The sequence below is a fragment of the Peromyscus eremicus genome, chromosome 8b, assembly GCF_949786415.1.
Source record: "Peromyscus eremicus chromosome 8b, PerEre_H2_v1, whole genome shotgun sequence".
Classification (NCBI taxonomy): domain Eukaryota; kingdom Metazoa; phylum Chordata; class Mammalia; order Rodentia; family Cricetidae; genus Peromyscus; species Peromyscus eremicus.
Window position 1 is genome coordinate 49745484 of NC_081424.1, and position 72089 is coordinate 49817572.

At 42.0% G+C, this 72089-nt stretch overlaps 2 protein-coding genes across 2 annotated transcripts in view; both read right to left on the reverse strand.

Moving 5' to 3' along the window:
* Positions 1–5887, reverse strand: part of Mtrf1l (mitochondrial translation release factor 1 like) — a 10458-nt gene extending 4571 nt beyond the window's left edge. The window contains exons 1-3 of the mRNA XM_059272795.1: positions 5395–5887; positions 2704–2783; positions 802–985 (exon numbers count right to left, since the gene is read on the reverse strand). Coding sequence (XP_059128778.1) covers positions 802–985; positions 2704–2783; positions 5395–5632 — 502 coding nt within the window. The 5' untranslated portion in view covers positions 5633–5887. The remainder of the gene's footprint in view (positions 1–801; positions 986–2703; positions 2784–5394) is intronic.
* Positions 5888–13692: 7805 nt separating this feature from the next.
* Positions 13693–41489, reverse strand: Rgs17 (regulator of G protein signaling 17). The gene is made up of 4 exons (XM_059272395.1): positions 41353–41489; positions 22804–22893; positions 17558–17792; positions 13693–15404 (listed from the first exon to the last, which is right to left on the reverse strand). The coding sequence occupies exons 1-4, from the start codon at positions 41469–41471 to the stop codon at positions 15216–15218; spliced, it is 633 nt and encodes a 210-aa protein (XP_059128378.1). The 5' UTR covers positions 41472–41489; the 3' UTR covers positions 13693–15215.
* Between the last annotated feature and the right edge of the window lie 30600 nt (positions 41490–72089).

A 72089-nucleotide genomic window follows, 5' to 3' on the forward strand; every position in this document is an offset into this window, starting at 1 on the left:
TGTTTCTGTGCAGTTATTAAATTCCAATGCCGATGAATTCACAACAGTAACATCTAACAGGCCACTGGTTTGGTTTCTTTTTGAGACAGGTTCTCCTGTAGCCCACACTAGTCCTGAACAGTATAATTCTTCTGCCTCAGCCTCTTGGGTGCTCGGATTACGTTGTGAGCCCAGAGTATTCTGAAACCACTTTTCAAAGCTACAAGTGATTATACATACCATATGGAACGGCTTTCCATCATACTTTATAAGAAATTTCAAAATTGTGTCTTTATTTAAAATCCTTAGGTAAATAATGGGCATAAAACTACTTAGTCCCTACAAATAAGTTCTGATCACCATCTTGCCAACCCTTTTCCAGGACATAATATAGATGAATCAATGCTTTACAAAAACAAACCGCTCTCCACTTCGAACGGTGCTGTTTAGAGCCATCTGAGAAGCAACTTCACCTGAGAAATGGTGACAACACTGACCGTCGGGAAGTCTGTGAGCCCTTTTCCTGAAGGATAACTAAAGTACGAGGACCATGTGACTGAGGTAGAGGGTAGTGCTGCCCCTGGGCAAATGGTCCTGGGGTGTATGAAAAAGCAGGCTAGGCCAGCCGGAGGGAACAAGCCAGTAAGCAGTTTCTCTCCATGGCCTGCCTGTGTTTCCTGCCTCCACATTCCAGCCTGGAGTCCCTGCCCCGACGTCCCTTCGCAGTACTGTAACTGAAGGATGAAACAAACCCTCTCTTCCCCAAGTTGCTTTTGGTCGTGGTGCTCATCACAGCCACAGAAACCTAACTAAGACACTGACCTAGTTCACTTGGGAGATAGTCCAGCGTTTCAAAATGCCACCTTTTAAACGCAGCGTACTGCTGGTACATGTCAAACATCTCGGAAGTGAAAAGCATGGCTTCCTGACCACCCACACCCGCAGTCACCTCCAGGATCAAGTCACTCTCGTCCGTTTCTTCTGAAGGAACCAAAAGGGAGATGATCTGTGGACACAAAGACAGCACCTTCCTGTGACTAAGAACTAGTCAAACTAGTGCCCAAAGCTATAAAATTAGAGAATTTAGTATGTAACCTAAGTTTCTCTAAACAAATCATTTAATATTGTTCTTCAGTACAGTTTGATCATCTTGCTAACTAAAAACATATAATACATAATTTCCACTAAGGTATTAATTTTCAGTTACATTTTAAATATTACAAAATGCATCTACTTTTGATAGGTTTGTTTTTATTTCTTCTTGGAATTCTTTCTTCTGTTTCTGATACTCCTTGCCTCCACGTCCTCAGTGCTGGGACTAGAGCTATGCACCACCACACCGATTTTATGTGGTACTGGGGACTAAACTCGGGGCCGCACAATGCTGGATAAACCCTCCAATAACTAAGCTATGCTTCCAACCCCCACTTTGGGAATCTTACACACTTTCTATCAACTCCCTATTCAGATATAGTTTGGAATTAAATGCTGGGAGCAGGATATTATACCACGTGTAGTGTGCAAAAGAAATTCTCCTCTCTTGAAATACAAGATTAATATGGAAGGAAAACTGCATTCGGCTTCCTTAACATGGGAGAGAAAACTTGATTTTGGAAGTTTAGGACTGGCACTCTATCAACAAAAGCCATGTTCTTGCCCCTTCAAAGTTCAGTTTGCCATCACTCTATAATCTTTCCTATTCATTGCCTTCCCAGTAAGAGCTGGTACATGAATTTATCAGTGAGAGCTGTACAGTACACAGGTCTTGTAGCTTGAAGAATTTGTAAGATAGGAAGAATAACATTTTCTGCTTTAAAACCCCCTTTGACACTGGTAAGCCCTTCATGGAGTGTGTACGCAAGAGAAACATCACATTGTAGGCCTGCAACAGACAAAAGTTTGTCACTTGTATCCCAGTAAGACAGACAAGAGCTTCAAAAGTCTAGAGTTGGAGAAATGGAGATGACTCTGCTGTGGGATGTCTGTCTGTACACTGTGAATATGTGTTGCTCTCACTGGTTGATAAATAAAGCTGTTGTGGCCAATAGCCAGGCAGAATGAGGTTAAGCGGTACAGTCAAACTGGAGATGAAGGGTGGAGTGGTGCTGTGGGTATCGCTCTGTATGCTGTGAATGTGTTGCTCTGATTTGGTTGACAAATAAAACGCTGATTGGAGGAGACTACAGCAGCTGCTGAGGAAGCAAGATGCATAGAAAATGAGGTAACAAGCCACGAACCACGTGGCAAAGCATACTTAAGAAATATGGGTTAATTTAAATGAAAGAGCTAACTAGTAATAAGTCTGAGCCATTGGCCAAATGTTTATAATTAATATAAGCCTCTGAGTGATTATTTGGAAATGACTGCAGGATGGTGCGGGACAGAGAAAAACTTCCGTTTACATAGCTCAGTGGTTAAGAACAATGACTACTTTTCCAGAGGACCTGCGTTCAGTTCCAGGACCCACACCAGGCAACTTACAATCTCCATACCTCCATTTCCAAGGGATGTGACACCTTCTGGCTTCCAATGGCATCAGGCATGTTTGTGGTACACAAACACAATTGCAGACAAATATTCATACAAAAATAAAGAAAAACCAACAGCAACAAAAACTTCTATCTAAACAGCAACAGGTTACTTTTCTGGGCTCTTTTATAAACCTTAACGAAAAGCATAAGGAATAATGGCATGAATGCTCTATTCTTTGTATACATACCATACCTGATGCTTCAGCCGAGTTATTTCTTTTTGACACAAAGCTATTTCACTCTCTGCAAGTTTCTTTAAATCTTCATTCTCATCTAGGAAAAAGAACAGCGGTTAAGTTTTTCTTAATTAGTGTTGAATTCACCTCCACAGAAGCCATGATAATAGACTTTGAGAGAAAAAATTTAAGTGACTGAGAAACGGCTTGGCAACTAAAAGCACTTGCTACTCTTGCAGACGACCTAGACTTAGTTCCCAGCACCCACATGTTGGCTCACAACCATCTCTAATTCAGTTCCAGGGGATCTGACACCCTCTTCTTATTTTTGTGGGCACTAGGCATGCATATGGTACACGTGTACACATGCAGGCAAAATACTCATATGCAAAAAGTTAAATTTTAAAAATGTTTACTGGTTTTATTTGGTATGTATGACTGAGTATTTGTATGCTGAGTATAGTGTATGCTGTGCCCAGAGGCCAGAATGGGGTGCTGGATCACCGAAGACTGGGGTTACAGACAGCTGTGAGAGGCTACACTGTGCAGGGAACAAAATCTGGGTCCTCTGCAAGAGCAGCAAGTGCTCTTCACAGTTGTGCTTTCTCTGCAGCCCCAATAACTAGACAAGTTACCAAATTAGGCTTTACAACACCACATGGATACATTTAACTAGTCAGAACGCCCAGGAGAGGCACAAAAGGTTTTAACAGCTAATCGAAAATTGAAAGCTGCCGTCAGTCCCAAGTTAGCCTTAGTGAATGTTTCCACGGATAAAGTAAGTATCTGACCCAAAGCACTGTTGGAGTCTGCCCAACATTTACATAAACTATTCCTTTCATCTCTGCTTTTATCGTTATTTTATCTTAGAGTTCTCACTTCTGACTTAAAGATCGACTTTCTCATTCCTGTTTTTCTATTCTATGGACATATACAGCCTGGGAAAGGGGATTACAAACTGTTTTCTCTCTGAAACAGCAAACATGCACACAGCCTGCATGTGTGTGCTTATCTATCAGGAATCTACATCGACGGGAGGTGGGGCAGTACACATCCAGAGCCTTCCTTGGGGCAACGTTATGGCTCTAAGTTCTACAGCTTCTCCACGCTAGAGGGTTTTGTTTTCTCCAGTTCTTTAAGTAATTGTTGTCAACTTCAGTTTCCCCACCCAATTGTTGGGAAATAAAACACCAACTAACTTTGATAACTAGAACTTATTTTTGGATTTCCTGATTATATTAATCAGACTTTTAATTAAATTCTCTTCGGCAAACTCACCAAATGTAAAGGTGTTTTTCAGTATAGGCTGAAAAAGGGGAGCTTATCCTACATCAGGTATTGGCACGATCTTGTTTCTTCTAAGTAATTAGTTTCTACAGACTCATTTAGTGAATTCCTTCCCAGTCCCAAAGGTCTGCCTATTCCTCTGGAACTCATGGTTTCTTCTCCTCCTGCCTCAGGTGTACTTTATTATGCATTTCTGCGTTGTTATGGTCTATGCCAATTTTGATTTTTTAGTATCTACCCTGACCCCTCTGACTAGTCAGGCTCAACAGCTTTCTCCTACACTGTAGTTCTCCTAGACCAATACGGAAATCTGTACCAGTATCCTAACAGGTTTATTTGTATTGTGTAAATATGCATTCAAAGCAAAGCTCTTTCCCCACCTCAACAAAACTCAACTTTTGTATCTCTAACTTAAATTGAACATAGAAATCATTTTGATGACAGACGCTGTCCCCTCCCGTTTATAATTCTGCCCTAGTTTTATGATACAATCACCAAATCTTGTTTTCTTCTGTCTTGCAGATCAGCTCAGTGCCTACCTACCACCACCTCTCCTTTGAATGGTAAGCAGCTTCCTCCTGACTCATGTATTCCCACACTAACTTCACAGTGGACTTTCCCTAGATAACTCCACTTCTTTACCTAAAAATGTAAGACACTGCCCATGGTCTACAGAAACAATTCTAATCCTTCTTCTTTCTGGTTTCCTGTTCCTCTTCCGTTGCCATCTCCCGTACCTATTCTATGCTTCCACCATACAGTGCTTGTCACGTGGTACCTATATCCATGTCGATCACTTCTGCCTTCTGTTCATTTCTATACCACCTAACCACCTCCGCTTATTAGAGATCCATTTAAATGCTACTTCCTGTTTTTCCGCACCTCTCTTTATACTGAAATTTAAAGTCCTTACTTTTTATTCCCGTTTTTGTGTGTGTCTATGAATATGCATGTTTGCATATGTGTGGGTACACATGAATGTTGATCCCCGGGGTTGATGTCAGGAATCAATCTCAATCCCTCTTCGTACTTTATTTAATGAGACAAGGTTTCTGAATCAAGCCTAGAGTTCCCACTTCAGTAATCAGACATTTCGGCTTCCGACTTAGCTTCAAATGCAGAGAAATCTCGAGGGAAACGTGTGAGAACTCGGATTTCCAGGGCTAGGGTTCTAACTCTACAGTGCATCATACCTCACACTGCAACAGGTCAATACCATAAAGGCACCGGGCTGCAAAGCCGGTCGCAGGGACTACCTCTTCTTTCCTGAGCATCTGAGCTGCCAGGAGGGGAGGGGAGGCAACTAAGACCCTTAATAACTTCTGATGACTGATGGGCAGAGCACTGTGTCAAGGGAAGCCTGCAGAGCCTGAGGTCGGGAATGCAGATGGCTTCCAAACCCGCTGCAGCCGGAGGCTTACCGTGCAGCAAGGATTCCGTGTCCCGCAACTCCCGCTCCTTCTCGCTGAGCAGCCGGGCTGCTGCTGCCAGCTGAGGTCCGCCGGCGTCCAGCCCCCAGGTCTCCGAGCCTGCACGGCGCTCCAGGAAGGCCCGTAGGGGCCCTTCGCGGGCAAAGAGCTCCTCGGGCGGCGGGGTAGTGTGGCTGAGGCCGCGGAAGGCCCACAGGCGTCGGGCACCGCTCAGAAACCCGCTCCGCATCCTGGCGGAGCGCACACCGTAGCAGAACCAAGCAAGGCTCTCTAAAGCATTCGGCTCTAAGTCCTCTAGGACTGCCTTTAAAAGTTCTGCCGGAAATGATGAGAGGACTTCCGGCAAAGCGTGGGAAAGCCGCTAGGTGTCCTAAAGCCAAAAGGTGAAGGGGCGGGGCGATCATGAGGCGTTTGCCCCGCCTCCAGCCCGATCGCTGACTCCTGGGCCCCGCCTCGGATGACGGGGCTCCACCCCCTCGGCCCCGTCTCCAAAGGGACGCGGGGAAAGCCCCGGTGCCTCTGCCTAATCTCCGGGAGGAGAGGAGGAGCTCCAAGGCCAGGAAGCTCCGCTTCCTCGGCCCCGCCTCCAAGGGGGAAGCTCCGGAGCTTCGACCCGGCCTCCAGAGGCGGGGCTCCAATGCCTCGGCACCACCTCCGAGGGGGTGGAAGCTCAGCTTCCTCGGCCCGGCCCCCAGGGGTGGAGCTCCAATGTGCCTCCATCTCCGGCGCAGGGCATCCCCAAGGCCTCGGCCCCACCTCCGGGGGTGGGGAGAAAGCCTCGAAACTTTGGCCCTGCCTCCAAGGGGGAAGCTCCGATGCCTCGGCCCGGCCTCCATCTCCAGGGGAGGGGAGGGAGCGTCAAGGTCTCGGCCCCGCCTCTAGGGGAGGAGCTCTGCCGCCTCGGCCCCGCCTCTGGGGGAGGGGTTCTGCCGCCTCGGCCCCGCCTCTGGGGGAGGAGCTCCGCCGTCTCGGCCCCGCCTCTAGGGGAGGAGCTTTGCCGCCTCGGCCCCGCCTCTAGGAAGAGACCTCCACCGCCTCGGCCCCGTCTCTTGGGGGCGAGCTCCGCCGCCTCAGCCTAGTTTCCATGGGCGGAGACCCGCCGTCTTAGATCGCTCTCCAGAGGGCGAGCTCCATTGCCTAGGCTGGATTTCGGGGAGGCAGGGGTAGCTCCAACGCCTCGGCCACGCCCCTGGGGGAGGAGCTCCAAAGCCTCAACTCCGCCTCCAGGCGGAACTCAGACGCCTCGGCCCCGCCTCCAGTCGAGGCTCAGGCCTCGGCCCCGCCCCCAAGCTTGCTCGGAAGCCTTGACCCCGCCTCCGGGCTGAGTTGTAAGGCTGGCCAGTTCTAGGGATGGCCAGGCCAGGCCTGCAGCAACTTCTCTGCTATTTGAAAGTGAGGGTTTGCTTCCCAAGTCTGCGTGGGGACTTGAAGAGCCATGAAGATAGTCAAGTGCCCTGCAGGCTCAGAGATCACAGCCACGGAAGTCATTTGTCCCCAGTCCCTAAGAGTGAATTTTAGGATGGTCATCCGTGTTTTCTCCTCTTCTTTTTCCTGCTTTTATTTGTCTGACAGATGAGTTAGGTTCCTTCCCAAGATAGGTGTAACCTACTACGACTTCCAAGTGATGCTAACAAAATGTATCTGTTTTCCTGTCGTCACCTACACATCATTCCCCAGCTTTCTCACGATTTCCTGTCTCACGTTCTGGTCCATTTCAGTCCAATTCTCTATTGCTCTTTCACTCTGCTCTTGCTCCCCTCCCCCACAAATCCACGTTAAAACTAACAAAATACAACACAAGGAAGCCTTCAAAAACCTGCTTTCCTTCTGCTCTGGAACTTTTCCTCACAGGAGGAGTACTTACTTAGCTTGCTCAAGGCTCAGTCTCCAGCCTTACAATGAAAAGTATCAAAGGCCTGTCTCCGGTATCCATCCCATCCTCCTAACTGCTATTTGATGCATTTGCAGCTTCAAAAGACTTAACCACAGCCCACAAGAGACGTGGATAACAGGGAGTGAATAAATACAGCCAAACCAGTCTTGGGAAAGCAGGGCTTGAAGCTCAGTGTATGAACTCTACAGGATTACTAGCTGGGTTTTTTTTTTTGGGGGGGGGGGAGGTTGTTTTTTGTTTGTTTGTTTTTACGGTGGTGGTTCACTGCTGATCAAACTATCTTCATTGTAGAACAAAATGGTAAAGAATGGGTACTCTTAAAGTGAAACTAATTAAAACTATTAATTACAAAATTCCCCCCAAAATCCTGAATTTTGCATCATATCTAATCAATCCTTAGCATCAAATACACGGGTACTGAAGTGAAAAAATAAAGTGGTCCTTCAAACAACAGCAAGCAATTCCAGTACCTCAAATTTCCCTTATCCTTGTGTATTCAAGTGACACTATGTAAATGCTGAGTTGTAAGATGGAGGTTGAGACCAGTTTTGTTGCTATTCCGACCTGAGTATAGAAAAGTAGTACCAGGTGGTTTTCTATTAGGAAAACTTATTTCTAACACTAAACTCAATTTTGAAGTTATTTTTTTCTGCCATAGAAATTATGGTGAGAATATTTTTAATTTAGTGTGAGAAATCCCTCCACTGCACTCTTCAAGACATCAGTTACTTCAAGAATATATTTTATTACTTATAAAAGGTACTCTAATGTCATATAACGATGTAAAGAATCCACCAGAAGTCATTATACTCAGACAGTTTATACTCAGATAGTAGTAGGTCAATGAGCAAACAATAACTTGTCTAAGGATACATGGAGAATTCTTTATTAATTCAAAACATTTTAAGAAAATCAGTGTAATGCATATGCATTTTACAATAATATCCATAAATCTCCACAATATAGTTAAATGAAAACACCTGTTATTTGATTTACTTTGAAAACTCAGATACACTTAGAGACTTCTGAGTTTTCTTACATTATTGTCATGCTCAAATCTATTACATGGTAAAAATTGTAGCACTTCCAGGAAGTCTATTATTGTACATAGGTAAATGATAAAATCAATTCAATGGAATAAAAATGCAGAAAAACAAACTGCAAGAAAAGAATCTGGATTATCTATTCAGTTATGAGTACCCACAGTTACTTCAGTATTATGAAATAGCCAAGCATGGTTACTCTTGCATTCATGTACCCAGAAACTTTTCGTGGTCCACTAATAAATATATTGGTGGAATACAAAATATGGAAATAGATTACTAAATAGAATGAGCATAGAAGTAAGAAATTGTACATGTTCAAGACGATAAATTTCACAGAATCAAATTCATGAAAATACTTTTTAGTATTTTGCGAACTCTTTAAAGTCAGACACAAGAAACACTGTGACGAACAGGCTAAAGCTAGAGGGGCAACATCAAGTCTTCCACACCACTTCAGCGTTGTATACATTGCTCAGTGGATGGTACACAGGAAAGCATTAAACACGAGTAATAAATAACCGCTTGCTACAATTAATGAGACTAAAATCTTCAAATCCAGCATGTGCGCAGGATCTAGGTAAGTACACAGGGTGTGTCGGGGAGAGGGGAATAGGTTGCGCTTTTAAGTGAATATTCAAGCTAACACTGGTTTGGAATTTGACCCATGTCACTCCCTCACTCATCGTATGTATTTGGTAGTAATCCTTTAAAAGAGCCTAGTGTTTTGTGCTAAGAAGTCTGCCAGAATTGCTTTTGTTGGTTTGTTTTTCTTGCCCAGTGTAAATAGTCTGTTTCCTCCAAGACACCCTCTTGTGCGTGTGTATTACTTGACAGCAGAGAGGCTGCTCTGAACAGGATGCTTCAACCAGGTGATAGGTGAAAAACAACAACAACAAAGAGGAGCCCAAAGCAAGAGTCGTTAGCCTGCTGGCATGTGCCTTTGATATCCTGTAATAAACTTGGCACTATTCGGGGTTGGACAGGTGGCTCAGCAGTTAAGAGCACTTGCCACTCTTGCAGAGGACCCTGATTCAGTTCCCAGCACACACATGGCGGGGGCGGGGGTGGGGGTGGCTCAAAACCATCTGTAGCTCCAATTCCTGGGGACTCTTTTGGCCTCTGAGGTGCTTCATGCATATGGTCACATATGTACATGTGGACAAAACACTCATACACATAAAATCAAAATAAATCTTTACAATAACAAGATAAGAATAACACTATTCCTTCTAGAAAACAAAAACTCCTATCTAAACACACACACACACACACACACACACACACACACACACACACACACACAAAACAAAAAACAAAAACAAAACAAAACAACAACAAAAAAAACCCTAGACAGATCCCAGCAGAGTGATGCTCTGCACAATGGAAGTCTGCTTCCTCTCAAAATTGTCAAGGTTCTGAAAGATACAAGAACACTTCTAGAAAGTCACAGCTGAAAGGAACCACAGGAGAGGTAACAACAAATGGTCACATTGTTACCAGATGTAGGGGCAGAGAGAAGACATTGGGTAAAGCCTCTGGTTTTGGAGTGGAGTACAGACTCAATGAGTCAACATTGCTCTTCAATTGTGACTAATGGCTGTCAGAGGTGTAGAGCACATAAGGCCATTCTGTACTGTCTTTGTGATCGTTCTATAAAGGCTGAAAATACTCTAAAATTTGGTGAAACACATAGCCACTGTTATCCGTCTTTCCACTCACAGTTTCATGATAGAACTGACAAAATCACACTACGATTAAAAAGACTGTTTTGTAATGGCGCTTTATGAAATTACATTTATCTCTATCATCCATCCACTGACATACTTGGTATATTGGTAACTAACTTGATTTTTATATTATTCCTATCCTTGGGAATGTTGATTTTATTTCCTATGTCTCCATCTTTGAGTGTGTGTGTGTGTGTGTGTGTGTGTGTGTGTGTGTGTGCATGTTCATATTTAGATTTTGCAAATATGTTTCAAATAATAAACAAAGAAAGTAGAATAGAGAGCACAGGGAAAGTTGCTGGGTAATAAATGAGAACAAGATATAACAAAAACATCTGTATGAAAATGTTATAATGAAACCCTTTTTTTGTATGCTAACCTAAAAAAATTTAAAGGGAAAATTTGGGGGAAAATACATTAAAACAATGTTGACTACAGACCTTCCTAAAAATGTGACTATTACTGGCCTGAAGAACTCTGATAAATTATCATACGCAATACCATTGTTCCCATGACCACCCCACAATTAATATTCTTCCTGTTCAGATGAAGAGACAGATTCAGAAAGGATAGTGACTTTTCTACCATCTCTGGATATCAACTTGAAATCAGTTTGGTAATTTCAAAAGGAGGTGTGCCCAAGCCTAAGACAATTTAATTATCAGTTTAAAACACATATCTCTAACTATTTAAAAAGCTGAAATGCTGTAATGAAGATATAAATCAACAGAAAAATTTGCAGCAGAAAACATTTAGCACAAGACATGAGGGGGACTTGAACTTCAGGTTGTCCACATGACGTTAAAACATTGGTTATCGTTATCAGTACTTTTGATAACTGCTTTCCCCAATGCAGAGCTTTTGTCACAAGAATTGAATGAGTCCCCAGCCCCATCTGCCCAACTAAGGCAACACCCACTTCCTCAGTGTTCTCACTAGAAATGATAGTCTGGAATATTCACTTAAATGGATGGGGAAAACATGTCGTCACTTATGGCTGTTTAGGACTATATCTGTAAGAGTAATATTTTTTTAAACATACACTAAACCCAAAGTTTGCTGCTGGGAGCCAATACTTCTCGATGCACTGTGTGTTGCAATGATATTAAAATCTTGCAGATACATTCTGAAGTACGGTCTCAGATGTTTTAGTGGTAAATGTTGGCAGTTGTGGCAAGTGAAGAATTATTAAAATTATTACACGTGGGATACTCCTTTCTAAGGATAGCGTTGTATATTGACATTGTATATTTAAAAACAGAAAAGAATACCCAAATAGTCGATTTCCTTTGGAAACTGGTCATTAACTGGCAATCTAAATAGATAGGTAAGCCAATCTTTTGACATTCTTTCCTATTTCAAAATAATACATAAAGCTTAAAGTATTCAAAATCCATATTATGTCGGGTTCTAAGTATATCTGCTAGCTGTTTAAAAACAAATTGGTGGTTTTTCAAAAGGTTATTTTCCTATGGTTTATTTTAAGTTCCTTCCATTTAAAAATCTTCACCAAAGCACCTGATTTTTTTTATTTGTTTTGAGTGTAGTTTCCACAATTACAATGTGACTTTTTCCAAGAAGATTAAAAAATTATAGAGAAAAAAAAAAGAATAGACTTAAATTAAGATTCAAGTATTATTTTAAACCAGCACAATAGGGAGAGACATGTATTTGTTTTCAACAAATAAGCCTTTATCTAGTTCTATAGTCCTTTGACACTGAACTATCAAATAAATGTAGCACACACTTTATAGTAGGAGGCATTGGAGGGCACTTAACATCCCAGGCATGGCGACTCACTGTGAAAACTGGTTATATATAAATATTGTATGAATTTTTTTAAAGACCATATTATAATTTTGACTTTTGCATTTCACAATTTCAGTATCAAAATCCTGTTTTGCTCATATTCCTATGTGCCTTGTCATACTGTCAGAGCATCTGTGATAACCTTGGATAACATCATAATAAGCCAGAAAGAGAAGAGTCATCCATCCAGTGTTAGCATGTCTATTTGGAAGATCCACCTCTGAAGACCTCTGTTTTCAAGTCACCTCTGTATACATCATCTACATCACCTACTTTTCTTTCCATAATAGATACGCCTATAGATAGGTACTATAGAAAGTGCATTAACCACTTCTGTGTATTAGCAGATTCTAACAACATACAAAGTTATCTTGGCAATTTAAAACACAAGGTGCTTCATTTTAAAGTGCTAGTATTTCCCCCAGGGAGCTATTTACTCACTAGGGATGACATCAAAATTGAATAAAGCAAATGTTGTGCTCTTGAAATGGTGGCAGAGACACCAGTTGAGGGCTTTTGTTTGTTTATGAAAGCTCTGTGATTTACACTGAAGAAATCATACCATACTATAAAAACTGGCATAGTTCTAAGTCCACAGACACACCCTTCCAAACTTGAAACATTCTGGAACGAAGTAAGGAACCCTCTGCCCTGAAACAGGAATTTAGCACAGAACTGCTCACACGGCCTGGTTAATGACACGGACTGTGCAAACGTGCTCTAGAACCTTCTCAAGGAAACTTCTTAAACTGGAGTTCCAAAAAAGACACAGCAACTTTGAAATGCAAACACGGCAAACGCCCAGCTTAGAGACGAAGCCTCGTGAAGGAGGCCCTTAACATCTACGTTTGGTAAAATATTAGCTGCATTGTCAATCAGACAACTCACCTAATCGTCCAAAGCATCTTGTAAAGATAACCCGTGGGAGTAAGTCACCAGCATCCACAGTAACAACAGGAATATAAAGTCTACATCAAAAACAATTGTGCATGCAGGGAGTCATAGTATATTACATATCTCCTGGTACGTGACCAGCCCATTGTGCCTCAGACACAGAAACACGTATGATGCCATACTATATATGTGTACACTCATAGGAGCATAATAAACACTAATCAAGAAAATAATTAAATGATTCAGAATGGTGGGACTTCACAATAGAAGCAACGATGCCCCTTTTAAGTTTTCTTAACTCTTTAGGAAAAAATAGGATTTTTTTTCTGTAAACATCTTCATAACTATCTTTTTCTCAACGTATTACTGAAACTATTCAAATAGTAAATATCTAGGTGACATGAATAAAGCACATCTTAAATACACTAACACTTTCAGAAAAAGAAACACAGGCATTTGTTAAAAGATGACGATTATAAATACTTTCTATCTGCACTTTAACTATGTGTTCATAAATAATGTATTTAAAAGTGCTGAACATGGTAGGATAGTCAGCGACGCCAGTGTAAACAGAACGCTTTGTTTTCGACTCTGCAAATTGTTTTTAAAATCCCATTTCGTCAAACACTGCAACAGTTAAAATATTTGCATAGGGAATAGGTAATAGCCCTTTTAACCATAGCTCCTGAATTCTGTATAAGTTAGAAAATCATACTCACTTAAAAAACAATTCTTGAAATGTTTTAAATTTATGGAAAAAGAAACATGATGCCAACCTTTCAAGTAAAATAAATTTAAAAAGAAAACTCCAAACTTTTCTTTTTAAAAAAATATGTTTAATAAATTAAAAAAATGAGAGGTAGTTAAAAAATGACAAATAAAACCTATAATTTAAATATCATCCTTAATATAAGGCCAGTATTCTCAGTGGATATAAATCTTTTTAAATCTTCCATTTTTTTTAGATTACTCAACATTATACTCATTGAGTTTAAGATTAAAAAAATAGTCTCCTGGGGATATTGATATTGAAAGATAAGACCTTGATATAAATATGACATTGATTGTAATTTTGGTTTTGTGCGCAATACGACACTGTTCTGAAGGTCAGAAATACATACCAGGGTCAGGTGAGGATTTCATGTAAAGAGTTAATGTAATTACAAAAAATAATATTGGCAGCTAAAATATTTAAGCACTGTACTGCCTTTTAATTGTGGATGAGGGTTAATTGTTTTTAACAATGTTAAAATAAATCTTTCTTGAGATACTACATGAAAACAGTTAAGGTCTGACGTCGGAGGTTTTCTTCTTCATAACCCTTTATAAAATGTTGCTTAGGAAAAGCTTAAGCTTTTCACTGGATTATACGTTCAAGGCAAATATGCCACATGCCAGATGCAATTCCTCGAGATGTTTTCACAGTGCTACATGTAGGCATTCCTCACTAGATCTTTTGCTTTATAGTCCCAAACTGGATTAGCAAGCACATTATTGTCTTCTTGCTGACATACATAAGTTTACATGACTAATTTAGAACTGGAGAGCCATTCTTTAATAAATTAGTTATAGTATTGGACATTTGATATATACATAGACTCATTTCTTCTTGTATGAAATACCTAAAAACAGTATCACTCTTGGATTTTTCAATGAGACAGGATATCTTCAGACGATTTTGTGCTTTTTAAAATTTTCTTATCACTATTAGGTTTTGTTGTTGTTGTTTTCTTTCTTTCTTTCTTTTCTTTTTTTTTTTTTTAAACATAGCAAACTCTGCTGTAATGAAATGCCAGAGTTTGGGCAGTGAACAACCAGAGGGCTCTCAAACTAAGATCCATCCACAGGCAGAGATGATCAGCTAACTTTTTCTCTCCATGTACAGAAAAATTGGCTTCAAAGTCCCTGTACTAAACATAGTATGTAGCATGGTTAAATATCACTGTTACATGTTTAAAATAGCCTTTTTTTGTATCAGATTATGCTTAAAAATGCAAACCACAGCCAATTTGTTGGCGATTGTTTCTAAGAGACCATATTGCGCAAAAGTCCTTAAATACAGATATAAGGTATGCTACTGATGAAATAGTACAGCTAAGTGGCAGACAAAGCAGTTGTACTTTGCACATGCGGCCTCTGGAGATGCACTAGGAGACTGCTCAGAGGACTAGGAACACAGTTTGCTTGCAAGGAGAACAAGTGTTGAATAAACAAACTTAATTTGGCAATTCACTGTCTCATATAGACTTTTCTCCAAACAGAATCATGGGTAACCTCGATTAAAAATGGAGACAAAGACCCTCATGGTTGTCTCTTGCCAGCAGCCCGAGGGTGCCAACCAGTAGTTCTCCAGGAACTCAATTTCTGGTGTCATTTAACTACTTATATTTCCCATCCCAGCCCTCTGAAATGATTTTTTTTTTTTGGCCTTTCCCATGAAAATTACGATTCAGAAGAAGAGTTGGCAGTACTTTCCACAAAGGCTTTGTAGATCTGCGAGTTCAAGAATCTTGGGAAAGAATCCCTGTGCATCAGGGTATAGATCTGGAGCTGGGCATCTTCATACATGTGAGGGCTCGGGTCCAGCAGGTTCTTGTTGATCACCTCCCTAACTCGAGAATCCAGGCTGACCTAAAATAAAACAACAACAGATTATGTCCATGTAGTTTGCAAAGGACATCTCAGAGAGATTTCATAGATGAAGTCTGATACTCACGACCCCAGAGACTGTCCTTCAAAGGCTAAATAATGATTTGTGATTTCTTCCTTCTGATGTGAAATTAAACAACACCAAAAAGAAGAAGGAGGAGGAGGAGGAGGAGGAGGAGGAGGAGGAGGAGGAGGAGGAGGAGGAGGAGGAGGAGGAGAAGAAGAAGAAGAAGAAGAAGAAGAAGAAGAAGAAGAAGAAGAAGAAGAAGAAGAAGAAGAAAAGGAAGAAGAAGAGAGAGAAAAGAAAAGAACAATTTGGCTCACAGAGATCTTGGCTTCTTCATGTTTATCTTCTCCATGTATTATTGAGTGCCAGTGCCAGAGAATAATCAGAATATTATTCACCACCCCCTCCTTTCCTGTGATTGTTAGGGTGACTCTGTTAGGGTGACAATTGGGTACAAATCTGAAGGCAGAAAAGAGTTCCCTGACCAAAATCAGCACACATGTCATACATGGTACTTAATAGTTTCATATTCCAAAGGGTCTCACCAAGTCAAGGCAGGCGGAGCACAGACCATGGAAGAGTAGAGAAAAGCAGAAACAGAGGTAGCTCTACAGTCCTAATCATGTGGCGCCATCTGGGAAACATCTTTAAAAGATCTCTACAGAGCAGAAACTAGGATAATGAAGTATAATATTTAATAAAAGAGTATTAGGAAGTCAGAATACTCAATAAAATTACCAATGCAGTGTTGCTTTAAAAGTATACAGAAATTAAACTCAGAAAAAAAAAGTATCCAGTCATCCGTCACATGCCGCTATTACTGGGCAATTTACCTGGGACACAAAGGACATGTTAGGAAAGTAGGAACAGAAAAATAGCACTAAAGCCACGGTTAGGGGACTGTTCCCTAACCATAGATCAAATGATCTATCCTAAAAGGCCATATTAGAAATAAAACCTACAAATGTAGGAGGCTTTGATCCCCAGCCCAGCCAAAGGAGGAGGAGAAAAGAAAAACCGTACAGGAGACAAAAAAATCAGAGTGTTGATTGCTTTCGACTGTGACCACGGGATTGTGGTGCATGGGTGACTGTCTTTTAACACACACAGCCTTTTGTGTTTATACGCCAACACCTTGGCCTAAGCATGTTGTAAGGGGCATCTTGATTCTGGCTGCTTCCCTCCTTCACAGACAGGACTGTGTGCTGTCTGCAGTGATCTCAGAATGAAGCTACACAGATCTCATCATGTTCCTGAACTCAGCAGACACGTGTGTTAGGTTGAGGGATAATCCAAAGGGCAGCTTGCTAGATTTGTCAGGAAATGGAAGCCAGCAATTAGTTTCTGCAGTCTGAACTACCCAATTTATGCATAGAAAAATGTATCCATCCCTTAGCTGGACTGATGACACATTCTCCTTTGTTGGGAATTCTCTTTTTAAACACACATTTTGTAAGTGAGCTCTTTACTTCTTTTGGCTTTTTCATGCCATATGAATTCACCGCCACCAACAAAGGGGGGGGGGGCTGGTCATCACGTTACTGTAACCCCTTGATGGGAACATTTCTGAAGAGCAAATTAACTTAAAAATTTAATTTGGTTGCTAGAAGTATTCCTTATAGGTTCACTCAGATAATGGGAAAAACAGGCTAGCACTTCTGATAAAGTACACAGGAAGGAAAAATAATATACATATATATATATATATATATTTATGTGTGTGTGCGCGCGCGTGCGCACACACACACACACACACACACACACACACACACACACACACATTCCTGGGTAGGCTTCAGTGATTGGCTTTTTAGACAAATGACCCAGGGGACTCCCAGATACACGGCCTGAGCATCATGCTTTGGAAAGCATCACCCACTTCACAACGTAGCGACTTGCTTCTGCATGGCGTTAGTTCTGGGAAGCAAGTACCTGTCACAGACTGTGAGGCCAGCGATGAATGAATGAATGATCAAAGCACACTGGGGAGACCCGGCCTTCAACGTGTCTAGGGCGACTCTGAACAGAAGCTCATTAACCTAGCCAGAGAGGTCTGGGCACTCATGTTCTCAGAGTGGGCCCTTTAGAGCCGCCCTGCTCTCAGGTGCCCACCTCAGCGTTCGCTTACCTCTTTCGGCGATAGTATAGAAATGTAGTCCTCATAGATCATCCTGGCCTTCTCTTCAACCACTTTTTTGTTCTGTTCTTTCTTCAAGTCTTCGCAGGCTAGCCAGAAAAGGAGGTTCTCTTCGCTGTATTCTGTTCGGAGGAACTCTCTGAAAAGGTTCCGTCCCGCAGGAGTCTTCATCATTTTGTCAAAATTTTGAGACCAGGACAAGACTTCCTCCGCAGTGGGGTCTTGGCTGCAGAGAGAGGGTGAAGAAGCCATTAGAAGCAGCAGCGTCCACGTCCACCTGCGAATGCCAGCAGGGAAAGGAGCTGGTGGTTGGAAATCCTTAGTCACGTGCTGCTCGCTAATGGCCGCGTCTCGCTACTCCGCCCGGCTTGATCTGGCAAGCCATCTGAGGGACTGTGTCCGTCCTGAGCCTCGCTGGACAAAGGAACCCAGGGGTGCAAGATGCAGGGATGGGAGCCACGGGTTAGAACAGTACGGAGTTATACACCCCAAGCCCATAGCTGTCGGACGGTCCTACGGAATCCTGCAAGGGGTGATGGTTCCGAGCAGTTTGTTGTAAATGGACGGGAACGTTCTGGGAATCACTTTTCTCTCTACCTCAGTTGCATGGTCTAACTGTAAGAAAGAGCTGATTTTTCATTTCCAGGATCCATTTCTTATTAATGACACAATCTAAAATAAGAATACGTTTTGTGCCACACCAACTCCAGTGTCGTCCGTGTGACATAAACAATTATGTCTATAATAGCGGACGGGAGATACGTGTCCCACGGGACTAAGCTCCCTAAAGGTCCCTGACAGAGTGCCCGCGTTATGCCTCCCTCTCGAAGAAGACGTGCTTCACGGATCATGAGCTCCCTGGGCTATGGGTTCTGTATAACTGCTTTTCTGATAATGTTCTAATCAATTTATGAAGCACAGCCAAAAGTAATGAATGCTTGGGTTGTGATCTATGGAGGAAAGGGGAAGCTGGACATAGATCTTAATCAAATATAACAAAATAAGCTATTTTTTAACACCCCCAAGCCACTAGATAAAAAAAGTATAATAGTTCAGGCACTTTTAGGGAATGAACACTCACCCACTAGGAATCCTTTAGGAATCCCAACTAAAGTGATTTATGGTAAAAAAAAAAAAAAAGTTATCTCATAGGAGAGATGGTGGACCCCTCTGTTAAAAAAATTCAACGAAGAACTTAAAGACTACAACCAAACCCCTTCCCCTTACAGGTGTAAAAGTATAAGAGTCCATATTCCAACAGATAAAAAGATTTTATATTAAAAGAGATATGTAATAAAAAAACTAAAAAAAGACTTATGGAGGATATACAACATCCAAATTGGCTAAATGGGTCATAAAAACCAAAAAAATAAAGATACATAATAAACTAGAAAACGGCTGAGATAAAGATGAAGGACACAGCTACAAACACAAAGAAGCCTACACAAGTCTAGGGACTGTACTAAGTTTAAAAAACACAGACTGCTTTTTGGGTCATAAAGTTCTTATGGGTGAAGGGATACGTCTGTCATTTGCCGAATCCTTGCCTTCCTGACTACCCAAGCCCTGATTCTCCTGTGGTCATGGTACTCCTGATGGGCCAGTCCATGACAATTTTGTACACTTGTCACAAAATGTCCCCAAATGCTCAACGTATTCCTTAAAAAGCAGAGGACTTTTAGAAGAGCATGAAGGATTTTTCTGGACAACTGTTTACAATAAACACCACTACTTTATTGCCCAAACCACCAGGCACTGATCTATTTGCCACCACACCAAAGAAGGAGAAGCACAAAGCTTGGAGATTTTTTACTTTTTATTTTATTTTATTTTTTAAAGACCAGCGGTGCATTTATTTGCATAAAGCCAAAGGTCAGACTTAAAATCCAAGCTAACAGCCATGAGGCTTACAGTTTCACACTGATTCGGTCTTGAAAAGGTCTTGGTTTTCTCTGCTTTCGAGGATGCTGCTCTCTTTCACACTTCACTGACATCTTCAGTTTTCACAGAATCAGTATTAAGTCCAAAAAAGTCTTTTTTTTTGATGATGTACCGAATCACATTTCTTTCATGTCGAATGTCTGGAGCCAGAAGCATTTCCAGGAAGTGTGGGTGATGTGTTCTTGGTTCAAATAACGTGTGGTAGTAACTCTTTTTCCTCTTAAGGGCTATCTTCCTGAAACCAATCCTCTGGCTCTCCCACTTGGCTCCTGCGACAATTCTACCAGTGTTTTAACATTTTGTCTTGGACTCTTAGGAGGGCTGCTATGGAGAACATGGTTTTCTGTAGGAACATCTGCTTCAGTCTTGATAGGGATTTCTTCCAGTTCACTCTCTGACCCCGAAACACTGCCTGAGCTCTGTAGTGGGTAGCCATTCCAGCTTTGATCTGGAAGTTCCAATCCCCACTGAGGCTTCGGTAACTGCCACACCTACAAGGCAGGGCCAAGGGAGGCGCCTGGAGACCTGAGATCAGGATGGGCCAGCGCTCTCTCTGTTCCGGGACCCTGAACACTGGAGGTAGACCGAGCATTACACCATTAAATTAATCTCCTTTTAACTACGTGGAGTGGCCTTAATAATTTTGTCAATATCTGGCGCCCACCATGGGGCACGAACCCATGACCCTGAGATTAAGAGTCTCATGCTCTACCGACTGAGCTAGCGGGCCAGATATTGACAAAATTAAGACCACTCCACGTAGTTAAAAGGAGATTTATCTAACGTCGTAACTTACAAGTTAAGGGATAGGTAGGTCACAGTCCAGCGGTGTTCTCTGGAGCTCTGCTCGGTCCACCTCCACCATTCAGGGTCCCAGAACAGAGAGAGTGCTGGCCCATCCTGATCTCGGGTCTCTCAGCGCCTCCCTTGGCCATGCCTTGTAACAGTTGCCGAAGCCTCAATGGGGGTTGGAACTTCCAGATCAAAGCTGGAATGGCTACCCACTACAGAGCTGCTCATCAGTGAACACAGTGCTGGTGTCACCTCCTTAGGTACTACAGTCCTTTGTGGTTTCTCCTCCTTGTAAGACTCAGAGTCACTGCATATCAAAGTACCAAAAGGGTCTGCGGATGGAGCTGCAGGCTTAGAACCTCTGGCACGATTGCCCAGGCCAATGGCTGCTCTCTGTCTAGCCCCACCATTTTTCCATCTATGATGTTTACCAGGACTTCTGATTTTTGCCATCTGGGAATGTCTGGACATGCCTTTCATTTTGCCATACAGTGTTGTTGTCAAGACTTCTCCTCTCTTTTCCTTTTCAAGCTATAACTTTTTCTTCCTTTCAATGTTGGCCAGAGTTGGGGTAGTTTTTTTCTTCTTTCTTCCCTCCATCTTGCAAACTCTTCTGGAGTGTCTAGCTTGATCTTCCTCATACCAGGAGCATGCATATTTTTCCAACGGAACTGGACACTCTTCTCGTGTGCACTAAAGGAGCAATCTACCTCAGGGCATTTTGTATGTTCAGACATGTGTATGTCATATTTTTCTTGAATTTTAAAGCCACGATCACAGGTATCACAGAAAAAGCGGAAAACTGGTTCCTTTCTTTCTTCTTTTTCTGTTTTGCGGCAAACTGAAGTCATTGAGTTTTGCATCCTGTGTTTGTGGAAAATAAGACTGTGTAACCGAAGAGTAGTAGTAGGATGTGGGATACATAGGGAAACCATTAGGAGACAGCCCCCAGTACCAAGGCGGGGAGGCTTGGAAACTCCAGGCCAGCTGGCGACTGAACTCAGGTTATGCATCCAGTGGAGCCTGGGCATGGAAAGGAGGCTGCGCCGCGGGGAGAATCTGAGCGTCCAACAGGGGAAGCGCTCCAGAGAGAGGCTGGGTCTGCATGTGGGGCTGTCCCGTCTGGCACGGGGGGGGGGGGGGGGGGCAGCATGGCCCAGTACACCCAGTTGTCCGGCGGCGGTGGGGCAGTTTCGCTGGGAGTCCCCAGCGCCGAAGTCAGCTCCGGGGGGCTAAAGGCCACCCGGCCAGAGTGGGCTCTGCTATGCCACCTAGCAAGTGGAGAGCCCAGTGTGCCACTGTGGTGCTAACATTAAAAGTCCTTTTTTTTTTAAATTTTCTTGGCTTATAACTCAAAATATATTTGGTTAGGAGGGGTGTTATTTTTGTTAATTTTCACCAGGTATCTTAGAGAGACTTGCAGCTGGCCCATAATATCTGAAGCTCTTCATTCATTTACAGTATTAAATTTGGGGCTGGGGAGATGGCTCAATGGGTAAAGTGCTCTCTATGCAGGAGAACCTGAGGACTCCCCAGGACTCATGTAAAAGCCAGAGAAGGTGACGTGCTCCATGCCCCCAGCGCTTGGGGTAAGGGGTGGAGATAGCCAGATGCCAGGGGCTCACAAGGAAGTAAATTTAGCAAAAATTTGAGCTTGAGGTTCAGTGAGAGACCCTGCTTTAAAAAAAGGTGTTGGGTGGGTGGGGTAGAGAGTGATAAAGGAAGTCACATGCTGCTCACCTCTAATAGCCACACATACACACATGGGAGAGCACACCCACACACATGTGCATATACACATCCACATAACATGGACATACACATACACTATCAATAAAAAATTAAATGTACAGCTGTTTAACATCACAGTGAAACTCATATTAACACTTGTATAAAAAGCAAAAAAGGATGCTTTATAATTATGTGAACCGTTGACTTATAATCAGGTTTTCTCCTCTAAAATTGCGTTTCAATTTCTCATTTTGGAAAGACTTGGCTGAAGACTGTTCTGGTGGCTATAAAACCAGGAGCTGGCTAGGTGGCTGTTTTTAACTGGTTGATTTTGGTAATCCAGTGTGTGTATATATGTGCATGTGCATTCCAGTGTGTGTGTATACGTGCATGAGCATACGTGTATGTGTGTGTGTATGTGTGAGTTCGTGTGCATGTGTGGGTGTGCATGTGTCTTTGTGTGCATGCACAGGTGTGTGTATGTGGTGTCTAGCTTCTTATACAATGAAGACAAATTTTAAAATATTTCCAGCCAAGAGAAGTAAAAGTCAGTAACGCGTGCAATAATCTTTACTGAACTAACTGGGACAATGCTTGGCCTTGTAACACAGTTAATAGAAAAACCTGGTCAAAGCTATCTGTGGTTGTAAGATCTTCCAGGCCGAGTCACCACTCACTTCATAGAACCACAAGAGATGCCGCTTTGGCTTGGGGTGCACACAAGTGCACACACTTGCACCCAGAAGAGACTCCAACCCGGCTGCCACACTTACCACTCCTCTAGGACCTGGATGCTCTCCATTTTTGTGGTGTGTGAGGGTCTCCCCGCAGCATCTCCTCTTTCCTCATTCCTGACGGTGAGGCTGTAAAACGTAACACACTTCGTCAAGGGAATCGCAAAAAGCCAAAGGAAAGTATCACTTTCTCAGGGGAAACAGATCACAGGAGATTTGACTGCCAGCCACGTGGGATCATTTAAAATGCAGGAAGAGGAATAACACTTTTATAGGATGGCGGTGAGTGAGAGTTGGTAAGTCTGTACCAACTTGAAAAATCATAAAACCTATCAGAATCCTCACATGGGTATCATTATCTATTCTGACTTCATTATTACATAACTTAAATTACTTAAATTCTTTTACATAATTGTACCTTTATAACCTCAACATTGGACATGCTTTCATAGTTGACATATTGTTGTGTTACCTTTAAGAGTAGAGAGTCATTTTGATTTTTGCTTAGTTCTGTTGAGTTTTTCTCATTTATTTTCTCCCTATTAATAGCTAAGAAGATAGAACACACCAGAAGCCAATACAGACTTAGATATCTTTGTAGCATCCTTCTCGTCAAGCCATAATTTTGTCAGCAATACCATCCTTTCTCCAGTCCCTAAAGTTTGAACAACTGGATTGGGTTCTATGTTCAGTCAGTCTCCAGGAGACAATTTCAAGGATGTGGAGCAGGAGACCACTGGGTGAGTATGATGGTTATTTTTCCATTGTCATCTTGGCAGGGTCCAGAACCAGCTGGGAGATGGGACTCTGGCCATACTTATGGGGGAAATACTTTGACTATGTTCATTGTTATGGGAAGACTAATTTTAATTGTGGGTGGGGCCATTCATCAGCTAGAGGCCCTGGACCTTCTAAACACATTTGCATTAACCCCCTCTGTTTCCTTACTATGGGTGTGACTAGAGAGTTGGCTCAAGCTCCTGTTAACTTGACCTCTCCACCATAATGGACCGCACCATGAACTGTGGGCTAAAATAAGCCCTCTCTTCCCTAAGCTACTTTTGTCTGTGTATTCTATCATGGCAACAAGAATCAAGCTAAGGCGGTAGCAGTGACATAGAGTGAGATCCTGGGAATTAGGAAAGCCCCATGTGTTGTATTAGAACAGTAAGAACTGCTAGATTAAGGTAAACTGCAGCTTAACGGTGCCTTGGGGGTAGAGACCAGGGTCAAGGGGAAAACCAGAGATGGGGGGGGTGACCAGTAGATATGAAGGGAAGGTAGAATGCTTCCAGGACTTAGCTGGTTAAAGCGCCTGCCCGGGAAAGAGATGGTGGGAGGATGACTCAGTGGTCCTTCCTCAGTAGAAACTCAAGCTCCCGAGTTAATAACCTGATATTGCTATCCAGAAGATGACAGGCTTCATGAGACCCCATCAGAAGCAAATGAAGGTTCTAGAACATCTCTTTCATTGGTTCATTCATTCTACCAGAGGCAATGGAAGTTTTCTTATAGTGACACCATTCTCTTTGCATTAATGTTATTATTATCCCCATTGTACAGGTGAGGAAAGTAGAGGTCAGAGTGGTCTGGTAAGTTGATCACAAACAGAGTGCTAGCTGTGTGGTAGGGCTAGAGTTTGAACCCTATAACCTGCATTTTTACTGAGTGACTATTATATACACCAGGCCTTCTGTTAGGCATCGCCACCATAAACCACTAAATAGGGCTATAGTAGAAAGGAAGGCTTTGGAGTTGAGGAGGTATCCATGAGTATTCTTCTCAGCCTAGAAAGTCTGGCTAGAGACTTTGAGACATGAGAGATGGTGTCTCATGAATACATTCTTGACTCTCAGGTTGTGGGAGGGGAAGATGGAGAGAATGCAGTGTAGAGAAGAATCTAAAGAATTCAGGTTCCGCAGGATGGTGGTGGCAACCATCTTTAATCCCAGCACTCGGGAGGCAGAGGCAGGTGGATCTACAGAGCAAGTTCCAGGACAGTCAAGGATACACAGAGAAACCCTGTCTCGAAAACAAAGAAAGAAACAAACAAACAGAATTCAGGTTCCTACTAATGAGGCCAAGCTACCTTTGAGTCTGACTAGGAGGATCCTTTAATTAAAAACACCATAAACCTCAAAGGAAAAAAAAAATTAATAGTGAAGTAAAGGACATTTTCCTCCTCCCTGTCTTGGGGGCGGTGGCAAGCTTGCTGGTATCGGAGCACAGGAGAATGTAAACCTCTGAGAAAAGTGGCAGAGTCCAAAGAGTCCAGAAAGCCGGCTGCTTCCAAGAGGCACCAATACTGGCAACACTCCCAGGACTAGAGAAGCATAGGCTTCAGCATAGCAGCCAGGGGAGCGGGACTGAGAGAAAGCTGTGGTGCCCAGTTTAGTCTCAGAGTGATGGCGCTATGGATGTGCCTGATGCCCAAGGTAGCCTAGCAAACGGCAGCCTTCGATACCTGCAATCCATTTAGGTATGGCATGTGTCATTCATGAGAGTCGTGGGTTACTCTTTGAGTGAAGGTGTTTCTCTGGAATTAGAGTGGGTGTCTGGGTGAGATACACTGCCGACATTATTCTGTCGAATTTTCCCCACATGTATCAAATATACACTTTTTGTGACTTTTATAAAAGCTCTTATTGAGATAGGAAGTCACTCATTTCCACACAGTGTCCCAGAGAATGTACCACACAAAACCCAGGTCTCCGCTCATTTTCTGCAACGTGTCTTAGAAATTTCTTTCCTCTGCGCCTCTGCTGTAGAGCGACCAATCTGGAGTCAGTGTGCATGAATCATATGCTTCTGAGCATAATCCTGGCTCTTGTGTCTATTCCTGCGATGTTTACAAACATCTCAAATGCTAGCATATTAGAGCCATCAGCATAAAATATTGGATTGTGTTTACATCTCTCATTTCTACAGATGGTAAAATATGGACACACATTTGGACTAACTCTAGTTATGACAGGAATTCAGTAAATGCTTAACTGTTCACCATGGGTACCATTCTTAATTTCATACTGGGCACAGAATTAGCCTTCAATAAAAAAAATTGAACATAAGCAGTGGAAGCCTAGAAAAATAGGACAAGAATCCCCCCAGAGACAGCTGGCTGGGTAAACTAGTCAAATGGGTGAGTTCTGGGCTTGATTGAGAGACCCTGACTCAAAGAATAAGTTGGAAAGTAGATTTCTGACATTAATTTTGGGCTTCCATAAGTCTGTGCATGTGTGTGCCCCCTCATGCAAACATGCATACACACACACACACACAGAGGAAAACAAGATAAAGAAGCACCAAAAACATCATGTAGAGATTGAGATGGAGAAAATGAGGAAGAAATTGTTGCTGGTCTGCCTGCCTGTCCGGATACTGACACATCTCTTATTTTCACTTCGTTGTGCTCTAAAGATTTGTGGGCTTGGTCTGCTTTTAAAGGTAATAATATGGCTCATATTTACTCAAACTTCTCAGTGTTCTACATCTTTGAAAAGGTTAAAAAGGAAGACCCCAAACATAAGAGTTGTGAGTTCCCCCAAAGATGTGTGTGTTGATAGACTCTAGAATCAGTGGGAGATGGGGCCCTGGGCATTCCTACAGAGGGTTATATTGATTATATTAGTGTAGGGAGACCCAACTTGATTGTAAGTGGGACTCCTCTAGAATCTTCTAGGGGATTCTAGACTATATAAGATGGGGGAAGTGGGTTGAACATTAAGACACATTCATTGCTATTTCTTGACTGTGGATATGACATGACCAGCTACTTGAAGCTCCTGATATGTTGATTTCCCTGCCACGATGGACTGTAAGCCAGAATCAACTGTTCTCTCCTTAAGCATGTGTTTTTTTTTTCCTTCTTCACTTTCAGGTAGGTAACATTTTAAATGAACATTCATATCTTCTAATCCAAGACACAAGGAGAGTGAGACACACCCATAGTGAGCACTGTGGGAATATTCATCAAAGCCTACATACTTTAGGGAAGTGAAACATCAATAACCCAGGCTATAGCTACCAAAGCAAGCATGGAGACTTCATAGAGACTCTCAGGTCTGGTGCCCTGGAGAAGGGAGGAAATACATCTAGCACATTTCAGAGAATAAGAAGAGTGGGCTCTATCTACGGATGGTGGACTGTTTGTAAGCAGCAGTATGGATAGTGGGGGGTGGGGGGGCACCTGAAGCAGTGGCTTTCTTCACTGTTTTCAGAAACAGTGCACACCCTATTTTGGAAAGCGGTCGACTGTTGTAAGAAAACAATCAGTCCTTAGAAACAATGCTTGAAGAAAGTGGCGAATAGCACGAAACCTTTGCGGTAGCCATGGTGATGCTGGGATAGCAGACGATCACATGCATTTATGCAAAATCAAAATGCATGTGAGGAATCAGTAAAGTGCACACATAAAGACGATACTCTCCTCGGGTAATAGGGGTTAGATTACTAACCAACACCGTTTCGTGTGCAAGGACGCACTTGCTCAGCAGACTCCCACACTGTCCCCCAACTGCAGCAGGCTGGGGTGGACACCCTCTGACTTCTGGCCTCAGGCAAGCTTTGCTCAACAGCATGACCACTGCCTCTTCTTATAAAAGCTGTTCAGGATGATTTACCTTCTTTAGTTATTCACAAAATGAGCTGATCTTAAAGAAAAGCTATGGGGGGGGGCGGGCATATCAGACCACTAAGTGCCCTTCTCCATAACACAGGGCACGCAGAAAACACACACACACACACACACACACACACACACACACACACACACACACACCAGACACAAACAACACTACAGTCTCCACACAACCCCCACACCCACCCCAGAACACACATCACACTGAACCAACAGCAAACAAATCATGAACACACCAAAGTCAGTCAGCAGCCAAGGATGTCTTCCACTTAGATAGAGAATAAATTAGTTTCAAACCTAGGATGTAGGCATTTCCATATTTATGTTTTTGTAATATAACTTGGTTTTGAGTAGCATGTTGAGAACAAAGAGTTTGAAATTTGTGTCTGGAACTGTCACGGAACACAAATGTATAATTTTAGTGTGTTTAATGAAATGTTAAAGAAAACAAAACTGCTGGGCTTGAGGATATAGCCCAGTCTGGAACGGCTGCCTAACTGACATGCATGAAGGCCTGTATTCAGTTCCCAGCACCACACAAAACAAGGCGTGGTGGTGCATGCCTGTAGCCCCAACACTAGGGAGCTGGAGGCTGGAGAATCAGAGTTTGAAGGTTAACATTGGCTATATAACAAGTTTGCTCAAGGCCAGCCTACACCGTGTAGACCCAATCTCAAGAGGATCAACCAATCACACCCCACCACATCACAAAGACTCTTATGTTTTACAATCATATGTCATGTAACGAAATAAGAACTCATTCAGCTTTTATTGTCCAGGTTTAAATATCTAGAGTAAGATAATATGCTATTAAAGTTCCTTCCACTAGATGGCTGTGTTACCTTTAGAAATACAAAAGTTAAGTCAGAAGAAAGGCAGAAAATCTGAGTATAGTTACTCTTTTTTGGAAAAATAAATATTTTCTTTCATGTAAGACATCTTGATGATTCTGTCATTCCAAGGAATTTGATAATAGTTGTTCAGTTTTCTATAAATGTATTAATAAAGATAGAAGGGGAGGGTGGGGTGGATTTTTACCTTGAGCTGTGTGTGAACATGGGGTTATATCCCCCTTTCAGTTTTCAGAATGAATACTCCCTAGTCCAAAGGCACTTTATTTGGAAATACTTTAGTCTTAAAAGATGCTGGCATTGCCGGTGTGCTGGTGCAGGCCTTTACTCCTAGCACTCAGTTGGGAGGCAGAGGCAGGTGGATCTCTGAGTTTGAGTCCAAACTGGTCTCAGCACGAGTTCCAAGACAGCCAGGGCTGCAGGGAGAAACCCTGTTTTGAAAACAACAAAGCGATGCTGGCATAATCTTATTAACGTTGTTAGTATGCCTTCCAATAGCAAGTCATTCTGCAAGTATGTGGGTATGGAAAACAGTCACATACACTTAGAGAGGAGTTTAGCTAACAGGCAGTGGCTAAAACCTTTTTTTAAAAAAATATTTTCAGTGTTTTAAAAGAGCCATTGTGAGAGTAGATTCTCCCACATTACTTTAACTTCAGCTTAGCTCGGGCATGAAGAATTACTTTGTGCCAGGCATAGTGGCACTTGCCTTTAATTCCAGCACTTGGGAGGCAGAGGCAGGTGGATCCCTATGAGTTCAAGGCCAGGCTCATCTACAAAGTGAGTCCCAGAAGAGTCAAAACTACATAGTGAAATCATATCTTGAAAAACATAAAAATAACAAACAAACAAAAACTCTTACTTTGTTTTAATACATGAAAAACATTTTTTTTCAGCCTGACTCAATTTCTCTTTGTTCTTGATCTCTCTCTAATATATACACATGCTTTTATAGATAGGTTTTAAAAATATCATTTTTATCTGTATAAAATTTTATTTCAAACCCTAAAATTGGCATTTTAGGTTCATTGACAAGCATATTAACTTGGGAATCTCCAACCTCTTTCAATAAGAAACTACACATTCAAAATCTAGATCTATTGTGTAAACTGATATTCAGTTAGAGGATCAAAGTTTTTTATTTGGCATGAAGAGCAAATCTCTATTTTTCCTTAAAATGAAGAGAATTACAGGGCCAAATATATAGATGATAATATAAGCTACAAGCCAGCCATTGGGCTTGTCTTCTAGTCTCAGAGAGGTTGGAAAACAATTATAGGCTTCTCTTTCAACCATGGTCATTTTCTTTGCAATGTATAAGTAAGTTAGTGGATGCTTTTGTGGAAACGCAAGTCTCTTGGGTTGAGAAGGCCAAATCAGCTCCCATTTAGTGAACACTCACTGTCTTGGAAACCATGTGTGAGTAATCATCCTACTCTAAATGTATTCGGTAGACTGGAGTTCAGGCATGTGATCCGGTTAGTGTCCTTGTTGTTAGCTTCATCGGGGGCAAAGGTTACAACGCTAACACATGTAAGAAATGTTTCAGAGAGTGGGCAGGGGCACATATTTACTCCCCACTCATACCTTGACTGGGACTCCCCAGCTACTGTGCCTATGATTTTCTGTAGAATGGACGTGGGGGACATCTTTGGGGTCATGTATGATCGACAGTAACAATGTTAAGCTGCAGGGGAACTTAAGTGAAGTATATGGAATTTCTGAAGCTCTGAGGGTCTTCTGCCTGGGTGGTTCACCCTTCAAGAAGATTCCAGCTAACCAGAGAACCCAAGAGAAAAAGTACAGTCATAGAGAATACAGAAATGGTGTCTGTTATATCCACCGGCAACACATTGAAGAGAACACTGGCAGGCACACAATGGTCAAATCTCACTATGTCCGGTTAAACCCCTTGCACACTGAGACTTGTGGAGAGGTCTGCTGTGGGATGGTCTGTATATCAAATTGCTCTGATTGGTCAATAAATAAAACACTGATTGGCCAGTGGCCAGGCAGGAAGTATAGGCAGGACTAACAGAGAGGAGAACAGAGAAAACAGGAAGGCGGAGAGAGACACTGCCAGCCGCCGCCATGACTAGTGGCATGTGAAGATGCCGGTAAGCCATGAGCCACGTGGCAAGGTATAGATTTATAGAAATGGATTAATTTAAGCTATAAGAACAGTTAGCAAGAAGCCTGGTACGGCCATACAGTTTGTAAGCAATATAAGTCTCTGTGTTTATTCGGTTGGGTCTGAGCGGCTGTGGGACTGGCGGGTGAGAGAGATTTGTCCTGACTGTGGGCCAGGCAGGAAAACTCTAGCTACAGAGGTCAGAATAACTTCAGTTAGAAATTATTCGTGTGAAGACTGGAGGCTAAAAGCCTCTTCTAGCTACACTGGGGCTGGGAAGTAAACTCCTGCGATACAAACTTGGGGACCTGAGTTCCAGTCCCAGCACACATGTAAAGATGTGATAAACAGCTGTAATCCCAGTGCGGGTGAGGCAGAGGCGGGCGAATCCCTGGGGCTCACTGTCTTGCTAATCTAGCCTCATTTTTGAGCACCAGGTGACAGTGAGAGGCCGTATTTCAACAAACAAGGCAGAAGGCTCTTGGGGGACGACAACTGAGATTAAGTTCTGGCCATATATACATATGTATATACATACATACACATATATATGTATGTATGTATATGCACATGAGCATACACGCAGGTTCACACACATGCAAATGTGTGTGGGCACACACAGATTAGTTTATGTTCTTAGTCACATCTTACTAGGGGAGAATTAAGAGGGATTAAGAGACTTGCAAGGGCTTCATGTTTACACGTGACAAAAGGGACCTACCAGATCTGTCTAATCCCAGGTTGGCTAGTCTTCCTCGTATCTCATGTTGTGTCCTGAAAGTCAGTTTTATTCAAGGGAAAAGTATCTTGAGGATTTTTGTGTTATCCTTAAAATGTGACAGGGCAGCTGTTATACAGGATGAGACACATGGGGTTACCATTGTACTGTCACTTAGAGAGTGAATAATTGGACTGGTTACTTATCTGTATGTAATATATATGGTTTTATAAAAAAAATAAAAAAACAACAGATGCTGCCATCCATGAGGGGTATGTTCATATATCATACATTGATATAAAAAAGATAAATATGATAGTTAATAGTGAGTATGAATTTGACACCATCTAGAATTACCTAGAAGACAATCCTCTGTAAATGCCTGTGAGGGATCATGAAGATTAGGTCGAGCTCTGGTCACGCTTGTGAGAGAGTCTCATGATTAGGTTGACTGACAAGGGAAGATCCATCCTAAGGCAAGCAGCACCATTCCCTAGGCTCGGATCCTCAGTGAATAGAAGGAGAAAGCCACCGGAGCACCGGCATTACTCTCCCTTCGCTTCCCGACTGCAATGAGACCAGCTACCTCAAGCCCCTCTTGCTGGGATGAGACTTCCCTGCAACAATGGAGCATACGTTGAACTATGAGCCCAAATAAAAAATTCCGTCCTAAGTTGCTTTTATCAGGGTATTTTTTAATCACAGCAACTGTATTAGTTTCCTTTCCCACGGCTGTAGTAAAATGTCCCTACCAACGCAACCTAAGGCAGGAAGGAGCTCTGTCTACCCTTGTGGGGAAGTCAAGGCAGAACTTGAAACACCTAATCACAGGACATCCACAGTCAAGTGTGGAGAGCAAGGAATTGATGCACACAAGTATTTCAGCTAGCTTTCTCCTTTTTATTCAGTCCAGGACCCCAAGTCCAGGGAAAGGTGCCACCCACAGTGGACTGTCCTTGCACCAATTAATGTAATTAAAGCAATCCCTTACATTCTCCCAAGTGATTCCAGAATGTTGCGAATTGCCGATGAAAACTAACTGTCACAACAACAGGAACAGGACTAAGCCAGTATGGGTGTCATGGCATTTATCACAGAACCATTTCAGCAGGATAATTACAGTATAAACCTTATTTTCACCAAAATTCAATGTTTTATCTAACAAGGAAGCGAGACAAAATACTTGAATGATGCCTTAAAATATTAGGCAGATTGCAAAGGTCAACCATGCCTCAAGCATGAAGAAAGCAAGCTAGGTAGGTAGGCCCTGAAGAAAGAATGAGGAATTTTAATGAAGACTGAATTTCCGGTTGTCTTGGTCATGGAGCCATTTACTTAAGTAAGAAACGGAAATCCAATTTCCCTCACACTGACCTTTGACCTCCAAAGGGTCGCAGAGTCTCTGAACATTTAAAGAGGGTTCACCTTCCTCCTCTGTCAGCAGATTTTCTCTGTCCAATTCCTCCTTGTGCATCTTAGGGAGAAAATTGGTTCTCACGAAGTTCACCAAGAACTTGTTAACCGGCCAGATCATAAAATGCTGTGGCGTCCTTATGGGATAGGACTTCCCTGGGTTATCCACGGCTCTCCTCCTGCCTTTGTGAAACAGCACTCTCTCAGTTTTAGTAACACCTGCCTTGGTGTGTTCTTTCTGAGACCTCCTAGGTGGTCTTCTCTTAGGGCCATGTGAACAGCTCCTTCACCCTTTCTCTGCTCTCTCGTGGTAGGTCTGTCCTGAGCTTTCAGCCTGTGACCTGCTGCTGAGCACATTGGTCAGTCACGGCTCTCCTCTCCTGGACATGGAATCCTGATGGTTTTCAGACTGTCACCATTAATGCCAACTTACCCCACAGGTTTCAAATTCATACCACAACTAACACATGGGTACCCAGAGAGATCATGGAAGGCATCATCTTATCCTTGGACCGAACAACTTCCTCCTCTTTCATCTGACAGATTCATCTTTCAAAAAATTTCATTGTGTACTTACTCATCTCATGTGTGTATGTCTGTAGGTTGTTCTTCTCTCCTACCACCTGGGGATTGAACTCAGGGCCTCAGACTTGGTGGCAGGTGTCCTTTACCCACTAAGCCATCTCACCAGGCTATTGGTCTAGGATTCTCAGCTTCTTTACTCGAGGGCCACACTTGAGGCTGTCCTCAGAGGGGACTACCTTTCCATGTCCCATCTACTCTCCTCTTCCTCATACCTTCAATGGCCCTCCTCTTCATGCTGTTCTACCTGGTACCCAGCACTGGTCCTCTAAGGAGCTTCTCAAAGGCTACTTCTCCCTTACATGCCTCAGGGCAAGGTAGTGATGGAGAAGGGCATCTTTCCTCTGAAGCCTCTGACGCTATGCCATCTGACTTCTCTCCAACTCCTTTTCTCCCCATGGCACTGCCCACTGCACACACCTCTCTCTTCCTGTCCCCATCTCAGGGTACTCATGTCACATAAATCACTATTGCTGTCCCCAAGGAGTTTGCTAGGCCATTTTCTTTGTTCTACACTGAACTAGTTACTGAAGGTATGCCTGGTGACCGAAGACGCCAGAAGAGAGTGCCAGATCCCCCAGAACTGGAGTTAGGGATGGTGGTAAGTTGTCATGTGGGTGCTGAGTGCTGAAGCAGGATCCTCAGCAAGAGCAACAAGTGTTCTCAATGACTGAGCCATCTCTTCACCCGCAGAAAAATATTTGCTTTTGTTTTTTGAAGTAAATGAAATTTCAAAAATGGTAGGGAGAATATACCTGTGATGGTCACAGGTCAGCTTAGTTTTATCATTCTGACAGCTTCACCATAGACTGGAGCCTGTCAAATCTGTTTTATATGTGACCCAAAGCAGCTATAATACCAAACTCTTTAAAAGGATAACCTGGTAATCAAACCAAGTACTGGTGCCTAGATTGCCTAATGACTTTGTTCTTTGTCACCATGGAGACAGGAAGAACATGGTGGACGAATTCAGATGCCAACAATGGATACTTGAGCAATTGTAACCTTGTGATTTAATGAACGAATGTTCTATAGATGTTCCAGAGTCCTAAATGCCCACTCTGGCTGGTGTCTGTGGTCTATGAAAGCTATGACCCTCTGGTAGCTAGTTTCTCGGTTGAGTAAACTTCACATAGCTGATAGGAGCTATTCAGGAAATCCCCCCATGTCATTGTGGGATGGCATTTCAAGCCTAGACCTCTGTGCAAGCTATGTTCATGATGATCCTGTTACAAGTGCTTTGGAAACTCTGTGCAGAAGGAAATCATTTTACAGGAATAGATTATGCTCCATGCGAGATGAATCAGCGCTCTGAGAGCGACAGGTACACAGGAGACACTTATTCACTGTTGCCTCTAATGAGATGATTCAGCTTGCATATTGTGAGTCTCGGTATTTCCAGGGAGTGATTTCTTCACCATGGTGCAGACTTGGATTCTTGTTTTCTTTTTCAAAAAAATATCCTTTGGCTTTGAAAGCATGCATCTTAGTATTTCCATTGGCAGGGAGCTCAAGGGTGACAGCATCGGAGGATAAAATAGGACATTCTTTTTGCACTGTTTTGAATTACAGAGGCTGTGGTACTTGTTAAAAATGGAGGGCGGGACAACCAAAAGCATGTTTATGAAGGTCTCAGCATTTACTTAGTGAGCTCTATCCCACGGTCTAGGAATTCTGGGAACTAATGCTTCTAAAAGAGAGACAGTTTTAGTTTCAAAGGACTAGGTTATTTACTAAATTTATTCTGTGACCAATCTTTCTTGTAAAGAATCTAGTGTCACTGGCCAAATCTGGTGAGCCATACCCCAAGTAGCATTCGAGATTGTGAGTTAGACTGGGAAAGTTGTATTTATCAGTGGTTCATATCAAACATGTGAACGAAAAGTTTGTAAGTACCATATTAATGGGGACTAGTCAATATACTGCATATTAAGAGGCCTGCTATCCATTCTCACCTTTATAGCAGGTAGACTTGCCAACCTACAAAATCAAAGCATATATTGCCATCATCATTTTTATTTTACTGAAAATAGTTTTGTTTCTTGTTTTGGCCTATAGTTCCAGGGGACATTAATTCATCATAGCAGGGAAGCTTCTTCTGTGGAGATGGGACCTTATGGTGGCTGCTTCCTTCATAAGTACAGGCAGGAAGGAGAGACTGGGGGGAGGGGGCGCGGGTAGACTTGAATCATGTGTGCAAAGGTCCACACAGAATAGCCCATGTCTGCCAGCTATCCTTATCAAAAGGTAATGTTTTAAAAAAGGGTTTAAAGTGTTAAACCTTTAAAAAAAGGTTATGCAGCCTCCCCAAACAGCATCATCAGCTAGTGACCAAATGTTCAAATACACGACACTGTGGGGGACATTTTATCTGCAAATCTCCCTACTATGTCTAGTTCATAAAACAGCCAGAGAAGAATGATTTTAGGCGAAGCTGAGAACAAGAGCTCAGGAGGGCTTCATTCAGGAATCCTCCGGGTCCTTTATTCCCTATGGCCATGACCTGACTGTGCTGGCCAGTTTTATGTCAACTTGACACAAGCTAGAGCCATTTAGAAAGAGGAAACCTTGAATGAGAAAATGCCCCCATCATACTACAGTTCATTTTTAATGATTGATAATTGACATGGGAGGGTCCAGATCACTGTGGGAGGTGTCACTTCGGGGATGGTGGTCTTGGGGGTCATAAGAAATCAGGCTGAGCAAGCCACGAGGAGCAAGCCAGTAAGCAGCATCCTTCCACGGTTTCTGCTTCCGTTCCTGCCTCCAGGTTCCTCCCTTTCTTGAGTCCCTGCTCTTGTTTCCCTCAGGGATGGACTTTTACCTAGAAGTATAAGATGAAATAGAGTTTCCTCCCCAAGCTGCTTTTGATCATAGTGTTTTATCACAGTACCAGAAACACTCACTAAGACACTGGCTATCACTCATTATCAAACAGAGGTCATGTCACCATGGGGGAATGGTAGGTAGATCATAGCTCTTGAGTTCTAATTTTTAGTATTTCTTGCTTTGTGAACACCACTAAAAGCAGGCAGGCATTGAAGAGGCGATTAGCACCCAGTGATGTTGGGGAAAAGGAGCCTGGATTATTTTAATGCAGCCTCTGCTGTCATGAGAGGTTATGCCAACCATTTGGACCTTAGCGCTAAGTTCAAAAAATCACTGGACGACTTTACCCTCTGACCTTCTCTGTGCCCTTTGTCTTTGTGAATATAGAAGTTTCTAGTCTCCAGCGCACTTGTCCATATGCTATCTTGAGTACAAGTATTGTAGCAGCTCCTATGTTTCATACTGTACTGACGGCAGCCGGTGAGGTGCAGCAGGGTGTGTCAAAGTACTCCTCAGTAAAAAGAATCAGCCAGAAGGCTACTAGCTGAAGAGGCAAGTTAGGGTGGACCTGAGCCTTCAGATGAATGAGTGGCGCTGTCAAAGTTCCCTTTTTTTTCCTGCAGAAAAGGCTCAGCGCACATGTGGATTTTGTTCACTGTACTTGGGGCATTCACGGCTCGTGTGTAAGACAGTGAAAGGATAGAAACCCCATTTTCTTCACATTTCTTCTTGAAATGGAGGACTCACGAGGGAGCAAGAGAAAGAGACTGTGTTAGCGAGGGAAGGGGCTCTTGCATGAGGCCACAGATTCTAGCAGTCATCTCGAAGTCTGCCACACTCTAGACTCTGAGGAGACCGTAGGGATACCCAGCGGGAGGGAATGTCCTCTGCACCCCTTTCTACAGTGAAACGCTGATAGTTTCATAAGGAGGAGGAGGAAATTATTACGTGAGTGACAGCTGTCAGTGAAGTGTGGATGAGAAATGCAAATCTGAAAGAAATACCACGTTTTAAAAAACCCATAATGTGAAGCTATAGTGAAGCATTTACGTTTATCCCTAGACATAGAAATTTATTTTTTTCAGCTCTTTACTTCCTTAAAAGGAAGTGAAGCCAGTCACACAACAGCAGTCCCCCATCCATGGGGACAGCTGCTTCATGTTTTGATTCCTAACGCTTTTTAGGCTCTAAATTACATTTTTTTTTTCATGGTGCTGTTTGTTCTGCTCCTTTGACCTAGCCTGGAAAATTTAAAGAACATTTCTTTCTTTTTTTAAAAAGTATTTCTCACAAAAAACCCTTACAATTTTCTTTTTTAAATTCAAAGCACAAAAATAATGAAATTCTAAAAACTTGATGTGTAAAGGATATTTTCATCTGAAATCATGTAAACAATACTATAATTAAAATCCGTTGCACAAGGCAATTGGATTTTTGTGCTTCCTGAAAACTCAAACTGCTCATATCTGGGGAAATGAGTAGGAGAAGAGGGGGAGGGTTGAGAAAAGGGAAGGGGAGGGAATGAATATACTCAAGGTACATGGTACACTTAACACGAAAACATGTTCATGTAACCTATCACTATGAACATAAACAAAATTTCATATGGAAAGAGAAGCTGGCTATCATGTCTTATATACCTTGTTAAATGTATAGACTATCATTTTAAGTCCCTGAGGCAATCACGACCCACTGCTGACAGCAGTTTTGACAACTAGGCTCAGGTTTCAGACTAGTTAACAGAGCGCCCAGGCAAGAAAGGCATCATGCCTTTTGGGGTTGTCTAAAATATTGTCACTCAAAAGGTGTTGAAGGCTGACGCAGCTTCTAAAAGCTACTTTGTTCATGATCCTTAGTCTGAGTTTTGAGACAATCTGATGCTCACGAATGAGCTGGGGTGTTTGATTATTCAATGCATATAGTCACAAAGATGTCTAGGAGGCAACAGAATCAAATCTCCTGGAATATAGTTGCATACTACATAAAAATGTTGCCATCAGTGACAGATCGTAAGTAACAGTGATCCTTGATTATAATGTTGCTTAAACTTCCCTCTCTTAGTGACAGCTTCACCACTGTTGTGTTGTGGGGCAATACATGACTCACTTGTTTGTGATGATACTGGTGTAGGCAGTCACCTATCCTGCAGGTCACATGAGCACACTGCACATGTAGCTATGTGCAGTACATACTCACTAATGAATAACTACGTTGTTACCCGTTTTTGTGTTTATTGTACTTTTTGTTGGTAGAGTGCACTAATACATATAATGTCACAGGGCTGGAGAGGTGGTTCAGGAGTTAAGAGCACTGGCTATTCTTTGGAGGATCCATGTTCAGTTCCCAGCACCTACATGGTGTGGCTCACACTGGTCTATAACTCTAGTTCAAGGGGATCTGATGCCCTCTTCTGGCTTCTGTAGGCACTGCATGCATGTGGTGCATAGACATACACACAGACAAAACACCCGTATAGAAGTGAACTCCAATAAGTGAGTTCCAGGAAAAGATGCAAAGATACACAAAGAAACCCTGTCTCGAAAAACCAAAAAAAAAAAGAATAAAATAAAATAAAAATAATATCACTCATAAAAATAGTCCAAGGACCTACACCAAGAGCATCTATCTCCTGTCTCCTGAGTTCTCAAGGAGCCACATGGAGTGATTGGTTTGCTTAGGTCCAACATACGATGCTATCAAAAGGATGAAATGGCCCTACTTATGGTTTTCAGAATATATCCCTGTTGTTAAAATGGCAAATGTCTGTATTTATTAGTCATCTAACAGCATACAATCCAACTTTAAGATTATCATAGAGTGTTTTAATTCTGAAAATGATGAAGAACTGGGGGCTGGAGAGATGACTCGGTGGTGAAGAGCACTGGTTGCTCTTCCAGGTGAGCTGGGTTCGACTCCCAGCACCCACAGGGAGTGGGCATCTCAGAACCATCTGTAACTCCAGTCCTTGGAGATTTGACACCCTTTTCTGGTCTTTCTGGCCACCAGTGAGGCACATGGCACATAGATGTACATGCAGGCAAAATATCCATACACGTAAAAACAAATAAAAAATTGAAAACTATGGGCTGGAGAGATGGCTCAGAGGTTAAGAGCACTGTTTGTTCTTCCAAAGGTCCTGAGTTCAATTCCCAGCAACCACATGGTGGCTCACAACCATCTGTAATGAGATCTGGCACCCTCTTCTGGCCTGCAGGGATATGTGCAGACAGAACACTGTATACATAATAAATAAATAAATCTTTAAAAAAAAAAAAAAAAAAAAAATTGAAAACTAAATTTTACCGGGCAAATAAAACAATAACTTATCTCAGGAACATGGCAAAGAGCAAATGAGAAATTGAAATCCATCTTTAATGCTGCGTAACCGGATTCTGATGTTTATACAGAATTTAGGATAAAATAGTTTTATTTTCTAGGCTAGTTTCTGTGCTGCACCTACATGCTGCTTCTAAACTTTCGTTATCGCTGTGTGTATATGTGACGTGTGTGCGCATGCTCGTGTGTGTGCAGGCATGAGTGTGCTGTGGCAGGTGTGCGGAGCCAGGTGACAACCCTCCAGGGTTGCCGCTCTGCCTTCAGTATGTTGGTTCCAGGGATCAAACTCGGGTCACCAGGCTCGCATGGCAAGTCCTTTTGCCTGCCGAGCCATCTTGCTGGCCCTGCATGCTGTTTTTTTAATTTTGCACTACACTCTTTGAGTGGATTCTATTATTCCAGTAGGCCATTTTCCACTGCCTGGGGAGCTAAATCATATTAAATGCTCGCTCTGTGTCATGGGCTCCTCTTAGCGCACCACACGTAGCATCTCATTTAATTTTATAGCCTTATGAGGTATGGGTTCACATTAGTTATTTGACAGATGAGGCTTGTGAGGACCAGAAAGATGAACTAGTTTATTATTGGTTACACAGCTGGTAACAAATAAGGACACAATTTGATCCCTGGCAGTCTGCCTAAGGAACTCCCATACTGTCTCACTAGGTCCCTCATGGCTTAAGACTTATGCTCAAAAAAAAAAAAAGACTTGTGCTCAATAGTCTCTGTAGGGGTGATGAGGAAAAAAAAAACAAACTCTTAACTATGACAAAGACAGCAACCCCATCTAGAACTCTCTTTCCTTCATCTGAAATTGAATGCAAATTAATCATGTATGACTTTCCCTAACAGAGAATCGTCATTTAGAAAGCAAATTTTATACTTATAAAAAGAACCAGTCTGAGCCTCCCTGAGCCTTCCTGATGACTACAATACCTGAGGCTTCCTGGGCCTGCAGTTTTCTTGATCAGCTGCAGCTTTTTCATCATCAAGGGAGACCATCAACTCATTATGAGGACACGCATCCATCCTCTGCCTTGGCCACAATGAAGCTGGACCATATCAAAAGAGCAACCTCAATGGACACTGGAAAACCATGGAGGCTGTGCAGAAGATGACTTGACCACTTGGGCCTTCTGTTAGGTTTTGAAACAGACCAGGGAGACCTAGTAACCATGGCTACGCTGGTAGTTCTACTTATAAAATTGGGTCTTGAAAGAACCCCCAAGCTTAGGGTTCAATGGGAAGTTCCAGTAAATCTAGTCTTATCTTAAGCTATCTAACCCATGTAATTCTCACAGATTTTGAATTGACTGATTTTCACACTTAGTACACTTTGGGAATCTGGACCTGGTAAGAGACCTGAATCATGGACATCTAGCATAAGACAGGAACCTTGGAGACCAGCTTGTCTTTCTTTTTATGGTTTGAGGGGGGAAGGAAAGAATAAACAGATATCCTGCAGCATGTCAGTGGTTAAACTGCAACAAAAACAATACTCTGTGGCTCTAGTTTCAGAGATTTTAGTTGACTGACTTGATCTTCCTTCCAAGCACAGTGTCTGATCTTTCAGATTTGTGATCCTAAGTCCCTCCCTCTTCACTCCATGGCTTTGCTGGCAAGAAGGCTGTGGCTAAAGCCACCACTCTGACTCACAGTGCTCTGATTACACCACCAAATGCAACCAACCCCTGTGAGGAAACGTGTAATAGAAAACAAAACACAACACTACATTTAACACTGGGTGCAATAGTATTGGACACTCCCTTAATATTCCTGGCTCTTGAACCATCATGGCACTGTTGCTTGTGGATTGGTAATCTCACAATTATGACCTTATTTTTATCCATATCCATAAGAAAGCATACATGGAAGAAACCATGACATCAAAGAAATGTCCCCATCTTTACTTTACCAACATTTTAAATGTCAGTACTGAGGGAGCAAATTTTGCTTATGGGATGAGCATCTTATATCAGTGAGGGTCTTCAGAGATTTCTACATACACCATGGGCAAGGAGAACAGGGTGGCAGGTTTCTGTGAGACAAAGCTTTGCTACATATGCTTCCACTGGGTCTAGTATGGACCTACCAGGAGCAGCTACAGCAGCAGCACCAGCAGAAGCAGCAGGTGTTGTTGGGCCTCTGGTTTCCGGGTGCTTGAGACACAGCCTGTGTTCCTTCATTTTGGGATTGCTGCCGTTTTCTCATTTCAGCTGCTTCAGAACCCAGCTGGCTGAAGGGAGACAGAAAACACAAGGTGTGAAAGACTGCCATAAAGGCAAGTGAAGGGAAACAAGATTAGACACAATGAATCAGAAATGGAAAACCCAAAACATTGGAATGCCCTCTTCTTCAAACAACCCCCAGGAGCCAGAGAGATAGCTCAGTGGTTAGGACCACCAGTTGCTCCTGCAGAGGACCCACAGATCAGTTCCCAGTACCCACAAGGGGACTTGGCAAACAGCTTGTAACTCCAGTTCCAGGAGATCTGATGCCCTCTTCTGGACCCTGCAGGCACTGCACACATATGGAGCACATACTCACATGCAGCCAGAATACTCATGCACATAAAATAAATAAATCCAAAACAATATTAAAAAAAAACTCCAGAAGAATTAAGTTATAGTATCAAGGAATAGATAGAGAATGAAGACAAAAACAAAAGGTTGAAGCCTAAGTGAATGGACATAAGCAGAGGGGAAACACGGAGGCCCCAGCACACACTCAACAATATTTTTAGCCTGAAGAAAGAATTAACAGATTGTCAGTGGAGTGGTATTGTAAGGGGAGTTGGCTGGGAACTTCTCAGAAGGAAAAAAAAAAAAAAAACAAAGACTCACAGTGAAAGAGCACACCACATGCTGAGCAGGATGAGTAAAGTAAAAATAAACCCACACTTACACATACAGTAAAATGCAGACTTACAAAGTGAAGGGGGCAATGTGGAACTCATAACAGAGAAATAACATTCTGATTGACAGTAAGCTGTTAACAAGCATGGTGATGGGGAGGAAAATAACGCTTTCCATCTGTTGAGAAAGAATGGACACTCAGCAATTTTATATTCAGCTAAACAAAAATTCAGGGGTGGGGATTGTTTCTGACAGATTCACTCTATTACTTAAGCCTGCTGGACTCTAGTCAGAAGGAAACAAAGTCAGAGGAAGGAGCCATGCCCTGTTAACAATTGCAATTGGTAAAAATATAACACCGGACTTAATGACTGGCTAAGATAGAGCCCCCAAGTTTCTCCGTTTAGAAAGAATCAGAATTATATTTAAAGCTATATAAATTAGGAAAAGGGGACACGGCCCTTCCCTCCTGTGGACACTGATCTTGTAGACACCACAAATATCCCCATATCTTTTAATCCAAGAGTCATTTTTTTCCTTGTTCACTAAACTGTGGTGGGTTGAATGTCAAATTGTCTCAGTAAGACTCACACTGAAGCTTAACTCCTCAATGTGCTGGCAGTGGGGTGGTGAAAGCCCTCACAGGCGATGGGATCACGGTGGATGTACCCTTGTGAAAGCATTAATGAACTTCCGATGAGACTAAACTCATCACACGAGTGGGTTATTTTATATCAGCCCGGGTCCAATCTTTCACGCATGTCTGCTTGCTATCTGTTTTCTGCCCTGTGTTGACTTCAGCATGTGGCCTGCACCAGGAACTAAGCTGATGTTGGCACCCTCTCTTCCAAGTTCCTGCAAGGCCCAAAGCAAACTTTTCTTTATACATTGCTGGGCTCCAGGTCTTCTGTTATAGTGATGGAATAAATTAAGATGCAGCTGGCCTATTGGTAGCAATCGGCATTAAAATGGACTGACCTTATCACCCCCAAATCCGTATATTGAATTCCTATCCTGGTTCCTAGTGTGATGGTACTAAAAGGTAAGGCTTTTGAGGGGAGGTAACCGAGTGAGGAGGATGGAGTCCATGTGAGTAAAATTACTACCTTTATATAACAGACCCTAGGGTACTCTCCGGCCTTCTTCCCTGGGTGGATATGAAGAGTAGTCAGCAGTTGATCAGAATCTGGCCATGCTGGACCCCAGACTCTGATTCCCAGCCCGTGAAACCACAATAAACACACCTCCCTTGTTGATAAACCAACCAGCCGGTGGAAGTTTGTTACAGCAGCTGTAGCACAAATCTTAAAAGGTCGTATTGATAAAAAACTCAGGAGCAAGGTGTTGGGGTGAACACTGAATGATCAGAGAAACAGAACAAGCCAATCTCACCTCGCCATTCCTCAGCTGATCTCGTTTCCTCAAACTGGAAGCCTCTGTGTCCTCATCTGAATGGATCTCAGCTGTACTGCTCCTCAAAAGCCTAAAAGCTTAAAGGGGCTCTAGTTTCTGGTCCTCACACCTTATATACCTTTCTGCTTCCTGCCATCACTTCCTGGGATTAAAGGCGTGTGTCACCCTGCCCGGCTGTTTCCAGTGTGGCTTTGAACTCACAGAGATCCAGATGGATCTCTGCCTCTGGAATGCTAGGATTAAAGGCATGTGCTGCCACTGCCTAAACCTATGTTTAATATAGTGGCTGTTCTGTTCTCTGACCCCCAGATAAGTTTATTGGAGTTCACAATATATTGGGGGGCACAATATCACCACAAGCAGCTGTAGTGAGTAAGGTAGACACTGATGGTTCTTGTAAGTACTGTCCTCGCTCGCTTTCCTGGCCATTACTTCACCTGTGTTCTATCTCACTCATGTCTTCCAGGCCAACACTGGGGTTTTCTTTCCATCTCCTCCACCTTCAAAATTAGGGTCAACACAGTGATCTGTCCTTAGAACAATTCTGCAATTTGTTTGTTTGTTTGTTTATTTATTTCTTAAATCATCAATTCTTTAAAAAATGGGTCTATTTTTTGAAGAATTTTTATAATCCTCAAAACACGATGCCCAATCGAGATTTTTTTTCCTTTCAGAATCTGGGGCCCTCAGTCCCACGTAGTTGACATCTCCCCATGGCTTTCTCAATTTAGCACCTCAAATATTGCATGTCTTAGTCTGACTATTGTCTTTCCCCCAAACTTTATTTCTCCCAGTTTTCTTAATCTCAGTTAAGTGAAACATCCCATCATTCTAAACATTCAGGCCAATGTTCCATATTCCTCCGAGGCCCCTCTATTCTACCCAGACTCCACATCAGCAGATCAGCAAGTGTGAGGCCTGTTAACTGGTCTCCTCCGTTCTCCCTCTGCCTCTACCTCCCAGCTCTTCCCATTCTCTCCATTTACTCCTGACACAGCAGCTAGTTTTTCTTTTAAAACACAGACCGATCATTTTGGCAAAGAGTTTTCCGTTGGACCCTACTCAAAAATCTCCCGGCAGCTTCTCATCACACTCAAGAGTGGAGCCGAACTTGTTGCCTCCAACATTTCTTTGATTGCTGCACCTCCCTCCTCATCACGGACTCTCATCAAATCCCTGACTTCCTTGGCTACTCCCCAGCCAGCCGTGTCTGGTGCCCACATGTGTGTCCAAGCCTTTAGACTTGTTCCATCCTTGGGGCTCAACTCTCCCATGTCTTGACTCAAATGCCACATTCTCCATGGAACACTCTGTGACTGTTTTATGTACAGTTACAGCTCATTCTGCTTCTAATATGAAGCGCCATCTTTTCCCATTAACTTTCTCTCTACTGGGTGTCATCACCGGATTCCAACAAGTTTTATATATCTTTCTCTAACCACCTAGAAAGTAAATTGAATGAGGTCAGGGAATCGCTTTCTGCCTTTCTTTTCAATGTTGTAGCAATGTGAGGTGTGTAGGAGGCAGGTATAGATATCTGTTAAGCTGGTGACATTTACACATGGTCCTATTAATGACAGGGAAGGGACAGTGAGGCCTTTTACACCCAACATTCAAAGTGATGAATTTCCTAGACAGCCGATTCAATTATGAAAGAAAAAATGAGCACAATGGGAAAGGGAAGTGTGCATTTGCTGGTTTCTGAGCGACGTGGTTGCCTACAAAGCAATTCCCAAGGATTGACGGGACACTTCATCACAGACAGGCCAAGAATCCAAAAACTAGCTTATTTCTAAAACACTAGAACCAACAGCCAGAACATATTTTGAAAGGCAGAATTCAAATAGCAAACTTTCTAAAAGTACTATGTCTAAAAACTGTATAGCAGCTCGATGGAAAAACTATAAGGAGTCTCCATCTGCTCTGAGACCAGCTATTTTCTCAGACAATAGCATCAAAGGTCTCTTAATTGTTCATTGTCATCAAATCATTTTATAAATTCGGTGTGTGTATAATAAAAATAGTTGTACCACTCTCAGAACTTAACAAAAGGATTAAAAAGACATTAAAAAGCAACAACAAAGGGCAATGTAAAAATCCGACACACTTCTGGAAGTAACAATACATAGGAGTGCTAGTCCCACCTATCAATGTAATACTATGATAATTAAAAAATTTTATTTTATGATTATGGGTGTTTGCCTGCCTGTATGTCTGTGTACCACATGCATTCTCAGTGCCTGCAGAGGCCAGAAGAGGGCGTTAGATCCCCCAGAAGTGGAGCTACAGATGGTTGTGAGCCACCGTTCCGGTCTTCTACAAGAGCGGCAAGTGTTGCCTTAACCAGTGAGCAATCTCTCCAGACCCTGTAATTAGGATAATTTTGATAGTGCAGAATGGCAATGAAATAGATAAGTGGATCAACAATGAAATTTTCAGAGACGTGGAAAACAGAGTCAAATGCCATTGCAACCATGCCTAAAATGCAGAACGTTCCCATGTTCTTCATGTCACACACCTGAAAACAGTAGTGTTTGGGAAGTGGCTGGGGTTTATCAGTATCTACAGAAGCAAACTCTGTGTGGCTCACATTTTTATCTTCCAGACCTCAATCAATTTCAGTTTTTAAGCAAAACAAATTTTAATGCCATTGATAAAACATGAAAGCATTACGTTAGATGAAGCATAATTCTCAGATATTTTTGAATATGGGTGAGCCGATTCCTTTCCTCCATCTCTTTGACTCTTGAGGAAAAGAGAACAGAAGAAGCTGGCCCCTTCTTTTCAAAGAAGCTTGTACCTGCTCCAAACTAGGACTTTACATCAAGCTGTCTGAGAACACTGCAGTATCCAGAGTGGAGCAGAGCAGAGCTAGCCAAGTGTCCAGTTCACAGCCCCAACTGCTTCTCTCACACCAGCCACATTCAGAAATGCTTCATTCCATCTCTATAACAAGATGCTGGGAAGGCTGCGATGGAATCGGTATTAATGGTCCCAGCATCACCATTCCCTCCTCAAGGCCTAAACAAATTAGTTAACCAGGAAACTCCACAAATTAGGTACAGTGACCGAGGAGGGTTGTTTCTCTGTTTTGTAATACTGTGTCTTTCAGGGAATGTTAAAATTCTGATCTCATTTCCAGCTCTGCATAATTTTACTCTTCTATTTCTCCCTTTTCTCGGGTTCTCTTTGGATCAGATTCAGTGATCAAAATCATTTTATAGATTGAAGCCTGGGCCATATAAAACAAGATAAAATTTAAAGGGATAGATTAAAGAATGATGATTTTGGGTCCCAAAGCAGCTGCTTGAAACTGGGATGAGAAAAACCCAGCTTCCCAGCAGCACATGACAATGTCTAGGTATCTACAGGATTATATCAGCCAACTGCATTTTGTTCCAAATAAAATAGTTAATGGGAATGAAGAATCCATTAACAGAAGGATATTTTTTTAAGAAAAGCTGAGGTACATTTTCTCTGGGATGGTTAAATATTATGTTCAATTCCTGTCACCACCATTTATAAAAGAAACAGAAAGGAGGGTTGAGAAAGAAACTCACAAAGAGGGTTTTTTTTTTTTTTTTTTTTTTTTTTTTTTAGAATTCTATTTTTATAAGAAAGACAAACATGCTCTGGACCAAAGAATCCTAAACCAGAATTTGAAACGAAGACATGAAGAAGAGAATATGGATTTGCTTTGCAAGGACTCCTAAGTGTTAGAAGATGGATGGACACATAGAAGATTTGAGACTTGGCTTAACGGTGGGGTGAGTCTCAAGTGAGGCCTTCTTGAGCCTTCAAGCCAAAGCCGAACAACGTCTGAAAGAGGTTGACGTCTGGAGGTCTGACAATCACAGGGATGATTAGACGGAAACACAAACCTGTCTCGGCTCTGAGGCCACGTGTTGGAAGTGCAGTGGAGAGGAAAGCAGAGAACCCCTGTTTGTGTCACTGCCCACAACGTCACAGGTCATACTGTCAATCATTCCTCAAGTTTTTGTTCAGTTGTTTTCTTTTCTTTTTTTTTTAATAAGATTGTAAAACTCTTGAAAGCAAGATATGATATGCATGCTTGAGTGTGTATGTGTGTGTGTGTGTGTGTGTGTGTGATGCCTGTGTGGTGTGATGCCTGTGTGTATGTGTGTGTCCATGTCCGTGTGTGTGTGTGTGTGTGTGTGTGTGTGTGTGTGTGTGTGTGGTGTGTGTCAGTGTGTGTTTCCTGGAATCACACAGTGTTCTGTCTATAGTAGTAAATGCATAATAAATACTGATTACTGATAATGGTAGGGACTGGCCATTCAGTCCCCTGATTGAAAGTATCTATTTCTCTAAGGCAGAGTTTTGGAAATTTCACATGCAGTCTTCTAACTCTAAATAAAGTACCTGTTGAATCTGTTCCTCCCCTTTCCGCAAAGTCTCCCTCATAAAGGACGAGGGTGACTTTCAGCTATGGGTCTAGAGAATTGAAGATGGCTGAGGGGAAAACCCTTGCATCCTGTCTGAAAGTTTATATAAAACTTGGATATTTTGATTCCAACTTTGGAGGGAAAAGAAAGTCCTTACATCTTCTTTAATGGATACTGTGATACCAAGAGGATCCATTTTAGAAAATTAGGAAGACTTGGGAAAGAACTGACTCTGTACATCAGGGTTAGTTCCTGGGATAGAAAGACGGCTCAGCAGGTTAGAGTTCTTGTTAAGCAAGCATAAGACTTGAGTTTACATTCTCAGAACACATATTAGAAACTGGGTCTGGGCAAGCATGTGCCTTTAACTCCAGAGCTGTGGGGGTGGCAGGACTCAGAACAGAAGGATCTCTGGGTTTCACTGGATATAAGTCTAGGTCCAGGTTCAATGCCACACTGAAGTGTGGTGCGTGAACAAACTCCCAGGTCCTACTGCCTGGGTCTAAGTCTAGTGTCTATCTTTTATAGCAAGACCTTCAGGTAGTTATTTAACTCATTTTTGTGACAGTTTCCTCACTGGCAGACAGAAATGAACAATAATAGAGCACATCAACACATCAGTGTAACTGTGGGAATTAAAAGAATTCGATGCATTAAAGACTTGGACCAAATCCTGCACTCACAGTAAGTTCCCAGTAAGTGTCAGCTTCATCAAGGGAATACGGAAGCAAGTTCTTCTCCATGTGCCAGCAAGCTGGATGCCACCGTGTTTTCAGGCTGCAGATGGCCAAGATTTTCATCAGTATCTTCTTTCTTAAGATCATTTCAGTTCCTCTGTGATGGGTTTTTATGTGCATTGGTTAGGATTTTCCTGTCTCAAGAGATCTACACAAAAGCTTACTCACTGAAGAAAGATGACTAGAGGATTGGCTCTTTCTATTTCACTACTACGCCATAATTTTTATCGCATGTAAATGAATCGAGTCCCGAGTGACTCATAGTACCCACAATTGGCTCGTTATCCAACAATGCACATCATTATAATTGTGGCCATCTTGTCATATTTAGGGGAGGCGTTCTACTCAATTATGTCCTTATTGACTCGATGTTGAGCCCCCAAAAGGTACTTATATGAGTCTCTCTTCAGCAGTGTGTCAGACAAGGAAGCAATTCACCACACAAAGATGATTATTTTTAGTTGTGATGTATTTTTTTCCCTTGGAGAAAAGCAAGCCCTTGATGCAGATTTTCTGCTCAGTCCTCTGCTTCGGCTAGGTCAGCATGTCTTTCTAACTGAGCAAACTAGATGTTAGACACCACTTCCTAGTCCATCACTATATATCTCTATGTCTCTCTATCTATCTCTATCTCGCTATCTCTATCTATCTATCTATCTATCTATCTATCTATCTATCTATCTATCTATCTATCTAGCATTGTACCCAAAATCATTTTTAGGTTGGAAGGGAATATATTTTAATGTTGTTTTCAAAAATCAATAATTAAAACAATTTGTCTATTTATTGTATATGTCTGTGTCTGTGCCCACTCATGTCACAGTGCACACAGGGAGGTCAGGTGACAGTTTGAGGATGTTGGTTCTTTCCTTCCACCATGTGGTTACTAGGGATTGAATTTAGGTTGCCAGGTTTGGCAGCAAGTACCTTTACCTGCTGAGCCAAATTGCTGGCTCCCCAAACCAATATTTTCATGAATGTGTTTAAAAAAAAAAATCTCAGCACTAGGGAGATAGATTCATTAGGAAAAGACTTCCACACAAGCACAAGGGCCTGAGTTCGACCCCCAGCACCACCCAGCTGGTGTGGTGATACACACTTGTAATCCCAGTATTAGATGGGAGACGGAAGGATCCCAGGGCTTCCTAGCCAGCTAGCCTAGTCAAGCTGGGGAGCCCCATGTCCCAGTGGGAAAAAAAAAACTGTCTCAAGAAGTAAGGCAGATAGTGACTGAGGAATGACTTCCAAGGTATGCTTCTGATGTGCACATGCATCCACACATACATACGTGGACACACACACACACACACACACACACACACACACACACAGACATACATGTGCACACCTATGGCAGAAAATCACACAGGACTGGTGGATGACACAGGTCATCTCCAATTATCCACAATTTTGCATTTTATGATTTTTAGCCTTGCTCCATCCTGCATCATCCATCCCAGGATGTGAACTCCCTTTGTGAACACATCTGTGCTGTATGAAACCACCTGCAGTTAATCACGTAGTTCCCCTTGTGTTACTTCATAACATTCCCCAGAGCACCATCGTCAATCAGCGTATAAGTAGAGCAGGCACCCACTGTGGGTCTCATGATGCAGTCTCTGCAGATAAGGTGGGGCACAGCTGTGCTAGTCTTCCTGTGCTCCTGACTCTCATCCTTCCCTCTGACCTTTGTTCCCATTTGGGCAGAAGCAGGAGATTTCCCTCTATAGCCATACAGCATGGTGAGCCAGCCACATGCAGCTATGATTTGCACCTAGGTCACCTCCTCTTGCTGGATTCTGACTCCTCCTTTCAATCTCCCTAGCACCCTGAAGAGGTGTTTCCTCCAGCCGGTCTGACAGACACTCCCAGCCTTGGGAAGACACCGGCCATGGCTTCCCCTTGCCTGATATCACGCACTGATGTAGAGCTTTGCCATTTGAGACTTCCTCCAAGACTCAGCGTTCTGAGGGTGGAACCTGGGTTTGCCACCTCAGAGCTCTTGTTACCCATGATTGAAGAATCAAGAATCCCGCCGGGCGGTGGTGGCGCACGCCTTTAATCCCAGCACTCGGGAGGCAGAGCCAGGCGGATCTCTGTGAGTTCGAGGCCAGCCTGGGCTACCAAGTGAGTTCCAGGAAAGGCGCAAAACTACACAGAGAAACCCTGCCTCGAAAAACCGGAAAAAAAAAAAAATCAAGAATCCCACAGAGCACTAAGGGTTTGTCAGCTGCAGCTTGTTTTTCTCAGAGGCAAAAAGATTTCAGCGAGAAAATGTCTCTGAAAGTGATTTCACAATTTTTAAGTAGCCACCAGTATCTGTATCTTTCAAGGTAGTATAATCTGGTATTTGATTTTCACATCAATTGTTTAAAATTAAAGTATAATTACATCGCTTCCCTCCATTCCCTTCTTTCAGTGTTTCCACATCCTTCAGATTTATGGCCTTCTCTTATTGTTATTGATGCTTATATCTGTATCTATCTATATCTGCATAAATATGTAAATAGACACATACATTTTAACATCAGCTGTTTCAACACTCTTGCTTGCTCTATGAATATGCTTACTGGTGAGCTCAGTTGTTGTATTGTATGTTAGGGAAATGATGCAAGAGAAAGAGAAGTCTCTTTTCAGCCAGGTGGGAATCCAGGCTTCCTCACAGAGGCCAGATTTACACAGATAAGGCAGAAGGAAAGATGATCCCATTGCTTAGACATTTAGGAGCACCTGGAAGACCAATTAGAGAAAATAGCATTTCCGGGTTTTGTTTGGTTTAGTTTTAGAGATAAGGTCTCACTGTGTAGCGCTGGCTGGCCGGCTGGCCTGGAACTCACTATATAGACCACTCACTGAGATCCACCTGCCTCTGCCTCCAGAGTGCTGGGATTGAAGACCTGTGCTACCACACCCCACTACAATAGTGTTTTTTTAAAACACAATTTATATGGCTAGGGAAATTGCCCAGTTGGTTAAATGCTTGTCGTTCAAGCATGGGTCCTGTGTTTTATCCCAAATACAAAAAACAAACAAACAAACAAAAAACAAACAAAAAAGCCAGGCATGGTGGCTCCCTCCTGTAGTCCAGTTCTGGGGCTGTGGAGCCAGGCAGATGAGTCAGATGGCTAACCCGGCCAGCCTATTCAGCGAGTTCCTAAATAAAGGAGAGGGTTCCCTACTTTTGTTCAAGGTTGTCCTCTGGTCTCCACATACATACTTGTACACCCACTAGCACATGTATGTATAAACACACACACACACATACACACACACACACACACACACACACACACACAAATTCTGGTTTTTATCTGTCTTGTTCAGGATTTGCATTATTTTGGAGCACCATATTACCTTAGGGTGAATGTTTTGAAAGTGGGGAAAAATACAGCAAGAGCTATTTTAGTCATAGACACTAGATGGTCACAGAATCTATTAGCATGGCCCCATTATAAAAAAAAGAAAAAAACCAGCATTTAATATAGAGCCATAACGGGCTTACTTAGGGAAGTACTAACAAAACACTCATCCCTATGACATGTGCATTTTGAAACGAATGAACAACAGTCAAAGAAGATGCGCCCTTTATTTCCATCCTTGTAAAGAAGATGGGCTAGGTCAAAATAAGATGGAGAAAGCAAACTTCAGCTGTGACAAGATTAAATAGAAAAACAAAACCAGTGCGAATGAAAAAGCGTGGCAGAACAATCCCCTTTAACAGTAAATGCTTCATGTGGTTCTTAATGATGGTTATTCAAACAGGGGAGTTGCCATGGAGACAATGCACACCCTTGCTTAACATGTAGAGGGCAGAAACATTACCACTGTGGGGAACTGTCCACGGAGAACTGAGCACATGGTCCATGTCCCCTTTATGCCCGAGTTTAATGGAACATACCTGAATGTAACACAGCTGTTTTGTGCTTCTATGTCCAGGAAGTGATCTTTGTTTCTCTCTCTCAGTTCACGGCACCTTGTGTTTTGAAGAGTAACTCTGCTTTGGAATACTCTTGGATACGTTCAGCATAGGCGGGGCCATGTGGTCAAATCTTTCCAAAACTAAATAGTGTCTATCTAATCTAATAGACATCTGAAGAGGGTTTATAAAGCTATGACCAAATAATGAGTAGTTTTTTTCAGAAGCCACTCAATGCAAAATCAGCCCTAGAGAATTTATACCACCTCTCCCTACAGTACATGGCCTACCCTATGTTTAATGAAAATAATATACTTTTAGCAATAATCTATTTTCAGCCTACTGGCCCTGACTTGTTAAAAAGTTCATACCAGTTCAATCACATTTTGTAAAATAAACACACTGACATCCAGGAAATACCCAAGTGATAGAACCCATTTAATCAGCGTTTTTCAAACGCATTGCCAAACATTTTCATTCATCCCAGGAACAGAGGTCAGTGGCCGTCAAAGGCTGTGCTTGCTAGTGAAAGGTTCCGCCCTAAGGCCAGGCAGCAGTTCCCAGACTCCCAGTAAAATACTCTCTAAATACAGACCTGTAGACAAGAAGTAAGAGAGCAGGGTCCCCCCTTTTCTCCGGTGGTGAGGAACTATGATGCCTCTCTAGCTTTGCATATGTGTGTGCAAATGTGTGCAAGAGCATTGGCTGTGATGGGTCTAACTCGCAACAAAGCATAAAGCTAGGAATGCTGGGAATGCTGGGAAAAGGGGGTCTTGGCAGCAATATTTGAAACTCAATCAGATAAAGGCATGTACAGCAAACACTCTGTGATGTTCCAGGGTTGTTGTGAAGCTACCAAACAATTCTTATAGAACTACTAGCTAGCAAGTGCTCAGTTATCACTAACACCTCAACTTATCAATATCAATACTTCCTCTAGACACCTTGTCATTTCATTAAGGTCTGGGTTAGAGTGCCACTTTCACACTATTGCTTGTGAAGGATCAGGGTGATTGTTGTTGTTTCCATCTGCAACCAGCCCTGTAACAAAGTTCCCATTGATTACCCTAACAATTAATAATACAATGAAAAACCATGCAAAAATTCAATCCCTGGTTAGTTTCCCCCCCCCCCCCCCCCCACAAATCATCAGCATTTATTTCCTGGGACCTAAGTATCACTCTCTTGGTACAAAGGGCAAATAATTGGTCTGTTAGTTTTGAGTCCAAATCTTTTCCCTACAACTGGATCTGTGAGGCTCCATGGGGGAACAGAGCTGCATAGATCTTAGTTTTTAAATGACACTTAATAGATATAAAATCACTCTACCAAATGGTTGTGAAGTTTCTAATGTGTACTCACACTGTTATAATGTGTATATTTGGTTGTAGGCCAGGGGTTCCCAACCTTCCTAATGGTTCAACCCCTTAATACAGTTCCTCATGTGGTGATGATCCCCAACCATAAAGTTATTTCATTGCCACTTCATAACCTTAATTATGCTACTGTTAGAAATAGTAATGTAGATATCTGATATGCGACCCAAAGGGGTCCTGACCTACACATTGAGAACCACTGTTGTAGCTCAATAAATTTTACCAATAGGAACAGATAACACAGAGCCACTGCATTTTAGCACTTGATGACGAACCAGACTACCACTTTTACGGAGCATTGTTACACCCCCCTATGGTCCTCTAGCTGTTTGGGAAGACATGTTGAGTCCTAGGTCAAGCAATTATAAAAATCAAGATAATGGCATTACCTAATTCATGGAATTCTTGTGAGGATGAGAGGAAAATCACTAGTACAGTAACTGCCTCATGATGAGCCCAATGTATGCAAATTCTCTTTGTTTTTAAGCTTTAGTACTTTTTCTACCTGTGATTGGAGGATGAAAAATATTTCAAGTTATTATTTGTGTAGCATCTAGGGCAGCGCCCAACTGCCACAGGGAGATCATAACAATATCGGAGATTTCTTACACAGAAATAGATGTCTAAAACGTAGGAAATGTATAAACCATTCACCCACTATTGGAAAAATGCCAGAGAACTGCTTATTCCATGTAATTCCCAGGCACTCAAACTTTAAACTCACAGGCAGATGCAGTGCGGTCAGGACGAGCCTCAGCAAAGGTCGCCCTTAGGAACTGCCTGTGGGAGTGTCACTCGGGCTGGTAGAAATGGGTTGTGTAACTAAACAGAGGAGGGGAGCTAACACTTCTTTCACTACTGAGGACTTTCTTGTGCAATCTCTAGTGTAAACCCATGAAGTAAACACCGCTATTTTATCATCAGGAAACCAGACAGACCATCCAGACACTGGGTATTCTGCTAATACCAAGGTTTAAATTAAAACCACCTGTCCCCAGGGGCTCTGATCTTCTTTTTTGAGTGGACAAACTCTAGGGCAAAACCCATCGAAGGGTGGAGACGTGATCATCACCAAAAACAGGAACCCTCTTGCCAATGTCTCTCTAGGTAATGGGCCTATTCCAGATGCCCTGAAAGGCTTGTTGGCTGTGCTCATCCATGCTATCAATTCTCCAGTGGGCTAGGCTTCAGTATCTTGCCACTATGGCTAAGAACCACCAGAGTTACTTATTTGGGAAGCCCATTGAGATACCTGTTAAAGGTCTGTCTCAAAAAGAAACTGATGGTGCTTGGGTTTCCATTTCATATGAGTTATGAGACATTTGATCTAAGTTTAAAATAAATAGATTTGCAAATTTAGGAAACCAGTGAAGACGCATGGGTACTTCTTCCATACAGCTTCCCTTGGGCCTGAAGATCGCATCTTGTTTTTCATGTTGATAACTGTTTGCATGGGTTCACAATGAAGAAGCACCCCTTCCACCACAGACGTTTCCCCACAGGGGTTCTGCAGTAGTTCAGAGAACAGTCAGTGTAAATGTAGTCATTAGAATTACCCAAAGGAAAAGTTTCTTTCTCTATTTTTTATGTTTTTATTTTATTTTATTTTATTTTATTTTATTTTATTTTATTTTATTTTATTTTATTTTATTTTATTTTATTTTATTTTGGTGTGGGGGCACACAGGCCAGAGTGCACAGGTGGACAGAAGATAAGCCGACAGCAAATGGGTCTCTCCTTCCACCGAGCTCCAGGTGTTGAACTCAGGTCATCAGGCCTGGTGGTACACCCTTACTGCTGAGCCATGTCTCCAGCCAGGGGAAAATGTCACTCAGTCCTGGACTGCCGTCTTATTCTGCTGAACCCCATCTCTCCATCCCTCACCAACCCAGCCAGAGATGCAAGAAAGTGGGCTTGCTTCACTTAAGACAGCCCTGTGCCCATCGGCTGCTTTTCCAGCCTCAGCTCCAGAGGTCACTGCCATGCCTTTGCTACCACCAGGGTGCTCTGAAATCTCCAGAGGCTTTGGCAGTCCAGACTGCCTGAGGTCATGAATGGTAGAGTCAAATTTTAATAATATGTTTTCTTTAAAAACAACAACAACAACAAAAACCAGGTGTGGTCAAATACAGGGAAACCCCAAGATATGGTGTAGCACACAGGAACTAGGTAATAGGTAAGAAATCAACTGACTACTGAGTCACAAGGCCCAGGAGGGACAATGACTGACAGGAGCTAGGGTCAGAGGGGCAGGTGTAGAGAAGACTCTGTCTTGAGAATTGACTTTAAGTCAGGAGCAGTGGCCTACCCCCGGGATTGTGTGCTTCAGACAATGAACCCCAACTCCCCCAGTGATGCCTTTGGTCTGTTGACAGTGCTCACTCCTGGCTAAACTACTGAAGAATGTCTTCCAGACCAGGCCCCTGGGACAGAAGAGAGCAGAAGAGAGAATATCCTGGAGGAAAAAGTATTGGATATTAAACCATGAGGGTGGCTCTGTTCCTGGGTGTTTTTGTACTCAATGACTCATGACAAAATGTTCCTGACTATACATCACTGTCACGGTCAGTTTGAGCTGCCAACTTGACCCAATCTAGGATCACCTGGGAAGAAGGTCTCAGTGAGGAACTGTGTAGATTAGGTTGGTCAGTGAGCCTATCTGTGGGGACCATCTTGATTAAGTTAATTGATCTGGGACAATGCAGTGTCCTGTACGTGGCAGGTCCCTGGGTTTGTGCCCTGAACTGTACATGAGTAGAGAAAGTGAGCTGAGCCATGGACACGTGCATTCATTCTCTTCCTGCTCCTGACTGTGGATGTGACCAGCTGCTTCAGACTGTGGATGTGACTGTGGAATGCCTTGACTTCCCCACAATGATTGACCAGAAGCTGGAGCTATAATCTAAATGAACACTTCCTCCCTTAACGTTGCCGTTGTCAGAGTATTTTATCCCAGCAACAGAGACAAAACCAGGGCACTCAACATGTGTAATACATGGGCCTAAAATAAGAGGGAAATAAACTCAGATCTACCCTAAGGAGCTTGCTGAGGTTCACTAAGTTGTACTACCTGTCCCTCTTGAAGTATAAATCAGAGATACTTTTTCCATCATTTAAAAAATATTTTTTAAGACAAGGACTCATCTAGCCCAGATTAGTCTCAAACTCCTTATGTATCTGAGGATGACCCTGAACTTCTGATCCTCCGGCCTCTATTACCCAAGCGCTGGGTTTACACGCATGTACCACTATGCTTGGTTTATATGGCTGTGTGGAGAAAACCCAGGGACTTGTGGATGCTACGCAAACATTCTACCAACCGAGCTACATCTTCAGCCTAAGGAGAAGTAGCCTAAAAATCCCTGAGGAGCAATTGGATCCCTCGAGATAACTGCTGTTTTTATGTGTGAGATAAATTTCCTACATTTCCCAAGCTGTGCCTTGTTGACTAACAGTTCACTGCTGGCTCTTCATTGACCCGTAATCGCTCAGCCAAAAGTCAGCACAGTGCAGTGGATCCCAGGGAAGCTTTTGAATTTTGATGGCAGGCAAAATCAATTCAAGACCAGTCTATTTCTCTTAATAACACATTGCCTGCATATTTTTGGCTCTGCCTCCCTTGTTCATAATGAGACGCCTAAAATACGTAATTAAGAACGCTGTCAATCTTCAACAGCTTCCTCCTTAGAAGTTAGTTACCCTGTTAAACAGGACAGATGCCAGGCACAGGGAACCCTCCAGTTAGCATTTTGATAGGACTGTGAAGTAGACGAAGAGAGACCTTTCCTTAATTCTCTAATCGGCAGGAAGGAGATTGCCAATCACAAAAGCCAGATGTGCAGAAACTATAAACATGGTGCAGTTTATTATGTAAGGGATCTTTGTTTGTTTGTTTGTTTGTTTGTTTTATTTTTTCAAGACAGGGTTTCACTGTGTGACCCTAGCTGTCCTGGAACTCACTCTGTAGACCAGGCTGGCCTCAAACTCACAGAGATCCACCTGCCTCTGCCTCCTGAGTGCTGGGATTAAAGGTGTGTGCCGCCGCCGCTGCTGCTGCTGCTGCCGCCGCCGCCGCCGCCGCCGCCGCCACCACCACCACCACCTGGCTATGTGAAGGATCTTTATCATCACCACTAATAGGCTTGATGATACCTGGAAGTGTATTTTTTTTTTATTGGTAGCAATTCACACTTAACACCAAAGAAAGATGGCAAATTGGTTGATGGGTGGATAGATGGGCTGCCACCTGCATGGGGACCTGGGGATGGGAAAGGGATGAGAGTCTCTTTCAAAGAAGCCCACAGGAGAGACGTTTGGTGGGGCCAAGAAGGTGGCTCAGTGGGTAAGACGTTTGCTGGAAGAATGTGATGACTTGAGTTTTAGTGTCCAAAGCTCATCTAAAGCTGGGTATGGCCATGCAGGTCTGTAATTCCAGTATTCCTAAAGCGAGATGGGAGGATCCCTGGAAGCTGCAGGGCAACTAGTCTGTGGAACACAGCAGCTGACAGACACAACAGAGCCTGTTTCAGACAAGGCGGACAGTGAGAACTGACACTCCAGGTTGTCTTCTGACCTCTGTATGTGTACACCCTCATGTGCATCCACACTCACACAGAGAAACGTGCATGCATGTGCACATGGAAAAATGATCTGTTCAATAGTTAGTGTGGTTCCAGGTGGACTCATGAGTTTGCCTTCCCCTGATGCCAATCAGAACAGAGAACAAAACTGGGCTGATTACTTCAATTGTTTGACTTTACAACTGAGCTGTAAAAAGGAGGCCATAGAGTTTCATGTATTACAGATTATTTACATAGATAAAACTGGACAAATGACTTGAAAATAACTTCACTGACTATTAGCCAAAATTCCCATCTTATTTGTCACAGGTCAACTTGGAGAAATACTGACACTTTTTACAGAGAAACTTTGAAAATAAATATATAAGTGAAAGTATAGGCTGGGCAGTGGTGGCGCATGGCATGCCTTTAATCCCAGCACTCGGGAGGCAGAGCCAGGAGGGTCTTTGTGAGTTTGAGGCTAGCCTCATCTACAGAGCGAGATCCAGGACAGGCACCAAAACTACATAGAGAAACTCTGTCTGGAAAAAAAACAAAAACCAAAAACCGAAAAAAAAAAAAAAAGAAAAGAAAGAAAGTATATTTTGAAGTAGCATTAGAAGGAAGCTACAAGCATTTCGAAAACTCATTATAACCTTAAAACTGCGCCCCAGGCAAGGCATGATAGTGCAGACCCTTTATCCCAGCACTCAGGAAACAGACACAGGCATACCCGTATGATTTCAAGGCTAGTCTGGTCTACATAGCAAGTTCTAGACCAGCCAAGATGACATGGAGAGACCTTATCTCAAAACAACAACAAAAGCCAGAGAGATAAGGTTTGAGAGTGGGGGTGGGGGTGGTGCTGAAGATGACTCAGTGGTTAAGAGAACTGTCTGCTCTTCCAGAGGACTGGGGTTCAATTCCTAGAACCCATATGGTGGTTCACAACCCTCTATAACTCTAGTCCCAGAGGATTCAATGCCCTCTTCTGGCCTCTGTGGGCACTGCACACACGTGGTGTAGTCATACACACAGGCCAAACACCTATACACCTAGAAATAACAAAATGTTAAAAAAAAAAAACCCTAGGTCCCAGAGTATAACATAAACATGTTCCAGACAGAAATTAGAAATTTTAATTTCTACAATAGGCCAAGAAAATCCAAATGAAGTCATTCACTATCTGGGGGAAGGGCAAGTCTTGCAAACCCCACAATTTAAGTTGAAAGGCTTCACCTGGCAGAATTAAAACAAAACCCAGTGCTATGTGCATGAACAAAGTCAGGCTGTGAGAAAAGCAGTGTTGGTTATGGTGCAGAGGTTAATTCTCAGATAATAGAGATGTCTAAAATAGAAAGAAAAGAAAAAACTCTAATAAGGATGGAAAAGAATATATACACACAAAAACAGATGTATAGTTGTGTTTTCACATAAATAATGATGGGTTGGAGAGGTGGATCAGTGGCCGAGTACTGGTTGCTCTTGCAGTGGGCCCTCGTTCGAACTCCGGTATTCATATGGTAGCTCATGATTGCCTATAATTCTAGTTTCAGGGGATCTGATACTGGCTTCTGGCTTCTGTGGGCCACCAGGCATGCATGTGATGCCGGTGCATAAATACAGGCAAAAAACTCACACACATAAATAAAGATAAATAAATAATTAAGCAAAAGACATCGAGCCATGCTGATAAGATAGTTCAGTGAGTAACGGGGCTTGCTCCCAAGCCTCATGACCAGAGTTGTTTCCCTGGGTCCTACACAGTGGAAAGAGAGAAGTGACTCCTGAAACTTGTCTTTTAACCACTTCACACATGCCTCAGCATATACACATGCCCCACATGCAAATAAAATGCAGTTTAGCAAAAGAAATGAAGTGTAGCCTCTTGTATAAAGCAAGTTCTCAAGAGAGCTCATTGAAGCACCGTGTTTTAAACACGATGCAAGAGTCAAGATCTGGATGACATCCTCCGTTAGAAAAGCTGGTATCAAGAGTGAGTTTTCACAACTGCAAGGAGAGATGGCGAAACTTTTCCACCCTTGCGAAGGGAATAAGGCTGTGTACATGGACCCTTTGGTACAGTCAGCTCCACCTCCAGGAATCTACTGTGAACACTCATTGCTGCAAGTGTGAAACAGCTCAGCTCACAGTTACACAATGCCGTGTTCACTGAGATGAAAGGCTGGAAGAAACCCAGATGTCCGTCAGTATGAGGGCTGGTTGAGTAAACTATGGTATATGTTCTGTGGGTAGTGTTAGCCAAATCATTTTCCCTGCTGTGTGGATTTTGTTTAACTGTCACACCGTACTCCTGGCAACTCCACAAAGTTAGAATGCTTACTATAGCCTAGTAATGCTGCCTCTGAAAGAAACAAGCCCAACTTATCATGTGAATCTTGACTGGGAGGGAGTAACAAGTGATATACACTTTCATGCAAGACGTCAACCTTTTAAACTGGGCATGTGACTAATAGTTACAGTTAAAATCATGCCTATCATGACCAGTTGTGGTAGTGCACATCTTTAATCCCAGAATTAGGGAGGCAGAGGCCGATTGAATCTCTATGTGTTCAAGGACAGTCTGGTTTGCATTGGGAGTTCTAGTACAGTCAGGGTTACATAGTGAGATACCATCTCAAACAAAAACAGATGTGTGTGTGTGTGTGTGCGTGTATTTATGTGTGTGTGTGGATGTGTCTGTCTGTGTATATATGTCTGTGCATATGTGTCTCTGTGTGTCAGAGAGAGTGTGTGTGTGTATATGTGTGGGTGTCTCTGTGTGTACATATATGTGTGTATGTATGGGGGTGTGTGTATGTGTGTGTGTATACATGTATGTGTCTGTGTGTGAGTGTGTCTGTGTTTTTCTGTGTGTATACATATGTGTTGTGTCTGTATATGTATGAATGTGTATGTGTATGTGTATATGGATGGATGCATTTATATATGTGTGTGTTTGTGCCTGTGTGTGTGTGTGTGTGTGTGTGTGTGTGTGTGTGTGTGTGTATGGATTATTACCAGAAGTTCTCACTTCTGTGGGAGCCAGGAGCCTCCCTGCCCTCCTCATCTCCCCCTCCTTCCGGTCTGATGTGGACCTCATTGGCTAGCTCCTGAGATGTGTCATGTGAGGAACAGAGTTCCTGAGCTGCCTCCTGCACTGTGAACAGCAGCCTGACTGGGGCATGGATGGCTGCTGAGGGTAACAACGATGCTGCCCTCGGGCTCCTGCTGCCTCTGCTTCTGAGGGGATGGATAGACAGCCTTTTGAGTGAACGGTGAGCAGAGCCTAAGAAAGTTCCCTGGGGCGGTGCGGGAGGGGGGGGGCACTGCAGATTCATAAAGTGGAGAACTGTGCAGCCGAAAGAAAAGGAAAACCAGGAAGACCTCTCTGAGCTGGTGTGGAATCATTCCTAGCCCATGTGTTAATGCGCACAGGGGAAGAAGAGCAATGTCCTTCAGTGTATGTAGATGTCCTTTAGAGCGTCTAGAAACGAGAAAACCAAAAGGAGACACCTGTGTCACATACACATAAACACACATGCGTGAATGTTTGCCCACTTTTATAAAAAACGACACTGAGAAGAGAAACCAGCACACAAGGATCGCTGTAAGGAAACAGAAGGAACTGGGGCCGTTAGAAGCAGAGTTCTCAGAAAATAACTCTTTACATTCATTCATTTCATTTTTGAGCCTTGTTTCTCATGTTCAAAAACAAATAAATAAAAACTACAAAATGAAATAGAGTCATCAACCTAGTGCTGTCAGGTAAATTGGTGAATGCTTTTAATTCCAACACTTTGGAGGCAGAAGGTGGATCTCGGTGATATTGAGGCCAGCCTGGTCTATGTGGTGAGTTACAGGACAGCTGGGGCTACTTAGAGAGACCTTGTCTCAATAAAAAAACAAACAAATAAACACACAAACATAACAAAGCCTAACAAAAACCAAATCTAACAAATTAACATCAGTACACAGAAGAATACATCCAGGTAATTTTTAAACACTATACATCTATGGTGGGATGACTCAAGGAAATCTTAAGCATCACTTAGTAGGGCTTTTGTTAGAAGTAATATTACTATGGAACTAATTTCCTTCATTATGCATGTTAAAATATGTAAATGTAGCATCAGGAACCAACATTTTCAACATAAGAGAAACGAAAAATGTAAAACACAAGTCCATAAAAATCGAAATGTTCCTCTAAAATGTTTCATTGAAATTACAACTTACTACAAGTTAGAATTATTCACATGGCCTCCTGATTTTTAAGATACTTTTCCTGGATCTTTGCTCTGAAGTGTCTTAGAACAAATGACACTTTGCAGAGAAAGAACACACACAGGTCCTGGGTTCTAATCATTCCCACAGAAAGACCCAGCTACTGTTCTTAAAACAATAGTAAAATTTATTTATTTATTTACTTATGGTCTTTCAAGAGAGGGTTTCTCTGTGTAGTCCTGGCTGTCCTGGCACTCACTCTGTAGACCAGCTGGCCTCAAACTCAGAGATCTACCTGCCTCTGCCTCCCAAGTGCTGGAGTTAAAGGCGTGCACTACCACCTCTCAGCTAGAACATGGTAAATTTTTATGAGCTGTTAGTAGATTTGTTTTAGTTCCTTTTTGCGGTATTCTTAGGCTGCTGTATACAAACTGTATCTTCTAGATATTGTTTCCTTTGGCCAACCTGCATTTCTTTTTCTGTCCTATTGCAGTGAACATGTAAGACACTGTCGAGAAGAAGTAGAAATGATCGTTCCCGATTTGCTAACCTAGAGAGTAAAAGAGATGGATTTAGGTTGCACTGTTGGTTGAAAGTTTGTGCGTGCAAGCACGTGTGCACCTGTGTGTGTGAGCATGGAGGCCAGAGGACCATGGTAAGTGTCTTCCTCTATTGTTCTCCCCCTTACTTTTTGAGACACTGTGGTGGTTTGAATAAGAATGGCCCCAATAGGCTCATATGTTTGAATGCTTGGCCATTTAGGGAGTGGCACTATTTGGAGATGTATCCCTGTTGGAGTAGCTGTGGCCGTGATGGAGGAAGTGTCACTGGGGTTGGACGTTGGGGTTTCAGAAGCTCAAGCCAGCCCTACTGTCTCAATCTCTTTTCCTGTTGCTTGGGGATCCATATATAGAACTTTTGGTTTTTCAATTTATTTATTTTTATTTTATGTGCATTGGTGTTTTGCCATGGGTGTGGGTCCCCTGGAACAGGAGTTACAGGCAGCTGTGAGCTGCCATGTGGTTGCTGGGAATAGAACCCAGGTCCTCTGGAAGAGCAGTCAGTGCTCTTAACCACTGAGCCATCTCTCCAGACTCCCATATGCAGAACTCTCAGCTACCTCTCCAGCACCATGTTTGCCTGCATACCACCATGCTTCCGCCATGCCATGACAATGGACTAAATCTCTGAAGTATAAGCCAACCCCAATTAAATGCTTTCCTTTATAAGAGTTGCCACGGTCATAGTGTCTCTTCCCAGCAACAGAAACCCTAACTAAGACAGACAGGGTCTCTACTGGACCTGGAGCTCCCTGATTCCACTAGGCTGTCTGGTCATTGAGCTACAGGGATCCTCCGCTGTTCACCTTCCCAATGTTAAATTACAGGTGTAACTCTCCCTGGCTTTTATGTAGGTGCAGAAGAGCTAAACTCAGGTTCTCATGTCTGCACAGGAAGCATTTTACCAACTGAGCCATCTCTCCAGCCCATAACAGAAATTTAGTCATTGATTTTTTTTTACAGATGCTTTTTTGTCATAGTAAGAGAATTTTCTTCTATTCTTTTGTTAATTTATTTTTAGTCACAACTGAACAAAAAGGCATTGGATTTTCTTGTTATGCATGTATATTGATGTGATTGTGATTTCTTTTGATTGTATTAATATAGTAAATTAAATGAACTGACTTTCAGATATCAACTAAGTCCAGCACAAGTCCCGCTTTATCCTCAGGTGCCATCCTTTCCGTATATTGCCGAATTTGAATAGCTAACATATATGAAAGGGATTTTTATATCTAGTTATGTGACGGAAAAGTAATCTGCAGCTTTCTCTTTTTTTAATTTAGTTTTAATAAAAGGGTTTTGATATTCACATAAAATGAGTTGAGAAGCATTCTTTCGTCTTCTGAAAGATTGTATGAGGGTTAATATTGTTTCTTCTATTAGTTACTCTCCTGTTGCTGTGATTAAGCACCGTGAGTGAAAGCAGAGTATAATTTGGCTTACAGTTCCAAAGGGCTGAGAGTCTGCCCTGGCCTGGGAGGTATGGTAGCAAGCAGCAGGCCTGGGGGCTGGAACGGGATGTTGTGGGATCACGTCTCAATCACGGGTAGGAAGCAGAGAGTGCAAACTCTAAGTCACGCAAAAAGGTTTTAAACTTTCGAAGCCCAACCCCAGTGACAACTTCCTCCAACAAGGCCACACCTTCTAAACCTCCCTAAACAGCTCCACCAACTGGAGATGAAGTGTTCAGATGTCTGAGTCTATGGGTGACATTTCTCATTCAAACCACCACATTCATTCTTTACGTAATTGAAGACATATAAACCATTTAGTTAGGCTTGATTTATAGGACATTGTAGACTCAACACCACATAGAAGCACTTTCAATTTTTGTTTCTTTGTCATGTGACTTTAAGGGATTTTTTTTTCATTTTATTTAAGCTGCCCATCATCAAAATAAAATTGTTCACAGCATCCCCTTATTACTTTATTATTTAAATTATGAACCAGAATGGTGTTCTCTCTTTTTAATATCATTATTTGTGGTCTTGGTCATTTCTGGCCCCCTCTTCTTCCCTCTCTTTTTCTCTTTCCTCCTTCTCCCTCCCCTCTTTCCTCTTCACTCTCTGTTCATCAATTTTATTGTGTTTGTTTTCATCAAGTGTAGTGTTCGTTTTCTATCTTCAGGGATTTCTGCCATCTTTGTTATTTCCTCACTTCCACTAGTTTTGAATATACTTCATTCTTTGGATCACCTATGCTAGGAAGTCAGCTAATTGAGCTGGGCTAGGTTTTGAATGCTATGTTGGCTATATTATAAAAAACTATGATGTGTTGTGTTTTCATTACCAGTTCAAAACATTTTCTAATGTGCTTTGTGGTCTCTTCTGTTCACTGGTCCATTGATTTATTCAGTAGAGCGATGTTTGATTCCTGAATATTTGTTCATTTTTCATATATTTTCTACTACCAATTTTCAATTTAAGTCTGTTTTTAGAATAAGAATAATTGTACATATTTAGACACTTAGACATTCTATTTAATAAAAATTGAATTATGGGCAGGCAGTGGTGGTATAGGCCTTTAATTCCAGCACTCAAGAGGCAGAGGCAGAGGCAGGTGGATCTCTGTGATTTTGAGGCCAGCCTGGTCTACAGAGTGAACTCCAAAATAGCCAAGGCTACACAAAGAAATTCTGTCTCAAAAACAAAACAAAAAAAAGAATTATGGCTTATTGTATGTTCTATCCTAATAAATATTCAGAGGATTTAGAAAGATTTTACATTTCACTACATTGTAGTGCAGGGTTTTGAACTACAATTAAATTGCTTAGTAATATTTTAAAGTTTTTTTTTTCCTGATTTTTCATCTACTCTATTATTCAGAAAGAAATATTAAAACTCCAATTTTTATTCCCATTTGCTCCTGTTCTTGTAATTTCTGTAGAATTCTACCAACTAACTGAGCTACATATGAGTCCTATTTTGGGTATCTTGGATCTATGTATCATCGTTTGAGTCTTTAACTAAATGTCGGTTTTTTTCCTGTGCATATTGTTAATTCTCATGTTTTTATCACTGATACTGATACGTTTCTTCAAATTTCTTATAGTTATTCATTCCACTGTATGCCTTTGTTAATTCATTTCATCTTTATTTGGACCTTATTTTTAATATGACTTTTTATTAGCTCACACATATACATCAGCCACATCTTGTATATATCAGCTGACAATCACTGTCTTCCAAAAGGAATGAAAACTATATTTAAATGATCATTGACCTGGATGTGGTTACAACTGGAAAGAAGCCAGGGCTTTGCACATGGTGGACAAGAGCTCTACTATAGCGTTACAAGCCCAGCTCTGATACACAGAGTCTTAACTCTGCCATCTTTCTTCTTATTACCGATTCCCACCACCTCTCCATCACTTCCTTCCTGAAGTCTAGTTCATATGACCTGCTTTTTTATGCTGCAACTGCTATATATTTTATTTTTATATGATGTTAGTATATTTGCTTTAAACAACCAATAAATATTTTTTTAAAAAAACATGAAAACTCAAATTTTTACTATGCTGGAAAATCTTTTGGTATTGCTCCAGGTTCCTGCATACTCTCTTTTTCTTTATGGCTGAGCAAGTTCTTAGAGAACCTACTGGCATGTAACACTCTATCTCAACCTTTATCAGCTTTCCCATACAGACAGGGCCATGGGCAATGACTGTGGGTCATTTCTTTGTTTGTCTCCAATGGTTATTCTATCCTCTCATGGCTTTCACAGTATTTCTGTGAACTTTATAGTTATCTTGTTTTATTTTCATGTACATATTATGTGTGAACATGAATGTATTTTGCCTGTGCTAAACTTTCCTTTTATTATCAGTTCTTATGATAATGTTTATAGTAAATGTAGTATGGTTCAACTTGGAAATGAGGCTTCAGAACTCATCAGGTTTGAAAATGTGCTTACTATCATTCCTTCAAATATTTATTTATGCATTCCTTCCAAATCCAGGAGCTTCAGCTGTGTGTACGTCATGTGGCTTAACAGAGACCAGAGACCCTTATTTCAATTTCTTTTCTTTCTGGGTTTTATGCTGGATAGGACCATTGGCCATTTTTTTAATTTATTTATTTTTAATTGTGTAATCTAATTTCCTGTTAAGCCAATACAGTGATTTTATTTGACTGTGGCACTGTTTTTTGTTTGTTTGTTTTAAATTAAATATCTGTGATTTAGCTTCTGGTTGTATTTAAATTTTCTTCCAATTTCACCAGCATTTCTATAACGGTGGCATTAACACTTTCTACTGATTCTATCATCTCTGGCTGGTGACAGTCCCATTGGTTGATAGTTCTTCAGTTTCAGGATACAAATCATACTTTACTGTGGTTGTTTGTTTGTTTGTTTTTCTAGACAGGGTTTCTCTGTGTAGCCCTGGCTGTCCTGGAACTCAGAGATCCACCTGCTTCTGCCTCTCGAGTGTTGGGATTAAGATGCACCACCACCACCACCACCACCACCACCAGGCATCTTTATTGTGTTTTTTACCTATCTAGTAATTTTACATCAGATATTGACGGTTGAAACCCAAGTTGTGGTGGGAGTTGGGTTTTGCTTTGGTGGACTACTAAGCTACTTACCGAGAGATCAGCAGGATCCTTTAAGGCCCCTTTTTCAGATTTACTAGTATGTGTCTGGAGTACATCGCTCCATCCAGTGCTGTAGGCAGCTACTGTGAATTCCCTAATTGTTCTGGCTATCTAGAGTTTGAGCTCTTTCCCACCCACTGTTAGTCCTTGCAAATGTTTGGTTTACAATTCTCTGTCTTGAATTATGAGTTTCACCTTAGTGTTAGCCTGGTACTCAGGGAAGACTCCAAAGAACCTTACTCCACCCTCTATCTTCACCAGCATAAACCTGCATCTCTAAGTAAGTGTGCATCCAGATCGTATAATGAGGTTAGGACAGTTTTCTTTATCAGTCTTCAGGAAACCTATTTATGAAAATAATTATAGTTGAATAATATGTTTCAAGGTTTCCTTCTGTTAAAGATGCTAAAAACAGGACAATGCTCATGCGGTATCAGTGGGAATTAAAATATTTTCTAGTTTCCTTTTATTTTGTAACTGATGGTTCATTTCCTGCAGGAAAGCATGCAAAAGGAAAAGCTGGCAGAATGGTGAGTTGTTTTTATGGAAATGAGGCCATTAGTACTGATTTAATGGACACAATCCATTAACTTTTCGACAATATTGATGAAGGAGAAGAGAAAGAAACAAACTAGCAAAGAATCCTCAATTACTAGTCTATGTTCTTGACCTTGGAGCTGGGTGACCAGAACTGCTATAGCATGCACTAAATCTCAACACCAAAAGCCTTATTCTAGCAAAGTGAGAGATGACAAAGTAGACTTACTTGACTAATTGAGGCCACAGACTAAATGGTATCCTCATCTTAGCCAGATGATGCTAGTCCTGGCATTACAGAAGCATGCCACTGTACCCGGGTCTTTATGTGGTGCTGGAGATTGACCTCAGGACAGTATGCTTACTTGGTTAGCATTTTACTAAGCATCTCCAGCCTCTTATGAGAGGTGGTAGTGGCGCACACCTTTAATCCCAGCACTTGGGAGGCAGAGCCAGGCGGATCTCTGTGAGTTTGAGGCCAGCCTGGGCTACCAAGTGAGTTCCAGGAAAGGCGCAAAGCTACACGGAGAAAAAGAAAATTTCAGTAGAGATCTGAGGATGCACATGCATCTCCGTGTGTTTGGCAGAAAGTGATTCTTATAGGATAATTATAACCCAACTAAGTCATAGGCTTCAGGTATTCCTCTGACTACTACTAAAATGATTGTTTCAAGAGTTATTTTATGGGTTTAATCACCAAATGAGCCATTATCATCCAGCTCTGTTTTTGTTAATTAGGAGAAAATGACAATATAAAAGCATACAGGATGTCAGGATCGGGTGATTCATTGTACTCACACAGAGTTGATTTTGAGAACTCATTTGGGTACAGTGCTTTAATTATATATTCCACAGCTCACAGACTATCTGAAGGTCAATACTACACATGAGAGAAATTGCTTTTGTGTCCTGGGGTGACACAGCTCACTGATTGCATTTACTACCAACAAACCAGTCTACACATCAGTCACACTGAAGAAAAAGTACATAGTCTATTTTTTAACATAGAAATGACACCACAATCACCATGATGTATAATGTACTCATGACCTTGTGAAGGAAACCACAGCTACTACAGTGTTCCACTCATGTTAGATATCATGTTGGTTCTGGAAATAATTATATAGACATATAATCATAAAAATTATAAATTTCATATTACTTTTATTAATTATAAACTAACATATCAAATTATATGATTAAAATGTTATTAATAATTAAGCATATAATTATTAAATTTATAAACAATAGTTATTAAATATATAAAATATATAAGTTTATATAAATTATGAACTATATAGATATATATTGTTTATGTATATTATATATATTTCATTTTCATGTGTGTGTATGCCTGTCTGCATGTCTGTGGGCCCACTAATGTGTGTAGGTGTATGGGGTGTGCATGTGTTCACACAAGCATGTAGAGACCCAAGGTTGATGTTAAGAATTACCTCCAATCCTTCTTTTACCTTATTCATTGAGGATGGGTTTCTCAATGGAACCCCAAGTTTGCCAACATGAATAGTCTTGCTAGCCAGCTTGATTTGGGGATCCCAATTCTACCTTCTGAGGCTGGAATTACAGTTGTGCTGCCATGCTCACCCAGCATTTAAGTGGGCTCTGGGGAGGAGAACTTTGGTTCTCATGCTTGCACAACAAGCATTTTAGCCACTGAGCAATCTCCCAGCTCCATGAAAGTATGTGTGTATGTGCGTGTGCATAAGATTAATATTTACAAAAGTTTATACATAATAAAGTATACGGATGTATATAAAATAAAATTCAAGCTACTAAATTGTATCCTCTGAGGAAAACTTCGGTAATGGAATGCAGAAAATGTAGATGTGAAATGAAAACTGGCCCAGTTTCAGTTATTCTGTGGCTGGACAAACTGAGGAAGCAATGCCCGTCACTGTACAATGGGTACATTCATCACACTCTTGCAAAGAAGGGAGCTCTGATATCTTCATCTGTTAGTCTGACTTGATGTTCATTATGGCTTGGTCTTTTCATAATTATTCAAGCTCAGAAAGACGCTAGAGGCAACATTTCTTAACATTTATTAGTCAATATACAGTATCCTATCCACATTAAGCTGTTTTGTAAAGAATAAAGTAGTTCATTACATTGGGTATTTAAATTAAGTGCATTTCTCTCACCTAAAAAGGTTTTAAAGTATGGATACATTACAAAAGCTGGAAATGTTTATTAGACCAAGTTTTGAAAATACAAATATTCACAATGACGAGAAACATCCTATCATTCAAGAACAAGTCTTAGTGTCTGTCTCTCCATCCATCCATTATTCATCTATCCATCCTCCACCCATCCATCCTCCACCCACCCATCCATCCATCAACCATCCATCCATCTATCCATCCATCCATCCATCCATCCATCCATCCATCCATCCATCGATCTAATCCATCCATCATCCATCCATTCATCATCCTTGCTCAGCCAACATCAGAGAAGTGTCTACCTACAGGAGATGTGAACAAATATAGAGACCCACAGCTAGACAACATGCAGAGAGTGGGAGACGTTGGAACACTCATCCTGCTTGGATGTCTCCATCAAATCCCTCCCCTCAGGGCTCAGGGAACCCTATGGAAGAGGAGTTTGAAAAGTGTAAGAGCCAGGGAGATGGAGGACACCAAGGAAACAAGGCCTTCTAAATCACCATGATCAAAGCACATATGATACAGCATGCACAGGTCTGCACTAAAGAGGGCCCTAGAGCTGAAAGGAGAAGTGGACACATGCCCACACTCCCTAACCAGAAACAATCTCCAATTGATAACTACTTACAAATAAAAATTTAGTTTCCTCCAAGGGCGTCTCACTGAGGCAACAAAATACTCTTAAGGGTAGACTATGCTCAGAGGTAGATGGTCAACAGAAAATGAACTCCACAGCATCTTTGGGGGTTCCTTGTCTTACAATGTCATGTCAGGTCTTTTCCTTGTTTAAACATTTTATATCATTATTTTTAAATTTTATTTTATTTATCTACTTTCTCTCTTTTTACCCTACAAATTCTTCGTGTATATATTATTGCTTCCAGTTTAGTGTTTTTTTGAGATTCCTGAGTGTGTGAATGAATGGGTCTCTGTGTCTTTTGCCTTCTTGGGTTCTCTCCTTCTTGTCCAATTTCAATGTCTTAGTTTTTATATTACATTATATTATTATTATTATTATCACTTAGAAGCTTGTTTGTTTTCTAATAAGAGACAGAAAGGGGGTAGATCCAGATGGGAGAGGAGATGGGGAGAAACTGGGAAAAGTATAGGGAAGGAAAACCATAATCAAGATCTATTATGTGAGAAAAATTTTTCTTTTCAATAAAAGGAAATAAAAATAAAAATTTTCAAAATATTACTTTTGCATTTTTTCCTTTTGAAAAAATATGGAAGTAGAATCTACTTTTTCAGTTTGTGGGTACTCATTTTAAAATTTGTATTATGTGCCTGGTAGCGGTGGTGCACGTCTTTAATCCCAGCACTCGGGAGGCAGATGCAGGCGGATCTCTGTGAGTTTGAGGCCAGCCTGGTCTACAGAGTGAGTTCCAGAACAGCCAGAGCTGTTACACAGAACAACTCTGTCTTAGAAAAATAAAATAAAGTGGATTATGATTTGGTGTGT

What these genes read in the sequence shown, in the direction of transcription:
- Rgs17 (XM_059272395.1), bottom strand. Translation starts at nt 41,471, where the DNA reads ATGAGAAAACGGCAGCAATCCCAAAATGAAGGAACACAGGCTGTGTCT. An exon ending in TGCTGCTGTAGCTGCTCCTG is followed by an intron (nt 22,894 to 41,352) that starts GTAGGTCCATAC and finishes TACGTTTTACAG; the next exon opens with CCTCACCGTCAGGAATGAGG. An exon ending in CTATACTATCGCCGAAAGAG is followed by an intron (nt 15,405 to 17,557) that starts GTAAGCGAACGC and finishes GTTTTATTTTAG; the next exon opens with GTCAGCCTGGATTCTCGAGT.